A 61,692-nucleotide genomic window follows, 5' to 3' on the forward strand; every position below is an offset into this window, starting at 1 on the left:
CTCTGGAAAAATTGGTGGGTGTTTCATTGTGTGTGATCTACTTAGAAACATGAGTTATCAACAGCAGGTGCAAACATTGTGGAGACAACTAATGATTTTTTACAAATCCTACTTACCTCAATGCCAGCAAGCTCTTTACACGCCATCTTCTAAGTTTAATAAAAGAACACTACTCCTCAAAATAAATGAATCATGTAATGACCCTGTGAAGCATCAGGTGTAGCTCATCCGACTGGCTCAAAATTGGATTGCTGTTTGTTTTCCAACATCCCAAATGTATTAACGGGTGAAATACATGCATTCCATGATGCATTCTTTCATTTCTCCTATGCACATATTAAATGTGAAGCAAACATATTAAATACAGATGCAATTAAAGCCACCACAGTTGTTTTGATGCTTGATAAATAACATTGTGTGTACTCAGTGTATGTACTTGCATTTTCTCATCCTCACATCTCACTTGCATATTTATCAATGTAGCTATTCAGCCAGTGCACCTTAGTGCCGAGTATCATAAAATCCAGCATGGATATTTATGGTCCACATAGAGTAAACTGTAAATTATGTTTTAGTTCGACACTATATTAATTTTAAGGCATTGACTACTTCTGAGAAAATAAAGCATAATGTCTCAGAAACGCTTTTGATTAAAGAGTGGTGTTGTGTTATATTATGTGGTCATACTGTTCGGTGCTTTTTTTATTGTGCTGTGTAATAAACAAGTGACCTGTGGTTTGTATTCGAAATTGTAGTTGCGCTTCTTTTTACTTTCTCTTCTTTTATCACCATCCTCACTGAACTGTATTATAAAATAAAGATCATTGGAGGCAGTAAGAAAAAAAGAATTATGCAAAGTCTGTCACCTTTTTTGTTCCAGATCTCTGTTGAAGGGCTGTCACAAGGTAGAGCAGACATATTGAACAAACAGCACTTGAAAGACCTTTTTGTTTGTAAAATCTATGGTGACAGCTCATGATTTTGCTGTGAATGTGTCTATCCAGATGCATCCATTACAGTCACTTTCATGTTCTATGTATTACTTTACTTTCAAGGAGATTACAGGTTTTATCTGCACTGACGACAGCAATACAAAAGATAAACCAGAAGCAAACCTACTATTACGAGTTGCAGACAGGCTTTCATTCTAAATCTGCCAATGGCAAACTTTTGGAGGGAAAAAGTACAATTAAATCAGGGGTTTGAATGTCGTCTGGTCTAGTGCAGAAAGTTTGTTGCCATTAATAATGTCACATAACTAAAAGTCAAGCAAACAGCTTCAATTTGGAGGATGAGGCATTCAATGACACATTTAAACACATTTAACATTAGAAGATGTCAGTGCTATATAAAATGCAGTTAGTAGGCAAAATGCAACCTCACATTTCTTCACAAACATGGGAAGGCTTACGGTCTGTATTTTCAATGAGACACATGCTGTCTCATTTGAAAGTTAAAACTGAAGCTGTTTGGGCTCCTTCTCGGGTCAGTATTGACTTTCTCTGCTCACAGTGACCATTGGAGCTTATTTGAAATCCTCCAGAAAGCGTGCAGACCATTCGAATGCTGATGCTGTTGCAGTTTTCACTGTATTACATTTACATCTCCTTTAGGACAAGGGGACAGTTGGATTTTGCAGTTGAAAGATGATTTTGTGTTTCATTTAATGAATCACCAGAAAAAAATCTGACCATTCTGACAACATTTAGGGTTCAACTTTAAATCAAAGCATGCAGCAATGTCCACCTTGTAAATACCAATTACTGTAACATTTAAATATTCTGTAGAAGATAAGGAAAGATTCAACCTCCTGATAAAAATAGGGATGACACTATAATTGGACTACTGGTATCGAGAGTATTTCATAAGCCCCTCGGGTACTGTTTAAAGGAAGGCTAAACAGAAAACATGAAAAGAAAAACATAGCCATATGTCCAGGTCTTTCTTCAGAAGCATTGTGTGTGCTGTCAGTTTCGAACAGTTTACAATTATGCTGCACCATATGAAGGAGCATTTGACAACACAACAAAGACCTTGCAATTCAAGCAAAACTGAACAGCTCGTTCAGCACAACAAATTCTACGTGACTTGAGAAAAAGTGCTGGCAAAGGCTTCTCCACTTCCATTAACCACTTATTGGTGGTGTCAGTAATTAGACTCGACCCATCTCCAGGCAGTTGAGGTATGGGGAAATAAATCCCCATCTATGAAGACATCAGCATAGGGACTTCATAAAGCTATACATGTCTTTTTCAAGAATTTAACCACAGCATAAGCTCCCACAGAAGGATCTAAGTAATATAAATTCTGAATATTATCATGTTGACTTTAGACATAAATACCTAAGTGTTATAATATGAAAGCTTAGCTATCATCATTCAGCAGTTGTGTCTTTTTCTGGTGGGATGGATGACATGGAAGTGAATTAGGACTGTTTTTCAGCAGAGCAGTAAAGCAGCTTACCTGTTAGCTATTTACAGCTTGTAAAAAAAGATAGAAAAGCAAAAGGAGCCTGTTTTTTCTGTTTCATCCTTCACCAAATCATTTGTTTTAGATTCAGATAGTAACTATTATGTACACACACACACATATATACATATACTGTATATGTTGTGAGTGTTTACTTTACAGAGAAACCATAGACATGCATATCTACCTTATAGTTTTTTTTTTATTATATCTAAAAATGTGAAAATAGGCAGAATTTTGCAGAAATGTTCTTATCCCCTAGGGCTTAAGTCACTTACATCAAGGAATTAATCATTTAAAGCAAATCAGATTTAGTGGGCAAAGTGCTGAGGCGTCCCTCAAAGAACCCAAGCAGCAAAAAGGATTCTGCTAGGACAACTAATCCCACCTTAATTAAAACTCACGTGAACCTTAAATCTTGGTTAAGTTTGTCGAAAACCTAGTACACACAGAGCATGTTGGAGTTGGGGAGGAACAGCAGTGTATTAGAAGAGAAATACTGTAGAGACTGTAGGCTCAGCCTGTGGACTGTTTGACCAAAACAAACTCAAGGTGCACTTCGAGATTTCTTCAACATCTCTTGTCCCTCAGCAGTAGATGAAGTTTGTTGAGTTAGTTTGTAGACTGTATTGAAATTTTGAAACTAATACTGGGTTCTAGGTTAAACTTTACGTCTCACTCGCACATGAACATTTTACCACCTACGAGTGTTAACTGTGTTTCTTATTTTGAAAAATTGTAATTGCTGCTCTCTGGAACAAATGTCTGACTATCTAAATCATCTCACAGAGGGAGTTCAGCTTTAATACCATGTACTTTTAAATAAGATGCTTATTGTATCTTCTGGCTCCCTGGGGAGGTAAACTCAGCGAGCGCTGCTCTCCAGCTGTGTCTCTCACTTGTATGCCTCCTTTTCCCCTCATGTTCCAATCACAGCGGTTAGGGTGGCTGTTTACATATTACCATCAAATATAGATTGGCAGGGGTTATAGGATTTAGAAGTTGCACAGTGGGGGTTAAGGGGTTTAGACGTGTCACACAGAGCATAGAGTTAGTTGGTTTATATGAGGCTGTCAGTCACATGAATATTTAGAAATGTGCCCGAGAGCATCCATTTGAAAAAGGCGTGTGTGGCTGCATCTGTATTCTACCGAAGGGTTTGTTTTCTGGTGAAACAGAGCAACTATGTGCCTTTTGGAGAATTCTCTATAAATTAAGGACCTGGCTTCTCAGGTCAGCTCCGGGTTTAGCTCAGAAAAAGAAAGGGAACCTTTTTCAAAGGTTCTTACCTTAGAATATTGTAAGACAGATCAGGAAATGGCACCTTCATCATCTACCTCCCTCGAATTCATATCTTTCAAGTGAACAGAAAAATGACACCTGGATTTCTTTATCTGTGTTTTACACTGAGTACAGTGCTTGAGATCCATTTACTGCATCTTTTCATGACGTCCTAATGTTCCCTTTGCCTCTGCAAAAACACCAAGTGATAACTCCCCATCTAAAAACACCTGGACAATTCCTGGATATTATTTCACATTTACTAAAGAGGTGTAATTTCTACCTCCAATATTTAACACCACTCACCTTCTGCTTTCAGTGCTCTGAAAGTGTGAAGTGAAATAATGTTTAGTTACCAGATTATTAGATGCACTGTCAATACAAAATTGTGATTTATTGCAATAAAATCCGTTGCCTATAATCTTCTATTTTTCATTTATACTATTAAACTCTGTGTTAAGTGGTAGAAATGTTTTATATATGTTTTTTGTTTCATTCTGCAAGAGTTGTATTGTTCTTGTACTGTCAGACATGTAAAAAAAAAAAGGTTCTGGCACTGATGAGGAGCAATAATCAGCAAGGACGTACATTGAAGGCAGAATAACTGGAAACCACAAAACAACACATCATCGCTCCTTAATATGTTCTATCTAATTCTTTACAACTCATGCTGCACACGTTTCCCTGGGCCACCATGGATTTGTTTCTTTTTTAGCACACATGAGTGCGCACACAGTCAATAACTGCTTTCAGCTGCCGTTCATTCAATTCAACAGTTCTCTCTCATTCATCTCTCCATTACAAAAAACAGGTAATGCCACAGCACATAGTCTAATCTTACAATTAAGTTCTACATTCACGTAGAGCTTGTAAATCAACAATTTGTTACATCCTGTTTGTTGAAACAGTGTCTTTTCCAGAGACTCTTTAAACAGATGTTCTGCATGAATGAACAATCAGTTAGTGTTGATGGTCTTGTTATTTTGGAATTTGATGCCCTGTTGATGAAATTACAAATACATTTTTGTAATTTCATTACATTTATTTTATTTTATTCATTTAATATCAAATCACAACAAAAATCATCTCAAGGCAATCTACATTGGTTAGATCAAGCCTGTATAGAATTATTGCGAAAAACCCAACACATCCCTCTTGTGCAGACACAAGGCAACAGTGAAGAAGAAAAACTCTCTTTAACAGAGGAAACCTCCAGCAGAACCAGGCTCAAGATGTGTGTCTGTCTGCCTTGATCAACTGGGGTGAATGGAGGACAGAGAAAGAAAAGAAGAGCAACTGCAAGCAGCAGACAAACTGAGCAGGTTATAGGGCCAGCAACTGCACACTAGAAACCCACACCTCCAAAGGCTATCACACAGTGTGCTGGCTGGACAGAGGAGCACATTCAGAGTCCAGAGACTGATCAACATTAAGTGCTCCACAGAACGTGACAGGAGATCCTTTCTACCTGTGACCATCAATCTTTACAATTCCTCTCCCCTCTGTAAGGTGATTGGGAACAAACTGTCATTCAACCTTTAACTATTATTATTGACCTATTTTCATCCATCTTACATACTCTGCACATATACTGAGTTTTCTGCATTGCAGTTCCATAAAAAAACAACCAACCACCAAGTAGATAATATAGGACATATATAAATGCTTATAATGGCATGTGCTCTACAGCTACCTACTAACGTTCTCTCTCTGCCTTTTAGCGCTGAGTAGATAATGTACAGCAAGTTTTTACAATGTTGATGAAAGTGGTGGGCAAATCCCCATACTGTAAAATGGTTACATGAAGCACTATTAAAAGCAATATGGATCACAAATTAAGTCAAATGTCAAGTTAAAATATGTATTTTAGGTGTAAAACATACATTTCTTATTATAAAATCTATTTTGACATAAGTGACATAATAATAAACAATTTACTCTAGGTAAAAAGATGCATCCTTGCCAAAATAGGAGCGACAGGATTGAAATGCCTGAAATTTCTGCAAGTTTGTTTCCATGGAAACAGTATGTATATCACTTGCAAACATATGCTGGCAAGCATGCACTTAAACACATGATTATGTGCCACACAAGCTCGAGTGTACATTTGCATTTTAGTAAAGTTGCTCATGCTGTGAGTTGAAGTGATTCACGCTGTGACACAGTTACGTAATCATAACCACAAAAAATGACTATGTTGCAAAGTTTATAAGAAACTGCAGAGAAGATTTCCATAGAACCCCTAAATACTGTATGACTATAATAACTGAACATGTCTTATACCCACAGTTGAATGTTTCTGGTCTATTCATATGCTCCTATAACAGCATACCTGGTTTGGTCAGGACCTGGTTTTGCAACTGTGTGTAACCGTATGAGGTTCCATACAGTTGAACAGATTTTCAGGAAGAGGTTGACTCAATCCAAGAAATTCAAGTATACACATAGAAATTCATTCCTACCCACAAATCATCATTAGAGTTCACCTGGACAAAGCTCTAGGGACTACTTGGGATTCATATCTGTGGTTTCTCTGCACATTTTGGAAACAATAGAGCACTGAAAGAAGAATTTCATGAACGATTTTATTTTTCTACATGATTAAATTTGTGTGTACTCTTTAATTTAACTATATACATTTTAATTGTAGAGCACAACGTGTTCAGAACCAGAGACAGCCATATGGCCAATGCTAAAAAAAGACATTAAAAGACTATTGTCTTCTTTGTGGGAACATGCACCTGGAAACCCAGATGGAAACTTGAACTACAAGTGTCTGCAGTAGCCAAATCTCTTGGTCCTTGTGAAGCTTAATGCTGTGGAAAGCAATGGGTGAGAGGAGGCTAATCAGATCAGCCTGGTGAACTGGTGTGAGTTCTGTAATTACCGCAGCAGCACTGTAGCTCTAGTTTTCTTGCCTGTTTTCTCTCCTGAGTATTGCAAACTGTTAAAAGTGAATGTTTCAGGTCAAGATCGTCAGGTAAGGTAAAGCTAGACAAACGGCATGCGACTCCTACTAGTTAAACACAAAGTGTTAGCTCATATATGTGTTTAAATAACAGTAGCCTGCGGGCATGATTTTCAATTCAATTCAGTTGTATGTGTATAGCGCCAAATTACAGCAGCAGTCATCTCAAAGCATTTTACAGTGTTTAAAGTTTAAGACCTTCCAAAATATAACTGTATATAGAATTATATTATTTTATTAGAAAAGAAGTATACAGCTCCAAGGATTCCTGCAGAAAAGTACAGAGAGAGGGCGGCTGAGAGGGGGAAGCAAAACTACGGGAGCGAGAAAAGACAAAGTTAATGACATGCAATGGTAGCATTTGAATAAATCCCCAACTTCTCTGCCCACATTGTAGGGGTCAGTCAATCGGCTGCAAAGAAGAGCTCCCCCTGAAAGTTGGCATGGAGACTCATCGAGTCAGGTTTGAGCAGTGACAGTTCCAATAAAGTTTAATCAACCAAAATGACTCTCAAAGTGTCCTCAATGTTCAGGAGAAAGAGCAAACCATGGTTTACTTGTGTAATTGTGCAATGAAATGAGAACAATAAGGAGTAATTTGGTACTACAGATGTCTGCAAGTTGTAGACAATTGTTGTACATCTGTTCCTCAGTGATGTGTTCTAATACAGTTTTAACTACAACATGTAAAACATGTTACTCTAATAATAATAAAACAAGCTCACTCTCATTTCTAACATATATTTAGACAGCACCGATGGGAAATCTGACCATGGAATGGTATGACAGCCAAACAAATCTGACATGGGAGCTCCAGGAACAGGATTGTTGATCATTCAGGTTATTAAGAAGGTGCCGGCTCTCTGCTCATACTGCACGTCACAATTGATCAGGCCCAAATGCGGCCCAGTGCTGAAATAGTCACTTGCAACTGAATGGGGGCTAAAATCAGACAATGTCTCTGCAGTACCTGCCTGACATAAGACTATTTCATTTCCTGAATGTTGAAGAGGAAAGGGATTTTTATGAAAATTCATTATACTGATGGGCTTGTTTGTGCTTGAAGATGGAATACGAGGTGGACGTATAACTAATTTAAGGAGCAGTAAAGATACAAACGATAAAGATACAAAAACAAGAAAGAGACAAATAGACTTTCAAGATGGCACAATGTTTTCACATTGTCCAAGATCAAGATCGCCACGAGCTTATGCATGTTGCACACTTATCAATTCTACTGTATATCTTAAAAACACCTGGAAGGAATTTCATTACAACTGGCACAAACATCTGCTTAGACTAAGCTTATTAGAATATGAGCCTGGACAGACATGAGCTAATTATCACAATGATGTAATTGTAGTTAACACCTTTCCAACAACATAATTCAAATAAGTCTATATCTTCAGTCATTTGTTGTTTTCATGAAACAAACAAAAAGATGTAGCCTTACTTTATCTTATATTTCCATATGGCAATACTGACCTCATGTTGAGACTTACTTACACCACTAAAACAAATTAAAATGTTTTGTTTTCCATCTCCAGTAATGAGAGGTGTGCCTTCCAAGAATGCATTATTGCCAACAGAATCAACAAATTGTCTCATAAATCAGATTCTGTGGGACATGACTGCCATGTCGAGCTGCAGGGCAACAGGTGCCACAAACACAGCACAAGAGAGCCGTGTTTTCATATATATATATATTGCCAAACCACAGTAAAAGTCGAAGTAGAGAAATTGAAAGAGAATGAAGGAGGATGACAGAAAGAAACACAGAGTCCGAGACAGAAAAACATTCAAACCTTAAGCTTAACCTAAATGTGTCATGCTTTGTGCAAATGGCTGGAATAATTTTCTCTTTCTGCCCTCTCTCCGGACCATCTATCAGATCTCAGGCTTATTAGGTGTCAAATACAGTGAGCTTAATCATCACGTCTACCCTTGTTTTCTACATGTCATTTTGACAAATGAAAAAGTGAAAATGTAGGCCTTACTTTATTCCAGGTGATTAATTCCACAAATCCCAAACTGGGTTTATGCTAGGCTCTAGACTTGCAGACTGACTGGTTTCAAGTAGGCAGAAATAATTACAGTGCCTACTCCATGTACAGTATGTGCACACTTCACCTCTCAACAGTTTATTGCAGTGAAATTAAAGCAAATATATATATTCATGGCACCTAGATTGAGTTTTGGATTGGAGTATTCAGTGCCAATTCAGTGCTAATTGGTGTGGTGCTTTTTCAAGCATACAGCAAATAATGTGGATATTTCATATTCCCCACTCTAGAAAATAGATGATGCAGGAAAATGTAGCTGCGTCCCTTGTAGCCCAGAGCAGATGTTGCTTCCTCTGATTGGGGGTTCAGAGGTAACCGAGGGACTCTGGAAATAGGCTCCATCAAAAGCTGTTATTTCTCTCTTTTTCTCTCAACAAACATGAACAAGAAACAACAAATAGGTTGAATTGCATCTCTTACCTGATGAAACATTTGTGAACTCTTTTCGGTTTTTGAAATCTGCCTTATTTACACGAGTTTGCAGTCAACTTCCTCTCCTTTTATTGGTGAATTAAAACCTTTCATGAGTCAAAATTAACACCAGCTGTCAACAGACATTACATCCTCTTCTGTTGACAGAAATACTGCAAGAGTTACATCACACTCATGCAGGTACCTGTGCACATGCCCTAGTGCCTGTGCTGGTATAACATAAATGGAAAGAAAAAACATGAATTAATAAATGAATGATTTGCTACTGGTGGTTAAATGATCCACAGGGTACTTTTAACATCTCCAGTCTGTCCCTGCTCTTTCGGCTAATGGAATTACTGCAGACTTGTTTTTTAATATCTTTCATGCCCTCAATCAGATTAATATTAAGGTTGCAAGCCAAAGACCTAGATGGCTCACAATCAATTTGTCATATCCGTTTAACGCATGTGATTGATGGACAAACAAATGAAGATATTAATCGACAGTCCTCTATCAAATCTATGAACAAATTACAGCAAGCATATTTGCTGAACAAAATGGGATTTGAAAGGGGCACATTTTACCATAAATTATCCAGAGGCACTAAGCTTTAATAGAAACTCAGCATTTCGTCGAGCTATGAGGAAGCATTGGACACAGAGCAGTTGTCCTCCATTTGATTGGCTGAACAAGCTCCGGTCAGTTTTCAAAAACACACTGACGACATTTAATAGTTGTCTTTTCAAATCTTTTACACACACGTACAAAACGAGCATGTCTGTCACATGGAGTTAAACCAAAGTAGTAAATAAGTCCTTCAGTTAAATAGTCCCTACAGCAGCAGCTGCACAGAGACACCAGGTGCTGACTGCTTTATACAAACAGTTTATTGGAGCACAGGTGCAAGGCAATAATTAATTTTCCATGACACTTTCAACAGGTTGCTATCTAGGGTTTTTTGTAGAGGAGGCTGTTTTCTTCCTCTATTTGTACGTCCTCAGATGAAATATAGAGCTCTTTGTAATGTCATCCAATGGCTGCTACTCAGTGTGGCTTTAAACTGCTGTAGACCAATAAAAAACCAAGGACTGGTAATAGAAACCGAATAAACATTTACTAGTGTTTTTTGTTACTACGGTAAGTGTCCTGTAATATCTAACTGGTTGCTTTTTTGAAGAACTAAAGCTCAAGCACTTCTAGGTAAGCAGCGGCTACGTGATAAAGTACTACCCTGGATCCAGAGCTTTGAACATCTCAGATATGCAGTCGGGTGTTCTTCCAATAGATGGCTGTTTCCACCAATTAAAGAAAAGTCAATCAATCAGACTGTCGTAGGCAGTATTAAGAATGGACATGCATTGTCATACATGTATTTTTCTTACATGAATCTCTACATAAATGTAGCAAGGGAGCTTGTGTGATGAAAAACAGCAACAGAAAAGTGTCGAAACTGTATAAGTTGATGTAAGCTGTTGTGCAAAGTCAATCTTCATTGCAAATGTGGTTCAAGATAAATACACAGTATATGCTGAATCTACACAATACATTTGTCTCCTTTCCATCACCAATAATGTGCCAAAACCAGTATTTGAAGTGCCTTTAAGGCTGAGTAAGCACTTGCTTTCCCTCTCAGATGTTGTGACCACCACATTAAAGACCAGCTACCACTACTTATGTATGTTGATTAAGATATAAGCTGAGTGATTGAATTCTCGCCCGTGGTGTCCAGTAGTTGAAATATGCCAGAGTCCTGCCCTCCAGTGCTCTCTCTGTCAAAGACCGTCAGGCTGACATTCCATTAGGCTCCGATCAGGCCAAGATGAAGAATGAGCTCCTCGCAGTTCACTGACAACAGTCCAGTCAGTGCAACTGAGTTGTCCTATTTATCATTCGCTCAGGGAAAGTCTTGCCGTTTGCAGATTTCCCCCCAGAAATACTCAGTCATGTTAGAAGAAGCAAATTTCACCAATATCTTGCAGCTGGCAGTTTTTCTCTATCCAATTATTGTTTTGTCCCAGGTCTGGAATTTCTGACACTGGCAGTATCTCCCACTGAAAACAACCACACATATGTGAACACACTAGTGGTAGAATGGCAACAAAACACCAGCAGCTGGATCAAAATAATGCTCATTTTATAGCAGCTGTATAGAGTTTGTTGTATATGTAGTCCTATGTCTGACATTCCCGTTGTGGCTACATGAGTGTCCAGCATTAACTCAAAACCGAGGAAACCTTTACTGTGTGCCTTCTCTGTGATCAGTGCCAGCTGAGATGCGCAGTCACAGATACTTACAGATACTATGTAATTAAATATCTTGGACAACAGCTCAGTGCATGAAATGCCAAGTCTGGGCTTCATGGAAGCATCTATATTCTGAGACAGTGGTCAGGATAAAATGGGCTTTACTCCAGACTAATTTAGACTTGACAAAAGCTACTGTCACACAGCATTTCATTTTTTCATGTGTAAAGGCCACAAGAAAAGGTCAGAAGACCAAGAAGATGGCTTCTATTGATTATTGATACAATAATACATTATGATCAGTCTCGAAATAAAACTGTGGAGTTCATGTTTGTGACCTGCTGTCCAGAGTGATTTAGGTAGAGACTTATCTACTAAATTAAGTTGTTGTATTTGATTGACTTTGAATGTGGAAACTGGATGAGGTCGTATAATTGTGAGCTAGAGTCAGGTACTTGAAGGTCAGCAGTAATTCACATTTACAGTTACATTAAGTCATTTAGCAGGCGCTCTTACCTAAAGCGACTTACAAATGAGATACAAGGTACAAGGCAAAGGCAGGGCAAGCATAAGGAGGTCTTGCCTAAGGACCCCTACGGAGGTAGGCCACAGCCCCTGGTCTCCCACATGGAGGGCGGCGATCTTACCACTATTCCTGAAGAAAATGAAAACTTGTTTGATTCTAAAGGGAAATTTCACTCTATCGAGAAAGTATTACATTATGGGACAAACTCATTAGCATTACTTAAGGGTCCTTGCTCAACTCAATAGCTGCTGCTTTCCATAAGTTAATTGAAGTGCAAATATGAGCCTGTAAAATTTAACGACTAAATGACAATGGTAGTCTTGAATATCCAACATTAACCTGATTCTTCACAGAGGGGAAAGAGGTCTGAGAACTCAGTTAGGAGTCAGGAGCGTCTATAAAACTATCAATTTTGTTACAGTTTTAAACAAAAAAACACAAAGTTTTAAACTGTATGAAAGTCGTGGATAGAAGAGGGAAAGTTAGAGAAATGAGACAAAGACATAGAAGGTTACAGAAAACAAAATAAAAACAGTAAAGTAGGTTCCCATAGCCATTTTGTTCAAATACACACATTTAATGTGACAGTTGCTTTGTGAATAAAAGCAAAATAATTATTCAAATCACATCACATAGTGTACAGATTATTTGAAACTAACTAATGTATTCATTACTGAACTTAATACTGGAAATGTCAGTTTCACGTCTGCAGACATTAAACACGACATGTACATTCACTGAATGTGAATTGCTGGCCATGTGTGTAAGAGGAATTGTGTGGATGCGGACTAGATTTGCTGTACAAACACACACAGAGACAGTACACTCAAAGCTAAGGGGCACGATATTGATTCCTCTCGACAATCTTCTCCCCTTTGTTTTCATCTTCTCCCCTTTGTTTTCAGTGTGGGTCTGCACACACGCAAGTTCAGGGGATGTTACATTGACTAACTCTAACCCTGTCCCTAACATTAATCTAGCCCTACTCTAATTTCAATCAGCACAATGTAACACCCAGCGCACGCACACTCACGCTTGGATTTCTGTGTGTACATATTCAAAAACACCTTAATGACAAACCTTAGCAGCTAATAAAAGCTACAATCTGTCTTAGGTAAGACTTAATCACAGCATTAATCACTCAGATGTTGCAAAAGCAGATAAACAACCATGAATGTGGCAAGCTCAAAATATCTCATCTACAGCATTCTCACACAAAATCCTAATGGATTAGCAGGGCCTCATTTGAAAGGGCCATACATATTCATTAATTAATTTCATACTTTGTTTAAACCCACCTGGAAGGGTTGGCTCTGTGTGAAATAATGATAAGAGCCCTGGGGCCCCATTAAGCCTCTAACTAATCCCAATAAATCCACTTGCCTCTGCAGCACAGTTCAACTTGACTTGTCTCGCTCCTAAATAATAGTGACAGCTGTGACACCGGGACATTTGTCCTTGTTGGCTCGTGTCCTGTGCAACCTGTCAGTCATGGAGAGGATCACCTGGGCTGATTGCACAAACCTTGACATGGAGAGCACATGAGACATGTCGGTGTAATGAGTGCGTAATGCTCGTCATGAAACAGTGATAAGGAGAGAGGGAGGGGAAAAAAAGGTAATTTATAAAAGTGCTGTCTGATATCTGACTGAGTGACACAGAAGAGAGCCTGCTGAGCTCGCAGTCACTATGTCAATAAAACAATCCGTGCGTAGTCATAAGAATTTGTCCAGTATGCTGCTGGATGCACTCTGCTGCAAGAGTAAATTCAATTTTCATATAAAATCTTTTTATGCAGCACAGTATATTTTTCTTTCCTGTCACCCTGCTGATTTTTTTGACATGTTATGCCAAGCATGGCAACAAGGAGAAAAAAAAACACATTGTCTGAATGTGGAGAGATTTGCATTTTTCATTCATGCTGCCATATACAGTCGCTTGATGCAAAAGGTCACGGATCTCACCATGAGGAGCTGGAAGATTTATATTATGATCCACAGAGGCGAATCTATCTAATATGACAGTTTAATCCTCTCAGAGAACTATTGAGCAACATCAAAGAATAGACTTAGAGCATTCAAAGTTTCTTCATGCCCTAATTTTGAGAGCTGATTACTGATGCATCTTTCCTGTTAGGTTGGAAAATGTTACTCGGGAGACTTTAATGCCATTGTTTAGACATAATCTTCAACAGTATTCAGTTTTCAAAATCTGTGCAGGTCATGCAGAAAGACCTATTTAATGATACTGTATTATTACACAGCAGGTGTTTCTTAATAAATTCTATGAATTTAGAAGTAATGGACCTGTGACCTTGTTTGTCTCTCAAACACTGTACACAGGTCACAGAAATCTTTTTACCGAGGAATATATAGACCTGTAAAAATAAGTTTTTTCAGTTCAGTCTTTTCAGCATGGACTCACTACAAAGCCTTGTTATTGAAACTCTGTAGATGGACTAGAAAGAAGAGACACTTGGTTGTATCCTGAAATCTTGCTATAATACCTCTTTTCAATTGTACCACAGGGTTTAACAAGAATGGAGTGAATGACTCTCACTGAAAATCTCCACCAATGTATTTAGCTCTATTTACCAATACTCAAAAGCTGTTGTTGTCATATTTTGTGCTACAATACTGTTGTGTGAATGGATGCAAAAGCCCACTTCAGATGTCTCTGAACGTCTGAGGGACAACTTTAATATACTACAATTGTAAAAAATACAAGTTGAATGCGTAGAACTGTATAGTTTGCGTTCTCTGTTAAAGCTGCACATGAATGAAACTCACTGTATGCTCATCCTTGAACAGGTCGCACAACTGGACATATAATTTATTTAGAAAATTAGTCAGCAGTCGGCCTTGATGTGATTTGCATTTCTTTATGCGTACCTTCATCATTTCTCTTTTATGATTTGGCTTTGCAGATTTCAATTTGTGCCCAGTAATGGAACAAACAATATTGTCTTGTTTCTTACATATAGTTTGGAACAATAATCTTAGTTTTTTAGAATAATGTTTTATATTAGAGGAATGATTAAAAATAGTTTTTTCCCAGCTGAGGTGTATTTACAGCAGTGTTTATTAATGTCCAGTGCCCCTGCTTAATAAACCATAACCATAATTCATAACAATGAAACCCTGAATTGGATTCCCCCTTGCCTCCAAACAACCCCAACAATGCAATAAGCCTAGAAAACCGTATGTCCACATCTGTGACAATAATCACTGTAATTGTTTACTTGTTTTTTCTAGGCCAACCGCCCCCAAACAGGAGAATAATTAAAAAGTTGAATTTGCCTTGTTTTTTTCTTTTTTTTTACTTTTTTTATAAAGTAAATTTAAGCTTTGGGTATTTGACTGTCTGTCATTTAGTCCTCTTTATGTGCACACACACCTGATACAGAGATGCTGTGATACAAGCACAAAGAGAGATGGGGACAGAGGGAGAGCAGCATAAATCATCCATGTTAATGCCATGGGTATAGGGGGACTTTGTTGTCTAGCTTAACATCTGCCTACCAGCTTTCAAATGGCTTCTCTCTCACTCTCGTGGTTGGCTTACTGGCCATCTGTGAACACAACTTCACATCTTCAAGGAATTTAATTACTGCCTAGTGATTAAGAATGGGTTATTACAATGGCAGTGAATGAAGCACAACATGATCTACAGTACATACTAGTAATACTAAAAAGATCATATATATCACCAGAGGTAATTATTGAGCAAAGTGACCATTAAATACCGAATGATGACTTTAGCCATGTAAACATATCAGTCTGCCACTCCAGCTTGTGTTATGATATACATGTAACACACAAAAATGTTCTCAGACTGTTTTTATTATCTTTTAGTAAACTTGAACTTACTGCATATTGCTTCACCTCATGTGAGCATATACTGCAATAACGTTTACAAGACTTGCATGTTAATGTGCACTTTGAACTCTGACTCACTTACCTCCTTTACTCTGGTACTGTAATATGTGGAAGGTTTTAGTGTACGCGTATTTGTACAATACACAAAGATGCTTCTACTGTAGTACTAAAAGCAAATTTCTAAATATTTTAATATTTTCGCTCTTTGTTCTACTTGTTTCAACCTCTGCTGTCATGAGTGTGTTAGACCGAATCTATGGACAAATTTTTAACAAAACACAGCCGGGCGTTGTAAATAATAGAGGAGAAAGATAAAAGCATTGTGGCAGGGGCTACAGAGTTGATCTGCTCCATCACTTTTTTGTGTCTGTAGTATACCAGCTCAGCTGGGTACTTCATTAGGCTAACAAGCTGCTCACATTTTCTGTGATAAATAATTTGACAAACATAGAATTGTGTGAATGCATAAAAAACCCTAATTCTAGTGAGTGATTTGCATACACACATTTTGAATAATCATCACATAATTCCCTACAACACTTACATTATTACATTATTATAATCTGTCCATCAAATGGTTTGCTGCTGCATGCTGTAAATATACAGTGTCAGGGTGGCTGCTCCAGCCTCGTCCTGCAGTTTCATAAAGAGACACTTACCTTGATCCTTTAACATCTACTTTTAATTATCTGAATGCCTCTTGAGTTTGTGTTAGACTAAAACAGTTGCTCAAAACCAAACCTGCCACTCTTGCCGCTCTTGTGGTTGTGTCTCCACTGCACTTCCATGGCAACTGGTATCTGAAATTCATTATAACCTGCTGTAATGCTCCTCATTTTGGGGATGTGGTTGATGACCACACAACCAGTCTGTATGCCTAAATAGTTCTCTAATTAAGACAAAAATGAAACCACTCTCTCCCCACAATATTCATTATTTAAACCCACACTGATGGTAAAAATAAGAAGTGGGTTGGTGACCTAGATGAGAAAAGTGCACGAATCAGAACAAGAGTCCTACTTGTCACTGATATGCTTTTTAAAGTGTTACAAAAACAAATGAGAGTCTCTATAAAAGTGTCATCATGGCTCCGCCTTTGTATGTGTTAAGGTGAGCTTGCTGCTGCTTACTCTACCTGTAAGCAACCAGCCTGACAAACTGTTAATAACAAAATTCTTCTCCAAACTCCAATGGACTCTTAAGAAGTATTTTTAGCTGCATTGCTTATTGTTTAGAGAAAACAACAGACAGTGGCTGCTTCCATTGCACCATCTGTCCTGCCAGATTTTCTGTTCGATATTACTGGTACAAAGGGATGCTTGAAAAGACGCGAAAGTGGGAAGGTTAAAAAAATGTTCTCCACTCGTTAACGTGACTGGAAGTGAAACTTTGTGGTTTACGCCAAAGCAATAAAGTAATTGTGATTACACAAGAAACAAATCAAAACTCTACAACCATCTATGCTGCAAATTCAACCTTATAGGTTATAGTAAATTATAACATCATACTGTCAGGTGTTTTCTTTGGGATAACAGCATGTCTGTTACAGATTTGGGGATTCGGCCCCTGTGGAGACTGGTAATACAATGCAACAATATAATGCATGTTAATGCATTAAAACAACCATGACATCAGGTCTGAAAGCTTGCTGAATCAATCCCATGTCAGAATAGCACTGGATTAAATGCAATAAAAAGGGGACAGAAATGATCAAAGTCTGACAATTTGAAAGACGTTAACACATTTCCTTGTCAGTCCTTTTATGGGGTAATAGGATCATGCTTTTAACCCAGATTTAGTATTTGACCTATACTTTTCATGAGTTCAATTTCGCTTTACCAGCCCAGTGATAATCCATTCATCACAAGCACATTCGACAAACTTGAAATCACTATCAGACACGATTTATATATCATATAAATATATGAGATTTTTATGTATAAATTAAATAAACACAAGAAAAAAATAATACACATTTACAAGTGTAAATATTGAAGATGGTTATATGTTGAAACGATACACTTCAATAGTTAAACTTGCAAACCGGAAATAGAATTGAATTTACTTGTTTTCCAACATGGCGACTGATAGCGCGTAGAAATTAGCTTTTGAGAACAACATCACGGATTACCGTGACATTTCGACCATTTGAAAAGCTGTTTAGTTCAGAAAACCGTCACCGTATCGTGGTTAATAGTCTTCATAGCAACCTGTTTTGTTTTTTTAACGCGTCATTGGGAGATGTATCGACGCGGAGCGGCAAAGAAAGACCACAACAACAAGCCGACGAAGAAAGATGAGAGCGACAGCGATAAGTACGCCGACCTTTTGGTGTTCGGATACGCCTGCAAACTGTTCCGAGACGACGAAAAGGCTCTTTACCACGAACATGGAAAACATCTTATACCATGGATGGGGGACAAGAGCATCATGATTGATAGGTCGGTTGAACAAACTTAGACCGAAACGTTATGCTAACCATCTCTCCTGTCCGTTAGCCTCTCTCACAATTCAAGGGACCGCCTGGAGTTGGTCTTGCAGAGGCTTGGAAAGACCTGCAACTGTCCACAAATGTTTTATTTCCTGCCTGCTAACTTGTCTTTGGACGTCCCGTACTGACAGAAATTTGTATTCGAAGTTTCTGCAATAACATGCGAAGATGCAAATCCTAGTCAGTCTTGGCTAACATTAGCTATGGTGCTGGACTCTCAGTATAACCTTCCCATAGCTGCCACTTGATTAGCTGCCCCAGACTAAACACACCAGTCTAGAACCACAACAAGGAGGGTGTGTGACCTTTAATTAACACTGAAACGTGTTGTGTTTGACTGAATCAAGCATTAGGTTGAGTTAGGTATACCATGTGCAACGAGTAAGATTCATTTTCTAACCTTTAGGACTACAAAGGTTAGCTTTCAGGTGGGATTTGCATCTTGGTATGTGGGGGGGGGGGGGAATTTACTCTGGACACATCTACTTCATGCTCACTCTGCAGTTGAAAAATATGGCAGGAAAATGGAGTATGATACAGAGGATGTTTCCCTGTTTCTTTCCTTTTCAAACTGAGTTTACAATAAAATGCCAATGTGTACAGAAAGCAAGTGACCTGGGTCAGATTTCATTATACTGTGCTGATATCCACAAGGCCAGAGGAAATTCTAACCAAGATTGAACTTACTGCAGTTAAGGTGATTCAGAATACCACAGTGTTGAAAACTTTGTATCAGCTATGATTTGTAGGTGTTTTTACCTACCTTCAAAATAGTGCTGCAGGCAATGGAGTAGAGTTTGATTGCTACACCAATGCAAAGCACATAATTAGTTACTCTAACCATACAATTTATCTTTTGAATCGCCTTGATCTGCAGTTACCCAACTTGTGTTATATTTGTACAGCCTTTGTATGTGTGTCTTTATCACATAGTACAGTTTTTTCCACAGCAAGGTAGGCTAAGGGGTCCTGCCAAACCCCGAATGCCAACCACAGCACTCCATTTCTTTGTCTTCATGAAGAAACTGCAACTGAGAGGTGGCGTAGAGGGACGAACCCTGGAAAATGTCGTCCATTTGGGTTCTTGCGGATAGGTATTTATGTGCTCGGGTTTGTGTGAATGTAACTTTCTTTGCAGATGTAGAAGTATTGATGTTACGGGGGGGAGGGGGATTGAGCCCTGTAAGGTAAGAGGCGAGTTGTTTCGTTTGTTTTTCTTTTGTTTATTTTTTTCCTTTCAATGTAGGGTTGTTGGTTTGTAAGACTTGTCCAGGAAGGACATAGAAGCAGGAAGCTTGTTAGTTATCTTACGAACGCTATCACCAATTAAGCCCAAGGACTTAATTAGGGCATTATTGTCAGTATTGTGAGACATTTTCACAACTTTTAGTATTTTACAAGTATACTCCCTCTGGATTTACAGAGGTATAGCATTTTGATGTATGTTTTGGGTTTTAGGTCCCTTTTCCTTGGTAAGTAGGTCCATGTAGTGTTTAAAAAGTTCTGTCAACTTCCTTCTCTCTAATCCTTTTTATCATCCAACAGATACGATGGGCGTGGTCACTTACATGACCTTTCAGAGTATGACAGTGGGTCATGGAACACATCCTACCAGCTGTCAGAGGAAGAGGCCAGGATTGAGGCGCTCTGTGATGAGGAGAGGTACCTGGCTCTGCACACTGACCTGCTGGAAGAAGAGGCTAGACAAGGTGGGCAGTAGTGCTGCACGGGTAATCTAATTGCATTAACAATGGCGATGTCAGCGTATGTAATTACACAGACACAAAACGCTTCGACCGTGACAACCTATTCTCTGTTTGTATGCAGTTATCTCATTATCTGTTCTTATAATAAAATCATGACCAGTCAAGATCTGTTTAGGCAGTGGTGTGTGTGTCAGATATGGTCACATGACTTTCCAGCATGTAATCTACAGACCACTTGGAAAAGGATGCTAAATAGCAGATCAATGCTGAACTTTAGTTTTTGTGCCTAAAACAAAAAAACCCAACCTTTGCTATATGGTGATATTTGCATTGCTGGCAGTGAGTCAGACGTGTTCGCGGTGCATGTTGGACTCCGGCAGGGATGGCTTTTGTCACAGGTTCTGTTCATTATTTTCATGGACAGAATTTCTAGGTGCAGCCAGGGGCTAGAGGGAGTTCGGTTTGGGGACCACAGAAATTCATCCCTACTTTTCCAGACAATGTTGTCCTGTTGCCTTCAGCCAACCAGGACCTTCAGCTGTTATGCACTGAAGCAATCCACTCAGTTATGGCAGTTTATTTAAGTCAGCGTCAGCAGGGCAGTGATCTGTCTGTTTGGCAGGGAAAGAACAGCAACAATGCAGGTTAAATACACACTGCCGCACGGCAGGCGTCGTCAATTGGCCTAAAGAGTGTGAAGCTGCAACACTAGTATAATATAGTAATGGAAACGGTACTTTTACAATAAGAGTCAACCCCAGAACCAAGTTGTCGGCTCCTCACATCAGCATGTACTGGGGTGGTTAGCAGCAGAGTGTGAAATGGCTGGGATGACAATCGGCACCTTCATTCCAAGGCCATGGTTCTCAACTGGAAAATGGTGACTTGCCCTCTCCAGGTTGGAGGAAAATTTTTTCCTGAAGTTAAGATGGTAAAGTATCTTGAGGGTCTTGTTTATGAGTCAGCGAATAATGAAGCGTGAGATTGACAGACGGGGATTGGTGCATTGGCAGCAGTAACACGGTCGATATTCAGGTCTGTTCTGGTGAATAAGGAGCTGAAAGACGAAGCTCTCGATTTACCTGTCAGTCTACAATCCTACTCTCACCTATGGTCATGACTGAAAGGACTAGATCCCAGATATCCCTGATATTTTAACCTTTTCATGAAACACAGGCAATACAAGCTGCTTTGTTTTTGCCATTCACTCTCATCATGTCACTGTCGTTATTTTATTTAAGCAGTAACTACTTTCTATCAGTATGTATTCGGTGCACCATAACTTCTCCGCTCGCTGGGCTTCTGTTGTTTGCCTGTTGTGTCCATACATAGAGCGACCCAGTTGACAGGTTGTCGGCCTGCAAGCACACATTGCAAATGTTGGCAGTAATGTGGCATTTCTTAGCACATTCACACATACAACACACAGAGAAGAGACAGGAGGACATATCAGTGTGACTGGTCAAGATGTCGATGGCATTGATTTTTATATAAACATAATGGGCAGTATTGAAGTCAATAAAAATAACATGCCAATATAAGTTGTTAAAAGAATTATAGTGACAGGCCTAGTCATAACAAAACACTTCCAACATGGCTTAGCAATTTGGTTGCTATCAAATTGAAGTTCTCCCAAAACCTTGACTCTTTGTAGTGTTAGTTACTGTCATCATAACTGGTGTCTTATTATAGTAATTAATTGAATTCCTCAAGTCATCGTTCCAGCTCTTGTCAGTGATGTTTTGTTGTTTGAGAGTTATTCTCAGGCAGTGACTGTTTGAATTACTGTCCAGATAATTTTAAAATCTCAGGCCTCTGTCCTCTGTTAACACTTGATGTGACAAGCCAAATGGAAAGCAACAACTCCCATAATTGCTGTAATCTTTAATATAGGCCTCAGAAAGTCTTTCAGTTGCTTCAAAAAGGACTGGCTTTGACTCTGAACTCCATAGCTGCCACTCCTATGGAAATCCATTTTGACTTTCGTCTAGGATACTTTGTCAGTCATTTTACATGATAATGAAACAGGCTGCTGTGATGACAAAGCACCCTTCTAAAAGACATACATAATAGCTGTAATTAAATTAATAAGCCACGCTTTTATGTGAAATATGGCATCTTATGCCCATACTGACAGGACAGAAGGAGTCCGTGAATGATATGTGTCACACACATACTCACACTGACTGCAGAAGGTTCCTCCCCCAGGCTGGTTTGCCCTTGAATTTGGAGGCCTGACCCTATTCACTCAGACTATTACCCAGCTGTCCGTTGAAGTGACAGCAGGAAAGCATTAGAAATATTGATAGTTTTAGTGGGAATTTTGCCCTTGCTTTTTTATAAAGATATAGTTGGCTGTGTATTTTAATAGAAATTGGTTTCCAGCGACAAGTATATTTCCTGTTTAGCAACCAATAAATAACTTTGTGTGCATGTATCAGAATATGCCATAATGTAGAGTAGAATATTAGTGTCACCTGCTCTCAGTGATACGTATAATTATTACTACTGCAATAACTATCATCAGTTATTTCTGTAATATGTTTCTAACTATATTGATGCTAATAAAATATTACATTCTTATGCAAACAGCTGTTTAAGATCTTTAACTCCTTTATGAGATGCTAGATATCAGAACAGTCAAATAAGAAGTACACACAAATGTTTAGCCTTTATTAGATAGTTTCAGAGTGGAGAGGCAGACAGGAAACACAGGGAGTGCGACATGCAACAAAGGTCCCCAACCAGGGCTTAAATGGCATGCACACTAAGCATTAGGCTGCCAGTGCACTTCAATGAATGCTTTGTTAGTTGTACTTACTACTATATGTATTTAGTTATCCAGAACTATACTAAAAAATCAAAGTAATAGTTATAATAGTAATAATAGTAATAGTAATAATCTGGAAGTTGAGTCAAGGCAGTCTTCACCCACAGTAATAATTATAGTATTGTACAATCAGATTTAAATGTTGTCGAAAATTGTTCTCCATTGTCTGCTCTTCTTTTCCACAGAGGAGGAGTACAAACGTCTGAGTGAGGCTCTGGCTGATGAAGGCACCTACAATGCAGTGGCCTTCAAATATAGTGCTGACTACTATGACCCATCTCAGCCAACCGAGGAGGAGGATGCTAACAAGGAATCCCGTGAGAACTCGCACCATTCACAAACGTGCCTACAATAATAAGCCATACACATAGAATTATCAGTTTGTTAGACGTACATGCATATACACACTGTGTAGGAACAGAAAAACACACACCAGTGCTTTTAATTTACATTTAGTCATTTGGCAGATGCTTTCATCCAAAGTTACTTATAAGTGGGGTACTAGGCAAAAGCAGGATGAGCATAAGGATGTCTTGCCTCAGGACCTCTACTGGTGGTAGGACGCTGGTCTCCTGCATAGGGGGTGGTAATCTTACCACTAAACTATTCAGCTGCTTTTAATGTTAGAGCCATCACTGGAGAAAAACTGGAACTTCTGCAATGTGGAAGTCTCTCTCTTCCTGCAAAGTAATGTCATTACAATGAGCATGAAAATGTACTGTTTAAACTTCTGGGTTTTGTGGCAAAGGCTTTGTTTGGCTTCGTTTTTGAATTTTGGCTTTTGGCTGATTAGTTCTGTCTAATCAAATTAGTATTTTCTTAAACTATGCAAATTCACCTACAGATACCATTCATGGGGGTGCCAAAGATCAGCTTCTGTCAAAAGAGCACGAAACAAATGTGCCAAATATATTTGAAATTTTATATTTAATTCAGTAATTTGAAATGGTTTATAAGAACAAGTTTATTAAATTAACAGAATTAAACTGGCACACAGACATACTCCTGAAACTTGAAATATTTGATGTAAACATTGATAAAAGGACTGTGTGCCAGCGAGTGTCCTCCACAGTTCAGTAAACTAGATAACTGTCTATTGGGAAGTTTTGAAGTTAAGTTCCTAATATGAATATGAATAAATCTTAAATAAGGTATTGCCTACTGCCAGTAGAATTTTGCTTTTTGAGAAATAGGTTAAGGGTCACATCACACTGTCTATTAGCATTTTGAGCTGATTTTACTTTAATCTCTGTTACAGTTTTGCTTTATTAGTTCTTTACCTTTCCTACATAAAATACTTCTCATAAATATATGAAAAAATGAAAAAACTCACACACAACACTAATTGTAGCCTCAAAGAGAGTTTTAGGGGTTGACAGATAGGGAGACACAAATATGCAGTATAAATCCAATGATTATCACTATTATCACTATTCTACATAAAAGCCAAATAAGCCAGAGGGTTAATTGCAGTAAAATTTCTTATCTTCTCTTTGTCAAAACAATTAATAACCCCCCTGTAAAACCCCACACTAATTGTTAACCGGGCATCTTAGAATATGCCCATTCATTTAATGAGTATCACATATTTCTACCTATTTTGGACTATAGTTTGTCTTATTCCTGTTTGTAAGCAAACTTCCCTGAGTGACTTATATACTTTAGCTTTGAACAGTGAAAAAGTTTGGCGCTTCACAGTTAAAAATAGAAATTATACTGAATTATTGCATCTAAAAAGTGAGAGTACATCATTTTTGACAGTTGTGTAGTATGTGAGAAACTGTCATATTTACATAATATGATACTTTAGAATTAGCTGCATTATACAAACACAAATTAGGCAACTGTGAAAATGATTCTGTTATATAACTGAAGTGGTGATTACGAGCCTGTTTTGGAAATTCTTTCAAATTTGGGGCACTGTTTGGAAAGCCATGCTATGAAGTTGGAAGTGGGTTTTGACACAAGATGGAGTGAACACATGCCCATTGTGTGGCTTTGAGGTCCTGCCAATAACTCATTTCAAAACTGGACTTTGGCATTTTAGAAGAGAAGTTAAAGTGAACTCAGGGAAAATCGCTGAAGTCCTGGGAGTTTCATTCCATAGATGCTGCCTCTTCAATTAAGGGGCTTGTCTCCTTCATTACTGTACAGACTCCCAGCAGTGAAATGTTAATCTGTTTTCCTCCTGACTTGCAAATTTTTAACAAGTGCATGGGATGGTAAAAGAATAAAGGCTGAGACTACAGTATTTTGCTGTGTGGAGAGATATTTGTGGAGAGAATAGAAGGACTGTGGATTATTTCACATTTAAAAATGTTTTAGAAACTCAAAATGAATCTTAAATGAATACCCAGTTGGGTATATATAACCAGCAGGGTATATTTAGTTTTTTGTTATTACAAATAACTAACAAGAGCTGATCTTATTAATTTTGTCCTAATATCTCTTCATACATAGAAGAGGCAGAGCCTGAGGAGAACGAGGAACCTTTTGTTGCTCCCCCAGGGCTGGCAATCCCTCCTGACGTAGAACTGGTGAGTATAAAATATTAAGTGGGTCTTGCTGATGTTAATACCCTTTGCATGTGTATCTACAGTGGGTTGACACAGTAAGAGAAATACCTGTATGTGCCTCAGTGCAGACAGCTTTTAACTGTGCGTTCACAACTACTGATACAAGGAAGTTGGCTGTTACTGTTGCTATTGTTTTCTTCTGTCTGGTGTTGTTCCCCCAGGACCAGGCCCTCTACGACCCCCTCCAGCTGCCACTTTCTTATGCATGAGAAGAAATCTTTAGAAGCTTTAGTTTTTGTTGTCATGGACTGTGTGCATATTTAGTTTGCACCATGCAGGGTATAAAACACCCTAGTTAATGCACACAAAGCACAGCATAGCTGCGGCACATGATGTGCATATTATATTAGTGCCTATTACCCATTTTTAGGGAATATTTTCTTCCTCAATACATTTAAATGCAGTGTATGTCTCATAATTACTTTATTTTAAGATTATTCTTTTTGGTGTTTTTCGACTTCATTTAAGTAGCAGAACACGGCAGGCGGCATGGTATGTGTAGAGAGAGGCAGAGCAGGGGAATGACTTGTATCAAAGGTCCTTGGCTAGAATCTTACCAGGATGCTGTGATGCTAAATTACTAGTATGCAAACATATCTGCACAGATCCTAGTGCAGAAACAGTTTATTGTTAATATATTTTTATTATTGTGACAGCATTAGCTTAGATCGTGGTCACAATAGGAAAGAGGGGGGTGATATGAAACAAACGTCAGAATGATGATTCTGAATGTCACAGTTACTGGGCGAGATGACTCTTCTTTCATTGATTTACATACATTAATAAATGGTTATGAGTTGTGTGTTGTGTGTCAAAATGCCTCATGACTGTCACTAATGTATTGCAGTAGGTCTTTGACATGGCATCAGCAGACCTAGACTCAGATGTGATGAAGAATGCTTCTCTTGTGTATTTCATGTCAACATAAAATATGTACTACACACTTCCCAATTCACTAATAGTTAAGTTCTGAAATTGGAGTGAGAAGGCTCAGCTTTGGCAGCTTAGGACTCAATAATGATTTGTTGGAGTTGGACACTGGCATCTTTTTGGCCAGCATCTTGAAAAGGTAGTATTTATTATGGCTTCATCTTGATGAGAGATGTGGGTTCTTTTGGGGATTGCTGCACTTCGCTGCACTTTTCTGTACTCTCTAGGTAATGACAATGATTAATCATTGAAAGCACACAAGGGGAACAATAATGAATGAATAATGGACCATTTCTTGTTCCACTGATTTCCACCCCATGTGTATTTTCACAATTAATGTCATCACAATGAACATGAAGAGCGCTTGGCATGAAAATGCTTCAGAGACAAAGTTGCTTGTGTCTTTGTGTCTTTGGTATGAAGAAGCTATTAATACATCGGCATTGCATCTTAATGTAATGTGCAGCAGTGAGGTTCACCCATCTTATCTATGGTACTGATGCTAATTTTTCACTAGTACAGCTTGGCCTACAAAGTGTTCTACAAGAAATATTTCTATTTTTTGCACATTTAAATCATTCTCAATACTACACAGAACATAGTAATTAATTAAATCAGTGCCTCTTTTAAATATGTTTAATTATAAAATTTGTTGATGTTTTTCTTTTTTTTTTTTTGTGTTTATTTATAGCCAGCAACCATCAAGACCCATAACATCATTGAGAGGACTGCCAACTTTGTTTGTCAGCAAGGAGCTCAGTTTGAGATCGTGCTAAAAGCCAAGCAGTCTGGTAACTCCCAGTTTGACTTTCTTCGTTTTGACCATTACCTGAATCCTTATTACAAACACATCCTTCGGGCTATGAAGGAAGGGCGATACAACCTTGTCTCCGCCAAGAAGCAAGAGCAGTCTCAAGGTGAGTTATAGAAATCGGTCGCTGAATCCAACCTCTAACTTATGTGTAGACTCAGACATTGACTCATGTACATTATATCCCAGAAGTGTCATGCACTGCGGAACTAATGCATTGGTATCTGATTTATAATAAAACAGAACAGAAGCTTACTTTACTAGTTATAATTAGAATGTTTTGTTCATACGTACGTTTATACATTATGATGCCTTACTTTAGAGTCCCAGTCTGATGATTCGGATGAAGATGGGGATGGCAGCTACCTTCATCCCAGCCTGTTTGCTCCTAAAAAGAGCTCTCGTTTAGAGGAGCTGGTCAAGGTAAAAAAATGTATATATATATGCTTTGCATATAAGAGAGTTGCTACTTTACAAATATTACACACACTTCTTAGTTTTGAATTTTTCCATGCAATTGATAGGTTTTGTACAGCTTATGTAGCATTTTAAACAAATTTTGAGCCCCAGGTTATTTGAAAACTCTAAAATGACCTGATATTTACATTTATTATATGTTAGTACTGTCATATTGGTTACTGCTTGCTGTAATAACATATACATACTGTTTCCGTCTCTTCATGCTAGTTATTTATTTTATTATTACTATTTTTTTTGCCAGTGCTTTTATGTCAGAACAGCCATTAGTTTTTAACCGAGCCGCAAGAATAGAAGCACGTCTTTTTAAAGGACACACAATGAGCTCCTTTTAGTAGCAAGCTATCTAGCAGTTACATCCCATTAAGACAGATTTCCTTTTTGCATCAGCCACTCTAATTTTCTAAGGATTTATATTTGATATTTTATTAGGTTAATCGTTTATTTAATTTCTGTACATCTCTGATATAGCACTGCCAAAAATGACTGGTAAACATCAGCGTTGGGGTGAGGTGGTTAGAGACTAATGCTTAAATATTGCACTGCCCTCAAATACTTTCCAATAATCTCATGATTCCCTTCTTAAGAAAGAATTGAATGTATGGTGTATGCATTTTAATATTTGTGTGAATCTGTTCTCTCCCATGTATAATGCATGCAGCCAGTCTCAATGACCTTAAATGACGACTTAAACAGAAATAACAGAATGATGTGAAATAATGTTTTCTCCCAACTGGCCTTCTTCCTTTGCAGCCTCTTAAAGTAATGGACCCAGACCATCCTCTGGCAGCACTCGTACGAAAAGCCCGTCAGGAAAGAAATGGGACTGCTGTAGTGGCAGCCAAACCAGATGAAACGACAGACCCAGCTACACCCAGCACACCAGCGCAGTACAGTTCTGACCGTGAGTATAGCTTCACCACAAAATGCAACTCATCATTTGTACTCATTTCAATACCTTTCATGAAATGTTGGCTCCAAGCTACTTAATTTTTTTCATTTACATTTACTTCTATATTTTCGGAAGCTGAGATGGTGTAAAGCCTTCTTAAGCTCCGTCCTGTACATGGATTAAAACTGCATTTTGTCTGACTACTGTTAACCACTCAGAACTGGTGTTTGACTTCTTTCTTTTGGGCCTTTTTCTGCTACTGGTGGTTATTTAATACAAATAATATCTCTTCACTACTTAATGCTGACCATAGTTTGCAATTGATGTGAGGGAATTTTTAGTGCTGCAAGTAATATTGAGCTTAGTGGTGTTGTGGAGCAGACATAAATTCCTAAAAAACAGATGACTTGACTTGAACAAGCTCAAGGGTTCACACAAAAGCTCTGGGTCAGAACAGCCATCACTATATGCTTTTGCTTTGATGTTTACAAAATTTAGACTCCAACTAAAAAAAGCTTTCAACAATGTAAGCATACCCAGAACGGATCTGAAATAGCATTTTCACATACTTTGACAAACTTGTACAGTAAATAAAATGGTCATACTGGTAAATAAAGGTAAAGCAAAATGCCCTAAAACAGTAAAGTATAATATGCAGTTCAAAAGTCTTAGTCACTTTTGTTGTGTGAGACTGTGCATAGATGTTCTACATATTTTCTGTTCTTTACTTAGCACACCATTGCCCTCTGGCACAATGTCTTTTTGAAATTATGGATAGCTGATTGAAGTATGATTTTTTTTATTTTTTTTTAAATGCTACACATTGGGGCTTTAAATATCTACTCACTCAATCGCATAGCAGTTCTTTGGTATGCATAAATGCTCGAATATATATAGCTACATAACTATTTGTGCGCTGCTTGAACCTCTTAGATGCAGAATTTGATAAACTGCATTTTTATTAGCTATTAAGTCAATAAAACAAATTTGGGTCACAGGATCCCAAAAGCAAACTTTATGAATATACAATGTATCCACCCATAATGAGTCACATCCACCCTCACTCTATGGTGTTTATCACACTGCCACCATAATTGAACCATATATGTGCTCATCCTTTCCGGAAACAGCTGTTAAACCAAGCCTCTGGTCAATAGCCCCTGATGACTCATGAGAGTTTACTTGTCCATTATTGCAATTTATTCATCTGTGAATCAGTTGTAAAAGATGTGCTTTGACCTGATCTTTGCTGCTGTAATAGGAATGTTTGATAGTAGACTGTTAGTGGATGACCTAGCTGCTTAATGCTGTTGATATGTGTTGTTGCTCAAAAGGGGACTGTTAGCTTGTCCTCCCATATGGCTACACTTGGAGTGCACTGATGTGAAAGCCTTTTCTTGTCTTTCGAGCATGTTTATTCAGCTCCCTAAAATGTTAATACAGGGCTTAGGTAATAAGTTGCTCCATTACCTCCATTCTACTGGATTGCCTCCCTTTATTGAGCGTATGTAATCGCTCCCTCTGACCCTGATGAATATGAGTATGCAAAACAAACAATAAGAGCAGCTCCAAAACCACCAGATAACTGCATCATCTAGGAAACAGATGAATAGATTGACCTCGTATATATATGTATTTTTTGTCTTTCCATTTGCACATCATACTGTCTTTATCGGAAATGTAGCACATGTCAATTTTTTAAAGATAGTTCATGGTTTCACTTTCCATTTTCCTGATTAGATAAAATTGGCTGTGTTATTAAAGTCAACCAGCTCGGTATCTCTTTTTGCAATACAAACCCAATTATGAGGGACATTACCTTTATTGTGCAATGACCACATTGAGTTATACCCACTTTCTTCTGCTCATTTAAATGAATAACTGCTTTGGACATTTTAAATTTAACATAAAAACTTAGCTGCTGTTTATTTAATTTATTTAATGCATACAGGGAAACGCTGTGTTTGTGTATGTATTTTTATGGGCTGTTTTCCTGTCTTGCAAAACTAAATTTAGTGCTTTGACTGTGCACAAAAGGTAGCATTAGTGTTTTTCATAGGTTCATTAACAAGGCAGGTGTGGCAGTTCCCTTTTACAGTGGCAGATAACGTTTCCATCATGTTCAAGTAGAAAGTTTGTCATGGCTATAACTATAGCCTTTTATCTCTTTAAAGGAACAAATAGATTTTTTTAAAGCAAAAAATGATGCTATAATGTGAACAGTGCTGTGTGTGTTTTAATGGTAAAACCAAAATGTATTCTCTATATATCTCACATTAAGTGTTTGTCTTTTGCCAGGCAAAAAGGAAGCATTTCTGAAAGGTATATTTCATGTAGGGATTTCTTCTTCTTTTATTTACAGCTATTTATTATCGCTACTACATGCTTCCTGATGGAACGTTCTGCTTGGCCCCACCTCCCTCAGGAATAGATGCCAGCTCTTACTATAACAATATGCCTTCAGCTGTTATGGCTGCTCCTCCTTCTTCCTCTGGGGCTTTGTCTAATTTGGGGACTACACCTACCCCTCCTGAAGCAGTCACCATGACACCACCAGATACAGCCACCTCTCAGATCACTGGCTCGGCTGCTTCAGCGAGTGTACCAGAAACCAGGTAGGTACACACTTGCATCGTGCCATTTTCTCATTGATAGCACCTCATGGCACTTAAACTGTCATTGAATTTTAGTGTTTTTGTTATTTAGCTTTGAAAAAATTAAAAATTAACTTTTTAAAATGTGTTCAAAATTATATTCATAAACCTTCTGAAGTGTTACTGTTGCTTGCTTAGCTATAGCAATTAATATTGGAAATTATGTATGTAAATAAAGATGTTAGATAACTTAACATCTTTAATTTTAATTTAAAATAGTTCCAAAGTCGAAGCTCAAGTTTCCACACCAGCAGCACCAGCCATCATTCCTCCGCCACCTGACATCCAGCCAGTCATAGACAAGCTGGCTGAATATGTTGCTAGGAACGGTCTAAAGTTTGAAGCCAGTGTCCGTGCCAAGAATGATCCACGGTACGTGTTCTTACCAGATGAAAATATCTTTCTCTGGTCAGCCCTTTGTTTTTGAAACTCATATCAGTAACTGCAACCTCTTCATCATCCTCTGACTCATATTTTATGAGTGGTTACCTGTCATCTTATATAGTATATGTTCTTCTTCTTTCTGCCGTAGGTTTGACTTTTTGCAGTCTTGGCACCAGTACAACACCTATTATGAGTTTAAGAAGAATTACTTCATGCAGAAGGAAGGAAAAGTATTTTCAGAGGTATTCAGACTTGCTGACGTGTTTTATATATATCTGTGTGTGTCTGTGTGTCTGTTTGTCTGTGTGTCTGTGCATATATAGAAGGGCTCTCTTAACAACATAACATATTGACAAGCTTATTTCCATATAGACACCTGATCCAAATCAGTTTAAACTGGAATGTGTCTAATACAGGTGACAGTGTAACACATTAGTTATGGATCCTTAATATAAATCAGGAGAAATCTGTGGCACCACTTAGCACCGGGTCAGGGACAAACTTCACATGTTGTATTTAACAACATTTAAAAAAAATTTTCCACTCAAATTTTCATCCTCTATTTATTATTCATTGATTACATTCTCCTTGCTGAGTAGGTAGTTTAGTATGAGCAGATGCTTGCAATGGCGCAAGGTTAATACTTCAACCCCACGTATGACCTTAACACCTAGGATCAACACTGTTCTCTCATTTATCTTCTTCCGTCACCATTTCTCACATCTGCATGTAATTCCATTTAACATCATTTGCAGGAAAAGTTTAGTCATAGAAGAAGGTTGTCTAAGCATTCACTGCACTTACAGCGAACCTTGAAATTAGCAGATTTTTCTTGCTGATATGCTAAGACCTGTTAAATTACTTCTATTATTATTAGAAGTATCCTGTTATAGGAGTGACATAAGTGAACAAGGGCAGCAATACTTGAGTATTGTTGAAAGGTAAATCTCACCCTCCTGCTGGGCAACAGAGTTGTTTACTATGTCCCTTTTCAAGTCTTTTAGGACTCCAGTGAGATAATTTCAGTTTTTCATTAGTAGTTTCCTTTGTTTTAGGGATTTTATTCAGTGAAGCTGCAATATCTTGACATTAACCATATTTCTACTAACTATCGGTACTAAGTTCTAAGTTCTACATTAAATTGACTGAAATGACTGAAGAACTTTTACTTCACCAGCCTTGCCTGTTTTGTGAAGCTTCTGTGCCTATTCTCTTTCACTATCACCGCTAAATCCGATGTGGAATCCAGTTGAATATCAGGACCTTGATGAGGCGTCCCACCCAATTAGCAGCAGTTCCAACAGACATTAGCAGCATTCTCAGTGCCTCTTCTGGCTGGTGAAGCTCCCCAGTGGCACAGGCTTTATAAACTTTATGGTGTATTGGTTAACTAGTAACTGTTGCTAACAAATTCCCTGCGGTTAGGAGCGATTGTTTCATGGGAATACATTCCCTTGGCTTTAGGATTTCCCTGAACACCACAGAATGTTTATCAGTGAGTGAGGTAACTATATTACATACCCTGAGGAAAACATATTAGTTGTGCTTATAATAAAGTCCTCATAGACCGAGTTTATGGTGATTGGAGGACATTGCTTAGGATGGCAAGTTTGAACTACTGTATACACTCCCCTCCAAAGAGCACCTTTTGTCTGAACTCATCCATTTTTAATTTTAGCAAATGTATTTGGAAAATGTAGACTTGTAATAGATTAAAGTGAATAAGACCTAGTATTTATTTGCAAATTATTTGCTTGCAATAATTGCATCAAGCTAGTGACCACTGTAGCCTCTTTCAGTTGTTGTTTGTTTACATGCTCTTTAAGGTTTAAGAGTGGGTGGAGGTTGACTTGGCCAGTCTAAAACCTTCCACTTTTTACAGCTGATGAACTCCTTTGTGTGTTTTGGGTCATTATCTTGCTGCATGATGAAGGATCAGTTTGGTTTTCTGAGTTCATTTTGCCATTGTGTGTTACATTATCAATGAAGATGATGAAGAAGCCATGCAACCCAAGTCATGACATTACCTCCACTGTGTTTCACAGATGAGCTGGTATGTTTTTGTTTTGTATGTCTTTCCATCAATTTGGCTGGGTTAATCTTTGTCTCATCAGTCTATAAAATTTTAATATTTTTTCTAGGCTCACTTCTGTACTGTCAATTCCAGCTGGGCCCTTCTGTTTTTCTTGGTTGTTGCTGATGTCACTAACTGTTGATTTAGGGTCTGTCTTTACAGCCCTCACAATGTTTCCATCACCACCTGCTGTTGTTTACTATAGTCTACCCAGTAAACCAGTGGTTTCTTTCTTCTTCAGGACATTCCAAATGGTTGTACTGGTTAAGGTCAATGTTTGTGCAATGGCTCTGATTGATTTTCCATCTTATCTCTGCTTCACAATTGCTTGTTTCTCGCGACTAAACAGCTCTCTGGTTTTTATGTATGTTACACTTCTTAACTATAAATGCAGTCTGAACAGACAAAACCCAAATCTCAAACTGAGCTAGACATCCAGTGTATTGTTTGAATAATCAACCAATCAAACCTGTCATCTTTTGTCTCATATTCATCTTTGGATATTTTTTATCAGTAAGGTAACCACCAGATTGATGCACAATAAGTTTTATTTAGCAAACAATAGGACTGGGACCTAGTGTAACTATTCTTAGTCCCCCAGCGCCCATTATTTGTCAATTGCTTGTTTCTGACTGATTATCACCTGTTCATGAAGAGGGTTGGCATCATTTGATCATTAGCATAGTCAGAACTTTTGATATTGCCCTATAAGGCTACCTAGTTTGCCTTTTTGCTTTGCTTACTTTCATTCAAATGCAACAAAAGAATAAAAACACTTTCACACTGCAGAGAACCAAGCCTGCTGTCAAAAATCAGCAAATTAAAACAACAAATTTACTATTCAGTAGTACCGGAGGAGCAATTAGAATAATTTCATAGTAGCTGTCAGTGGTGTGTTATCAGAGCAGTGCTATACTGTGACAGAAATAAAGAGGAAATTGATGAAGCTGCATGAAGTTAGTCTTTCTATCACACAGCCGTTCATGACTTAATAGTCTACATTTTTTTGTCGCCTGCTGTTTTTCTCTCTCCTCTTTCTACCCTCTTTCTACTCACCCCAACCGGTCAAGGCACCGTAAGCCTGGCTCTGCTGGAGGTTTCTTCCTGTAAAGGAAATTTTTCCTCACCACTGGCGCCTAGTGCTGCTCAAGTGGGGTTTTTGTGTTTTCTGTATAATACTATATACAGTTATATTTTGTAAGGTCTTAAACCTTAAACTGTAAAGTGCCTTGGGGTGACTTCTTTTGTGATGTGGCGCCGTACAAATAAAATTGAATTGAATTGAAATTGAATTGTGTCTGTGGACAACAATGACATGGTAAAGTAGAAAATACTGCAGTAAGTGAAGTTACATTTACAAATTTACAATTTGTAAACCATGAGGATAACTATATGGTGAACAGATTATTAATTTAATGTTAACTTTGTTCTGAGTCTGTGCTGTATTTTATTTATTTAATCATAGCATGTATAAACTCCACACCGCTATAATTTCTGGAGCACAACAAGTGTGTTTTCCCCCTTTGAAGTAAGCAGTCTATCTGTTCATATCATGTACGAGAGGTCTGGACCATTTATGATTTTTCTTAATGCCTAAGATTAAACTGGAAGCATGAGAAAATTGGTGAATGCCACAAATGATCTTTAACTGCTCATATATGCCATGTGCCACAATTCTGAGGCTACTTTTTTTTGCTTACCTGTGGTACACAGTTAGATTTTGGATTTAATCTGCCACTTCTTAAAGTGGAATTACACTCCTTCACCCCCAGAATAGTCTTGTTTTGACACAACCTTAAAAATATTTTGTACTGGACAACATGCATCATACACACATTATTTTACATAGTACAGAAAATTATTGTGAATTCAACTCCTTCCGAGCGCTGCAGTTTTTATGTCAAGGTCTCTTTGCGACGTGATCTCATAACACCACTAAAGATGAATGCACTACGCATATGTAGCATATTCATTAGGGATTTTAGTTGTTTCAAGGGTTTGGGTTGGCAGTCAGCTTTCTAAGACTAAAGAACAAGGTCAGTGCTTGAATAATGATACTGTTTTGTGATTGGGTTATAAAATAGTTGATAATGCAGATATGAATAGAAAACCTCTCTATCATGGTTTATATGAGTAACTTAAAGGACGTTTTGCCCTAATTATCTGACTTAATTTAATGTCTTCCTTTTTCCAGGTTTCCAAACTGAGCTTTTGTATTTACTTATTTTTTATATTCATCATCCCTTTTACATAAGGGATTTATATGGGCTTTAAATAGGAAAAAATAACTAAGTGTGAAAATTAATAGATATTTCCTATAACTTGTTACCTTTAATAAGCATTTAAGAGAGAGACCTACAGTAACTACAGCTATACCTGATGTTAGCTTCATTTCACCAAGGTATTTATCATCCTAGTTTCACTGTTTATGAAAAGTACAAGCTGTTGCATACACTCGACAATTTCCATTCTCATGGTATTTGCACTGTTATCTACTTCCAGTTGTTACTGACTAGTCGTTATTAATCATTTTTCAGGTGTGTGCTGCTTTCAGACGATCAAAGACTTGAAAACTGATCTGTGGAAGAAACAGTCTTTAAGTATGAACTATCCAGTCTTTGAAAGTCTTAGCTAGTCTTTCAGTTTGTCCCCACCTCAGCTATTTGTATGAGTATTAATTCTCTTCAAAGTAAAGTAAATAATCACAATCTGTTAGTTTTAAAAGTCACACAATTGGTTAAATGAAGATTGTCTGTGTGCACTGAATGTCTCTCACATAATTCTAGTATAAATACATCTGTATCTAGAAGGTCCAATCATTGATCAGTTAGTATCCTTACCAAAAACTACATCATGATTATTTAAGACTCCCAGGAACTGCTATTGAAGAAGTCAGGGGACTTTCTGGAGTACATCAGATTAAATCTACAGTGTTGAAAAAGTGAAGGGGTCCAGATACCTTCTAAAGCAACTTTACGTATGCATATATTTATATATGTTCAAGGTTAGTTGAGTCTGCGTTGTTTCTGAATGAGAACGGGAAATGCGAGAAGTGATTGAAAACGTTTGAAAGGAGCAATTTGTCTTCTGAAGAATCAAATCCATTAGCTTGTCAGAGTGCAGAGAAGTGTGGGCCATTATGACACAGCTCAGGCTGCTCCAACAAGCAGCTGCTCCGCTTTTCTGTCAAGAAACCTGCCTTGTGTTTGTGATTTGCATTGTGAGTTATAGGATGCAGATATCACTGCTCTCATTCAGTGCTATTATTTATAGTTTGATAGTTAATGAAAAAAGCTAGAAAAGGGGATAAAATCAGTCAACACAGACAGCAGCAGGGTATGCAGCAGCTGTTGTTTTGTATAAGTATCAATAAATCTCTAAAGTGTTCAGAGTGCTGCACTTGTGGAGTGGATAAATTAAATTTTTATCTAAAAAGAAGGAGCATTTTGCTAATAGTTCAAATCATCAGAAGCCGTGTCTCCTTCTGTTTGAAGAGCTCTTTTAATCGGATGTTTAAAAAGTCACTGATCTATGTTGCTGGATTTAATGTGATGCCCACATTTTCACTCTCTCAATTTAGTTTAGCAAAGAATACAAAACAACTCATGGGGACATCTCGACTTTTTTTAAAAGAAATGTTTAACACAATTTACTTTCTTAGGATGAAGTTACTGAAGGCATTATCCATATGATGTTTCACTATGACAATTGCACGGCACAGTATTTTCCTTTCACCCTGTCTGACAATGGCTTGATTTGGGCCTAGGTCTAATGCAGGCTATGTGAACTTATCAAAAGTTTTTCCCTACTGAGTTTTTCCCAAAACGTGAATAATGAATACTTCTGGCAGTTCCTGCTTTTTCTTCTCCTGTGAGCTTTGATTTTATTTATTTATTTATTCATTTAAGGGTTTAAGTAGTCTCCAGATCTCTGTAAAATGCTTTGACTGTTGAAAGCACTGTTTAATTATAGTAGAATTAGAGGAGGTTGCATTTGATCCATTCTTCAAACATGGTAAAATGTACCTCATGAGGTTAAGTTTTTTCCTTCTGTGGCAGTGGCTTCATCACCAGCTTCACCGTCATTCCACCAGCAGTTTATGTTGTAGGGTAGTGGCTAGGAGCATCCGGTCCACAGGTATTACTACCAAGACCTTTCTGGTTATCAGTAATGTACGCACAAGCATGCTATAAGGGCTTTGTAAAAATACTATGTTGATGTGGGGAGCAACAGAACATACAGTGAAATATCAGAAAGCCAAATAAGGTATCTCAAGCTGTTTAAGCAATTATACTGCCAGACAAGTAAGGTCTAGAGTTACAACATTGTGGTTGTATGCCTCCGCTAACATGAGGTGGCTGCGACCTTGACCATTCAATGTTCACATAGATTTCATTTTTCTATGCACGCAAAGCTGCTGTGTTTACTACAGCAAGATACACGTTCATCACCATTTAGAAAAAAGAAGGTCACATTGTGATAAGTATAACTCAGCAAATCATTAGAAAAATGGGGAAAGAACAAAAATTAGCCACTGATTATACACCTAGGTAATTCATTCAAAATGAATACAGTATTAAATTACTATTATTGTCTTTGTACTGCTTAATTATAATTTTATTTTAACTTAACTTTTGAAACAAAAATCATGACTTGTGCATGGTCAATCATGTGTGAAATGTAATTTTTCATCTCATAACAGTGTTCTGCTTTTAATGGTTTCCTGACCTTTTCTATTCTGCTCAGCTTCTCCACACGCTGCTTATATAGAAAAGCAAAGTATTAAAAAGTATCCATTAGGCCTGAGCCAGAACTTTATGGTAGCACAGCAGGGAGATGCCTTTATGTATAACCCTTTTATACATTAAAAATGCTGTCACACCAAACACAAAAATAGATATTTTTAAATGTATTTATTTGTATTACCTAGACACCCAATGTGCACATTTCTTAAAAAGAAAGACCTTTCTCACACCAGCTTTTTGGCCATATTGCTCCTCCTTCGCATCATAAAAGTACATAATATCAGGATCAGTTTTTCAGGGAATCAGATTTTCAATGCCATCAATCTCTGAAATGTTATTGTTTACTAGTTCAAAATGTGTCTGTAATCTTCTTTTGTTCGTTGTGTGCTCTCTCCCTTCCTCCAGAGTGGGATCGGAAATGATGGGGATGAGCTTCAGTCGGACAATTCAGTTACGGAGTCCAAGCTGACTAAAGGTAGGGCAATAACACAAGCAAAAACACTTTCTCTTTCTTGTTTAGTTTTTTCAATAAATTAGATGCAAAACCTTTAGGCAAATATGTTGTATATGTAAATATGCCTAAACATATTTACTTTAGCGTGTATGTATCGTGTTTATTCACAGCTGCCTGTAAATCTAATGGTATTTATGCTAGCAATTTCCTTTGGTGATATCAGGCTGGAAATTTCTGGGCAGAGATGAAAGACTCTGCTTACCACAATGCTGCTGGGATCCAAGAACATGCACATGCAAATTAAGGCATGCATTCACACAGACTGTTGGGGGGTAACAGGTCGCAGAGCAGACTAGGGAAAACTAATAAGTTCTTGGGGTACTGCACAAGTAAACCATCCAGCATTTTAAGATGAATATCAAAGGTCCTATACTAAGGTTATTTTTTATGGAATGAGGCAGACTGTCTATCCTTTAATTTCATTTGACTACAAAATCAAAACAAAAGTTTTTCCTCTCCACTGTCGCCTAGTGCTGAATTGAAATTGAATTGTGTCTGTGGACAACAATGTGATAGTAAAGTAGAAAATACTGCAGTAAGTGATGTTACACTGTGTTATAACAAGATATACAGCACAGCAATGACAGGAGGGAGAGCATTTTGCCTCCTCCCTAAATTAACAATTGGAATCACTATAATTAAATGATCTCTCGGTAAATTTACAAACCAAGAGGGTAACTATAAGATGAACAGATTAACTTTGTTCAGAGTCTGTGCTGTATTTTATTTATTTAATCATAGCATGTATAAACTCCACACCGCTAAAATTCCTTAAGGGCGACAAGTGTGTTTTCCCCTTTTGAAGTAAGCAGTCTATCTGTTCATGTCATGTACGAGAGGTCTGGACCATTTATGAATTTTGTTAATGCCTAAGATTAAACTGGAAGCATGAGGAAATTGGTGAATGCCACAAATGCTCATATATGCCATGTGCCACAATTCTGATGCCTACTTTTCGTGCGTTTTTATACAGCTGAAGCCTCACAGCAGCCATTTTGTCCAGTACAAGGATTTTGGACTTAATCTGCCACATCTTAAATTATAGTTACACTCCTTCACCCCCAGAATAGTCTTGTTTTGACACATGCAGTTTTTATGTCAAGGTCTCCACTGAAGATAAATGGACTAAGCATAGTTGTTTCAGGGTTTTAGGATTAGGATAGAAATCCATGGGGCGCAGCGTTGTTGGCTCGTCTGCATTGTTTCATTGTGGCCAACTGCCTGTCTGTCTGTCCGACTGTTTCTCTTTCCTCGTCTGTATTCTGCGTCTTGCCCAGCTTGTCCTAAGTCTGTTTTTCATTTCATAAACTTCCTTTCACTCTTATGTTTCCTTTAGTTCCCCTTTTTCATTTCTCATCCTTGCTTTTCCTGCATCGTCCTGTTATTTTTTTTGTCCATCCCTCCCGTAAACCTTCCTCCAGCTTTTTCTTTAAATTTGTCAATGAAAAGTAGGGCATGATGCAGTTTTCATTGTGTGGTGAACATGACTGCACTCTGAATAGTTCTTTCCATCTGAATCACAATTTGACCTTCTGTCTCTCTGTGCCATTACAGCCTCGTTTGCCCCCATCTCTTTTGCCATCAAGGCAAAGGAAAATGACATGCTGCCACTGGAAAAGAACAGAGTTCGACTGGACGATGACTCGGACGAGGACAAGGTCTATTTCAACTTCTTTTCAGTTTTGCAATGATATAAGGCTGACTAACACAAGAAATTATATTGAAATTAACACTATCTTAAAATGCATGTTTGCTTAAAGTTACTGGAAGAGGAGGGGCTGGAAGCTGTTATGGGAGGAGTTGACGTGGTTAACAAGGAGCCTCCTCCAGTCAGTGCACCAGAAGAGAAGAAACCCTCCCTTACTCTGGAAGAGTTGGAGGCAAAACAAGGTAACTGTGCTCAACAGGTTGAAAAAATATAGGTAGCTGCAAATGTAATTTTTGTGAGTTTGTAATAATCAGTATGCTTTATTGAAAACATGGTTCAGCCTTTATCCGATTTTGCCATTTTGTCCTCATCTTTAATGTGAGTTAGCTAAAGTGTATTCTTGTGTCTCAGCATCAGCAAATAAATACAGGTGCTTACAAGCCACCCCTGTCACACCCACTGGCATGCTGTTACTTTCCAAGAGTGTCGGGATTGGAGGGAAAACAAAAGGGCAAGAGAGGAGATGAAATCCTCTGAGTCTGAATTATAAATTCTCTGAACAGTGTGTACCCTCCAGCAGGACACAAACAGTGTAGTACAGTAAATGACAGTCATATATCTCCAAAGCCTAACGGAGATGTATTCTCTCTATTTTTGTCTCTCTCTTTCGTTCAGTTGTGGATATAGGATGTTACACATCAGCTCTGCTCAGTCTTGCATAAACTGAAGTAATGCATCAGTGACTTTGCACAAAGACCCATACCTGCACACAAAGCGTTATTTATCCTGCAGGAGGTTTACACCCTTCTAGCCGTTGAGCAGGATTTTTAGCTTTCATACTGTTTTTAACATACTAATTAACATGATACAGCTGATGAGATGACTGCTAGGTTAATGATCTTAACCACTTTTTAGGGGAAGGTCCTGCATAACTCACTGAGCAAAAAGTTCTCATTTTGCTTTGTGCCTGTTTCCCGTTTCATTTTTAGGCACAGTCACTTCTCTCAAACATTCATATTTTTCTGTATCGATGGTTATTCATTTCAAAAGTAATATACTTTTTTACTGGAAGCTGTTGTACTTGAAGTTGATTCAATCTGCAATTGCACCCTCTTAGCTTAAAAAAAAAAATTGGACAGCTTCACCCTCCTCTGCATGTCTCTTTGAGAGATCACAAAGCAGCTTAAATTTAAAATGATATTCCAGAAAGGCATTTCCGACAAACAAAATCTAACAGCCAGCACACACCATCGCCATTAGGGTTATCAATAAACCAGTGGATCTGACTCATTAATCGCAAGGTACAAGTCTTCTATGTCAAAGGTATAAAAAGTCATTTATAGGCCATTTTATAGTATGTCAATGATTATTAATTAAGGTAGAGTTTGGGGTCGCTTTTATTAATTCAAATTAACAGAAATTACATTACTCATCATGAGCTTTCACTGTTTAAAATAAAATAATAAAATAGTCATGCTTGTCCTTGAAAGCTAAAATACTTCAAACAAATCTGGTAGAACAGTATTACAATACAAATGTATCCTCAGCTTTATGTTGGATCACTCAAATTCCAGGCTAGTGTATATCGCATTTTGTGAATTTAGTGGATTGTCTTGTCTGGTAAGATGCTTACTAGATATGCTCTTTATTGCTGCCCTGTAAGAAAGAGAAAATATCTTATCCTTAATAGCTGTTTGACTGTATAGAAATCTACTAAATTGTGTTTAAAAGTGTGCCACATTAGCAGACGTTACCAATTGCTATGATTTTGAAAAGGGCCTCTCCTAAAATGGTGGAAAGGGTTAGCAATGCTTCCTATAGTTACTAAACATACTCTCAGTCAATAGCACAAGGCTGTTTGTCAGAGACACATGATGCCAATTGTCCAGTCAGAAGGACAGTGCAACAAGGTAATAATTTCCAGCTGCAAAATAGAGCCTAAAAGATGGACAGATGGACAGTGAGAGATAAATGTGCTACTTCTCTGCATCAAGGGGCCTGACAGGTCCTGTTTAGGTTTAGTGGAATAGTCTCTGAGTGTAATTCCCTCTCTGAGCTGACAGACGGCCAGTGAAAGAGGCTGGAAAAGCCTAATAAATAGCTGACTGAATTGGCTTTGCTGTGTGGCAAAGTGGCTGTCACTCAGCAGACCTAACTTGATCAGCCGGAGAATCAGCAACAGACAGCAGAACGCTAATCTGTATTGATGGGCTGGAAAACAGTCGCACACACTAAATGCAGTTGCAGTGATAACTACATGAATTGTTCAGACATTTCCCAGATGATGTGCATGTTTTAATAGCAGTTATAGAAGACTTGCAGAAGAAAATGCAGATAGTGTATATTCAGTAAATTTGGGTATGGAGCTAAATATAGTCTAAATGTAGATATACTTTCTTTAAACTAAATATAAGGCAGCCTTTCATTCATTGAAGGGCTTACAGAGAGATACAATTTAAATTTTTTAATATTTTAACTCCAACTAATCATTTTTATTAGCCTGTCATGCTCAAAGTTATTTAGTCATTACAGTACAGTGAAATAAAACAGATTAAAGACAGTAGCTAATGCCCACAGTTTGAATTTTTGTTATTAATTAAATGAATCATTTATGTAATCTTCAAAAATGAACTACTACAACTACTAACTACTACCATAACCTACTGAACACAGTACAGTAAGATTGTCCTTCGTGATAAATTGCATTAAATGAATCTGTAAACACAGCAGTAAGACTCAGCCAGGGCTGTGTATTGTGACACAGTCTGGGTTACAGCTGGGTTCTGTTCCACTTGGCTGTTATTCTCACTATACTCAAATATGATTTGCCTTGACAGCCAGCCTATTTTTAACCTTGAAGAGATAACAGTAGCCCCAGCGGTTGCATAACTTACACAGCCTGTTTTCCACAAGCATTTGTTTTATACTTCACTGTCTTGTCGTCTGCGTCTCACTCATCCCGTTGCTCCCTGTGCCCCATCTCATTCTTGTGCTCGCCTTACCTATCCTTCCCCTACCTGTCTCCAGCACTTCATCGCCTTTCCTCATTTCTCAAAAACTGCTTATTTTCCACCCCCACTGTCACACCGATGTCTGTCTCCTCTTCCCCACCCACATGTTCTCTTTCTTACTCTACTTTTTCTATGTAAACCTTGAATTGCATGAAATTATATATCACCAGAGACTCAATCAGACTATAGGATTTAAAGTAGGAATTTTGTCAATCTACAGCAGTTGGAAACAAAACGCTCATCTTAGTTTAATTTGACAGTAAGAGTCGACAATTACACATATCATCCTTTTCCTCTTTGTCTTTCATTCTGTTCCTCTCTGGCATTTTTTTGTCTCTTACAATCCCTTCCTTCTCTCCTATGTCTCCATCTGTGTCTTTTCTCCCTCTCTCCTCTCGCTTTGAATTCTTTGTTTTACTATGACTATTTACTTGTAGCCAGGAAAAATTTGGCTGAGTGAAAACCCGAGCACAATCACACTTTTCAGTCATTTTCTCCTCCCTCACTACAATTTAGTAGAGGCATGTCTGCGGTAAACACAAAAAAGGGACAATGAGTACTTTTTTTTTTTTTTTCTCATCGTCATCCAACCGTCTCTCTTCTTTTTGTACCCTCTTATCTCCTCGCCCTTAGCCAAGCAGAAACTGGAGGATCGTCTAGCTGCTGCAGCCAGGGAGAAGCTGGCCCAGGCATCTAAGGAATCCAAGGAGAAACAGCTACAGGCAGAGAGGAAGAGGAAGGCAGCGCTCTTCCTACAGACCCTCCGCAGCCCCTTTGCTGGAGAGCCTGAGGCCAAAAGAGTTGAGCTAGACTCATCTGCACAGCTTGAGGTAGGTGAATGGTTGATAAAGGTGATTTAGTGCAGTTGTCATTTTAAGTAAAAACACTGACAGCGTTATCGTCACTCACAATGTGACTAATTCAAGAGTTCAAAATTACAATTGAGTCCGTTTTCTCAAAGTTTGAGACGTTGTTGTGTCACTCAGGTCAAGAACTAAGATGGTGTAATTGCAGTAATGCCATAATGAGAATGGATGCATTTAACAGCAGTACCATTAGATTCCTAAAAATATCTAATGACTTAATATTTACATTACAAAATATATTGGCAAGACGAAGCCAGTTATACTAGAAAATGATACTGTGTCCACATGAGCTGCGTTCCAGGTTGTTAGACTATTCTGCTAAACTCAGTGAAAATATACTGTAATGTATTTTTGTGTAACACATGCTGTTTGTGTAACACATTTTCGGGAAGAGTGTTAGTTTAAGGTTGAGTGGAAGATTGTTTTCTTTAGTATAAATACATCACAATATCATTATTGTAGGGCAGAGTATTTGAACTGATAGGACCATAGACTTTAACAGACTTGTAATGCAAGATACATTTACCATATTTTTTTCTAAAACCTTGGAATATAGTAGAAGAGATAAATGCGATATTGGTCTTATTTTGTAATTTGTAACTGTACAATAGAAGAAAGACAAAATCTGGTATACTAATTGACTAGAGGCTGTAGATAAGTAAGGACAAGTTTTGTCTGCACTGCTTAATCGTAAGATCAAATTGTGTAAATGCAGACTCCTGGCAAGACATTTTCCACCCTGAAGCCTGAGATCAGAGCCAGATTTTGCTGGCTGTTACTTTTTTTAACCTCATATTTTTCACTTGCTGAATTGGGGCCAAAATTTTGGTCAGATAGCTTTAGTAAATGGAAAATCACTTTTTCTACAATTAGTTCTGTAATCCTATAGTGAAACAGTATCCATCGTTATGTCTGAGTAGGACTGTGATAATGTTGACACAGTGACAGGCAGAAATGGCTGGAGTTTTTCTGTCTGTGTGTACAGCAGTGTTTATGGCAGTTTTCAGTTTATGTAACCATACAATCATAACTTAAGAGAAGAATGTGTGGCTGCTGTCAGAATATTTCCAAGCATATCGGTCACATGAAGTGAATATTAGTAAATGGCATGAAATAAAAGGTCTCATATATACAGCAGATAAAGTATATCAGATATGTTTATTGTGCTGTTGTTGTTGTTGAGCCAAATCGGTGCTTGACTCTGTGGCAAGCTCAGACTGCTTTTCATGTACAGACAGCCTTATACCAGGGGTGTGACAGCAGTCAGCGATTGCATGAAGAAGAGGTGAGATATGTGTCCTATATAAGATCTCAACACAGCTGTTAACACTGACAATAAAAATAGCATATTGTTCTTGACCCATAATGTGCTGTTACAAACAGGACAGAGTGACCCAGAGATAGATGGGTTGACTCATTCTCAGGAAGTAAGAAGCTAATTTTGTTGTTGTGGGCATGATAGTTTTTCTTCTGAGCGTCATGACTTTGATTTCAGAAGCTTAAAAAATATTATGCACCAAGACCATTTTAAGCAAATGTAATTATACCATAAAATGCTCGGAGTATATATTTTTTAGGCGAAAAACAAACTACCAAATCATCCAGTGTGTGTCCTAATAAAGAATACTAAAAGTCCAAACACAGAAAACAGTTTTTCAACTGCTCCTCTCCTTCTGCAGAGATAACACAAAGTGTCTCTGTTTGAAATTTCTCATTTCTAAGGTTTCATAGGGGGGATGCAATATTGCAAGTTTTAAAAGGCTTTTTCTTCTGTTGTATAAAACATCGACAAAAATGGCAAGAATGCTTTATTGTGTAAATAAGACTAGGTGGTCATTTGATGTGTAGATTGCCTGTCCATTTGATGGATGTTGCATATCAGCTCCTCATTTGATCCCAACTGATGCGTGGTGAACTGGCCTATTGCCTGTTAGGCCAGGTGGCAATGGGCAGGTTCTTGTCACTATTGCACCAGCTCTGTCACTCTTCTCCAGATGTTCTGTGACTTCTGCAGTGGCCATGAGAGAATACGTATCCTGAAGGAATAGGTCATTGGGCCACTGAATAAATCATGTGCTAGTTTAACGTTTTTAAAGTTAGGAATTGCAAACTCGGTTGGTGTCCAGTCTATAATGAAGTGTGTGTCTTTGAGAGGAAAAAAAAGTGTTTTTAAGGTATGTTAATAAAGGAACCTGCTGCCAGGGTAGCTGGGAGTGCGGAGCCTGGACGACAACATGGTGCTGTCGACCGTATTATACAACATACAATTACAGATTGAGCATGTGTATATTTTAGTCTTTTGAGTTTTACATCGGCTTTGAAGCTTTCCAGCTATCCAAATTGGATCCCTATTTGCTGTTAACATAGCATCCTGTTATGAGAAGACACAGACGGGTACGGAACCAATCTTGACATCCGGCAAAGAGGACAATGCAAGTCTGAGTAATGATTTGGTTATTAGAAGCAACCCTAATTTGACTCTAAGGTGATTAACACTTGTAATGATAGTGAATAATCTGACAGCTGTGTTTCAGAAGACCAGAAAAAACAAGCTGGTGCAGTACTAGCTCTACAGAAGTTAGAGGATGAATATCAGTGCTGATGCTATGTAGAAGAGCAGCATGACCTTACATGGATCTGTTGATGTAAGCTCTCCATGGTTCCCATAAGTGCTAATCGTGTCTTTTGTGCAATGGTAGTATATTAACAAGCGTAAGTTGTTGCGAGTAAACAGATCCCTCTCTGTGAACTGTGCTACTGCTGCGTGGCGTCTTTTGTTTTCAGCAGGCCACTAGTGGTGCAAATCCAAAGTAATAAGCCATTTTAAGAAAATGAACATGGCTGTATTTATCTATTCGTTAAAGTGATGCTTTTATGAGATTTTGTCAACATAAATATTTCCTGCATGTTTATTTAGACATTACAGGGCTATAAGTGGTTTAGGGGGAGCTGGTGGCACTGCTGAGAAGAGCAGTGAAGGCAGACAGATTTCCTTTGCCTAACCTATTTTATGTCCAATGGTACAACATATCATGAAATGACTTTATTCTTATTTCCAACATTTATACTTGTATATATCTTGTGTTTTTCATGAATATTTCCTTCATGCTGTTTGCTTGGACAAAAGCAGAAGTATAGATACTTGAGATTAAAATACAGTACTGGTGGTTGTTTTTGTTTATAATCCAACACTAAAAGAATTATTATTATATTATTCAACCATGTAAAAGTGGCTCATTCAGTGTCTCATAGATTATATTTTCTTTAACAACTAAAGTGATGCTGTGATTTCAGGCTAAAATATACATTTAATATCTGCTTGATCTGTATTTAACAATGTGTTAACCACCACATTTCATTAACATTTGGTCACGCAGCCATGTCCAAAGCATATTTTTTATATTTTCACCAGTGTGCACACAGAGAGATGTAATAAATATTCTTCCCAGGCTCCAATCCCCTGCCTGTTTCTAGATACTTGTTGTCTTCTGTTCTGAGCGTCTCTTCTTGTTTCTGTCCTGCCTCTGCTTTAGTACCCTGTTTGCCCCTTCTTTCATCATCATCCTTTCCGTCTGCATTTCTTTCTGTCCCTGCCTCTCTCCTTAATAGCAGTTGGGAAGAGTTTTTTTTTTTTATGTTGTTGTTAAAGTTGAACTACTTTTAAATACGTAAATCTCTTTCTGGCTTCATAGTGTGTAACTTATCTCTTGGACAGCATTTATGTTAATGTTTCAGTATATTTGTTGCCTTGTCTTCCTCCACAAGCCCTTTTGGCACCATATATGCATACATATGTAACGAGAGTGGCCCTGTGAGCAATCTCAGGCCCAAGTGTGGATGAGAAAATCTGACCTTGGAAGATTTAGCGTCATGTTTATTTCACTGATGGACTGAAGTCATCTTTTCAATGTGAATCCTGCAGCAGACCAATCTAATACAAGCAGACAGACCCACATTTGGATAATTAGAGGCACTTTGCAGCTGACAGTTGGAACTTAGTGTGTAGCCAGAGGGCCGAACTGTGTTGTGTATCCTGCACCATCTTTTAATCAGCTGAGTAAGGGAAGAATATGAGTAATAATTTCCCAAGAGACCAAGGGACTTTGACTTTGCTCGAGCCGTACAGCTACAAACCCATGACCCTTTTTAAAGCACACATGATTATTTATAAAACCTCCTGGCATTTTTTTTCCTCTCCCTTCTGATATTTCAGCTGCATCTTCAATAACAGAAAGGGGCAGTACTCAAATACTCTGTATCAAGATAAAGTAAAATGATGATGTAATTCTATGATTCATTCTATTAAATTTTTCTGTAAATATTTTACAAATCACTGACTAAGGCCCCTCTTGCAAGATTACTCTTTTTGTGCAGCAGACCAACAGTAGGAAGAGTCCTAGTGGTCCCAGTATTCTTTAATTTTTTTATTATCAACACACAACACAATAAAATGTGCGATCAAGCATCAGGGAACCCATGTTAAAGGGGGGAGGGGGTGTTTAATTCATTATGTCTTTAACTCAAGTAAAAAGAGAAAAATGATCTATAATAAATGTTTTCAAAAATAATACATTCAGTGATTTAGTCTTTAACCTTCTTTTGTCCAGATGCAAGATGCCCTTTCTGTTCTGTCTGGCCTTCCGCCTTCTGAAGTGTCCACTGCACAGTGTGCGTATCTGTCGGATCAAAGGCCCCCCATGGAGAATCATGGAACCTATCGCAGCAAGGACGCTCCATCGTCATCATCCTCCTATGCTACATCAAGAGGAGCAGATAGAGACAGAGAGAGAGACAGAGACAGAGAGAGCGACAGAGAGAGGCACAGGGACAGAGACAGACAGAGAGACAGAGAGAGGGACAGAGACAGAGACAGAGATAGAGATAGAGACAGGCAGAGGGAAAGGGATCGAGACAGAGACAGGAACAAAGGCAGGGACAAAGATAAGAAGAAGAAAAAGCACAAGAGGAGGTCAAGATCGATGTCGCGGTCCAAGAGCAGACACTCTCTTCCCAGTGCCTACAGGAGAGCCCGCAGGTCCCGGTAAGACACTGTGGAACAGCCATGATGTGCATGTGTACTGTCAGTGGTCACCATCTCTGAATATCCCATTATTTGATTCAGTTTTGATTTCAGTTCAAATGTTCAAAATGTCCGAATCCAGTGCAAGAAATTAAGAACATAAATATATATTTTATATATTTTTTTACTCAATAGATAACTTCACCTGAATAGTCATTTTCAGTTACTTTGCACTATTATGGTGAATTATCACATTGTGAAACAACTGCTTATTTGAAATATCAAGCTTTACTCAAAGGATCAGCAATATCTCTGAACATTTCCACATGTACTTTTGTTAACAAGCACTTCAGATCCACTAACTAAACGTTATATTTATATGCATTAAATAAGAAAAAAGACTTGGTGAGAGCACATTGACTGTCTTATATTTCATGGTGCTCCTGAACCTTTATACTGTAAATGATAAGTACTGGGCTTTTTACACACCTACTGTCGATGATGTGGTATGAGATGTGTAATGTGACAGGTTGAGATCAGGATTATTTTTCACCTATGGTTTTATATTCTGCATCATTCAAGCCTTGAATGCATAGTATTCAAATTCAGATATTATTAGAAGATAATAACTCTGTACCCTTTCTTTGCTCCTTCTTACCTCTAGAAAAAGGAAGAAAGAGGGACGGATTAAAAAATATGAGGGGGAAAAAAAAAACAAAGGTTAAAGGTTGAAAGGAAGTGATCAAAGGTAGAGATTGGCTGCTTTGTTTGTGCCATTTAACTGTCAGGCTAAAGTGCGAGCTTTGTTTTGCCAGACCGTAAGCCGACATTAACTCAGCTGGCCTTCCTTTTCTGGCTTTGTTTTTAGAAAAAGGGGTATAATTTCCTTTTGTAACCCTGGCTATTTGATGTTTGTAAATCACATTCATGCTCTGCATTGTAGCAATGGAAGTAAATTGATTTTAGCCCAGCCTTTTATGGAATTAAATATAAATTAAGTAATCTCTTATATTATCCATAAATATTTAATACTGTTTTCTGTTCAGACCAGTTTAGAAAAACTTTATTTTTAATTGAAAGTGGATCAGAGTTATGAGTTATGATATGTGCTTTTTTCCTCTGGCTCAGTTGGACAGTGTTTTGGTCTTTAACCACAAATTGTGTCATATTAAGTTTATCAAAGAGTCTTGATGGAATTGCTGCAAAACTTTGTTCTAGCCCTCACTAGTTACTCTCACTTTTGAGTTACTTGGAAAAAAACACCCTGACTTCTTGCTTTATTGCTTTCACGTGAACATTACCTTATTGTCTTGCCATTCTCTTTGGATCCTCTTCTATTCTTATCCTTCATTTCAAAAGCATCAGCTCATATTCTAAGGTCTGTCTTCTGTAATTTAAAGGCTTCCTCCATTCTTATTTTGTTAATTTATTTTTTTATTATTAATTCTTTCTGGTTTCTTTCTTATTTTGTCCTCCTGTCTGTTCAGATCCCGCTCACACTCCCCAGGGCGAAGGGACAGGAGGGGCCCCTCCGCAGAGCGGAAACGAGAGGAGAGAGAACGGGAAGCATATCATCCCAGCAGCAGCTCTGGCCTGCCCAAGGGGCATTCGAGATCCAGGTAAACGCAGCAGCAGATGTCATCAGTCTTTGGTGACAGGTGGAGCTACTCCTCCACATTCAACGGAAGACTGAGAATGTTTATTACACCTGTCTTGGCTGAATGTAAACATCTCAATGTAGCAAACACTGCTACATTGAGATGTTCAATGCTGACAAGATGTACACTAAGGTATGATTGTACCTTAGACTACCTTTAGCCGTATAAAAGACAAAACCCAAAATGAGCTGCAATGGACAGCTTTCACTTACATGATTTTATATTCAGAAAACACTCCTCCCATACATATACACACATATACAGTATTGTGTAAAGTGTAGTGTTTCTGCCTAAACCTGAAATTGCTTATGCCTGCCAGGTCCCCTGCTGAAAAAAGGAAGAGCTCCTTGTCATCCTCAGGACAGAAACGTGTGGGTTCCTCTCTCTCCCCATATTCTTCACCTGGCAGACTTTTGTCCCAACCAGCAAGCCCCGCTTCCAGTCTGGGCCACTCTAGGTAGTCCTCTACATCCCCGTCAGTCAAGACAAATACATATTTGTATTGCATTACCAGGTGTTACTGTCTTATTGCTTAAAAGTTAGTGGGAAAACCTAGGCATAAAGCTAAAAAATTATAGGATTCATACAACTTTGTATTTAGACCAATACATTGATATCTCCAAACTTCTTTTTCTCATGAAACAAAATAACAGTTTAGTATTTCAGGAGGTGCCGGTCAAAACTGTGCTGAACTGAAGATCTATTAATTTCCTCTCTTTGAAGGTTATTCACAAACACAGACTCTCTTGCTCAAGTGTTTTTGCTGTTTCTTTTTTCCATCTAACTCTAAAGAATTGGCCATTTGGAAATGGTGCCCCAAATAATGATTTCCCCATTATAGCCACCAGTAACTTGACACAGCTAGTGTGTCAACCTTGGAAGAGTTTTGTGTTGATGTATTTTTATTTGGGATGCCCAAGGAGTGGTTTAACCTGTGCGCTGCAAACATCACAGTAGCAGCTAACTAGTTAAAATCAATTAATGATTTCCACAACTGCAGGACATAAATTTAATCAAGTGCCCAACACCTTAGCGGCCTGTGTGCAGCCCCAAAATTGCTCATGCACCACACAAGTAAACTGGATTCTGATTTTGTGCAGCCTAAATTTTGTATGTACTGTATTTATTCCCCTACTTTAAGTAGGTTTAAGCAGGTGAATGGTTGTCAGACTGTTGCACTGTGTTGTTTGGTTTCAGCTGTAGCACAATATTTAGTTTATATCCATCATATTAAAGATGTATTAAAGGGTAATCCTTAAAATTAGTTGGCAATAACATGTATGTCTGTCAGAGGCACAGAAACAGCATTTTTAACCTTACATTAGCTCAACTATGAATTTTGAGTTGTACATATAAGAAAAGATTTTACAGGTATAATAACTAAGGGAGATCAGGTTTTACTGTACAAGTTTGTTAAGTGCACCAGTATTCATGATCCAGAAGACTGCATGACGATGATCAACACAATGAATTTATCTAGTATTGTCATTTTTACATTTTTACATACCACAGTGTCATCCAAGAGATCTGTAGAAAACAACTGTAATATCCTTTGAATATGAAACTCCAGTCACCAAGAAAACTCAGTTCTAAATCTGGTTTGGATGGAAGGGACTTGAAGCATTAAATTTAAAGAGCAAGCGATATGATGGCTTAGAGCCAGCATCTTTTAGCTTCAAGGTCTTAAGGCACAAAGACAGTCATGGCAACAGAGATAATCTCTTTGAATGTCTTGGGGGATGTTGGTTTGCTGATGAAAATTTTTCCAACAAATAAACAATTACAGCTGCATACATTATTTGTTGACTGCTCGAGGGCAAAATGTAGGCCTACATGGACACAAAGTGATCTTGCAGCTAAACCACTCACCATCTTTTCCTCCATGTCTGTTCCCAAGCAATACAACGTGCGCCTCCACTGTACTCAACTGGCTAAAGTGGGGCAAGCCGTTTGCTATTGCTATTATTGCGTATGTTATCAAACCAGTTTTTTTTTTTTTTTGTTAAATTGAATAGTGTACTTCCAAGAGAGAGTTTATATAGACAGTGTGACGGTCAGAGAACAAAGGAGGTAAAGAAAAGCAGTTATCGGACTGGATTGCCATATCGGTGGTGGAAAGAACATAGAAATGTCCTTCGCATTGCATGAGGTCATATTACTGCAAGAAGGTGTCGATGTTAATTCATGCGGCTCTGAAGTCCTTATACATATTGAAGCAATTAACTTCTCCAGAGCGGCAGTGTCAAATGTTACTCTAAATGCATATCAGTGAAATCGATGTGTGGGAGCCTGGATATCGGTAACATGTCATGCATTAAATGGCCATATTATGCTTAATTTAGGATGTGTATTTTATTCTCTGGCTCCATTAATACAAAATTATATAATTGTATGAAGTTAAAAAAGTGCTAATACATGTTAAAAGGCCTCTTTATGCAACAGCGCCTCTGGCATAAAAGGGCTAAAAGGGGCTGTTTCACATACAGTGCTGTAAAAGTTTTTCCTGATTTTTAGATTCTTTTGCATATTAGTCACACTTAAATAATTCATATCATCAAACAAATATTAATATAACACAAAGCTGACCTGAGTAATTACAGAATGCAGTTTTAGTTTAGAGTCTCCTACAAATCTGTACATACTTCACTGCATCGTACTGCATGTACTGCTTTTCTCTCCTTTTAGTTTCTGCATGTGTGTGGCTGATTTAAGTTGTATTGGTAAATTTTGAGTTAGGGAACCAGGTGCAACCTTTAAATTACAGTCATGTTTTCCTCCAAACTTTTTTTCGAATGATGGCATACCATGTAAATATAAATATACACACACAGAAGACAGACATAAAGGCTTCTTTATGTGCAGACAGAGTGATTGCTGAAGTATTTCATAAGCCACAATTCCCTGCCTTTTAAGAACATTGTTTTTGACCAGCAACATCCAACTTCAGCAAGTAGCACAGCACAATAATACCTAACAAAGAATAGTTTATTTTGCTTTTTGTTGCTTATATAAAGTAATTGGTCTCTTTTTACAGAGGTAAAATTACTTGAGCAGTCGCATAGGCAGAATTCTTTATAGAAGAGATTGGCTTTTTATTTTTATTTTTTTCCTTCCAAAATTTAAAGTTGTGTGATGTTTAGCCATCACACCAACAATGTGTGAATAGAGACAGCTGGTATTTCTCAGTTTATAGTTTACTTTCTAGAAATAATGGCACAAGAACAACACATCATGATTATCCCCAGTTATGTATGTAAACTAATTGAATATTTTAAAGTGACGTCCACAAGGCCCCAGTGGCCTGAAGCCTGGCAACTGTAACATCAGCACCATCAACATCACCTATTTTAAAAATTCTCCTGATGAATTATAAAATGCTCAGCAGTAGAGAGATTATGCTTTGCACAGAGTCATGCAGTTGATTTTTTTAAGCCTGTGATTTTGGCACTTGATGTTTGTCGGCAGAGTTTTAAACTTTGCTGCGTTTCTGTGTTGCAGACATCATTTGGACATTTTTTTTACAGGTCACATTTCTCTCTTAGCTGTCGGTCTTTCCTCCACTCCTTTCTGCTGCCTTCTACCGCACTAGATGCCCGTCCAACTTTGAGCATTTCACAAGATATCATGAATTTTACATATCCTCTCCTGTTAACATGATTGGTTTTCTGCCTCTCTCCCCCACTCTTCTTTTGTTTCACCCTCTCTCCTACTCTCTTCTCTCTACAGGGGTGGTTCTCAGGAGAAAGACAATGCGGTGTCCTCTTCCATAGTGTCCTCTGTTCAGTCCAAAATAACTCAGGTATTGTTTTTTGCTTTTATCCCAGATATATCCTCTGCTGAACTCCACAGCCTATGCATCACGAGTACTGAGTGTTGTCCTGTGTATTCACCATGCTGAGGCGAAGAACCATCTAGTGAAATGTTACTAAATTATATATTTTCTGCTTTATCTGTTGTTTGTTCATAAAGCGTGTGCATAGTTTTTATTGTTTGTTTGAACCTTAAAGTACACATATTCACATCTAGCGATTTTCTGAGCCCTTGGTCTTTTGTCAATTTTATTCATGTTATGTCAGTATCCTATTAGCCGTACAGTACTGTTTTAAAACACAAATAGAAGTTTGCACACTGACAACGGCAACAGCTCATCCTGGTTGAAATTGCACTTCCACCCCCTGCGCTCTTTCTGGGAACATAGCCAAGAATTTTAGATGAGAGAGGCTAAATATTTGTTTGAAGTCAGTTGGGCGGCAGGTGAAAGTGGAGGCCTTGGCAAACTTGCCCCCGACTACCCAAAACTCTGTCCTGGGATGTGGGATTTCACCTCAATGCTGAGAGAGGAGGCAGAGCTAATGTGCTGCTTTGCAGCCATTTGTCTTCCACCACTTGTAAATTCAGACAAACAGGGCAGATCATGTAGGTTAAGTTGAGTAAGATGTTCATCTAGAATTTTAAAAGTATTAATAAGCCAGCATCTCATCTTCACAGAAGCCAAATTTTTATATTTCATGCTGGATTGGTCAAAGGTTTAATTTTTGTTAGATATGTATTGCCCTTGCCCGCATACTTCCAATGTGGCATGAGACAGCAACAGATAGATTGTCTCTAACTAGAAAAGCTAATAGCCCACTAATTTATTTTGAGAATGGCAGATAACCAGCATAACCAATTGCAGAATTATCTGACCGCTGAACATTTAAAATCTAAAACCACCATAATGCCAGTCTCCAGTCTTCTGGGAAGGTTTTTCAATGAGACATTGGAACTTAGCTTCTGCTCTTGTTCAGCCACAGCACCATTTGTGACATTAAGCACTGGTGTTGAGAAACAGTGGCCTGTGGCCAGTGTTTTGTCTTAATTGGAACTAAGGGTCCTTGCCCACAATGTGAGAAATAAGCCCAGACCATATAGCATATTGTAATGGCATGCCTGGGTTTTATGTCACACATTCAGTGTAACTCAGTGTGGGACTGCTTCATTTAACTATGGAACATTGTGTTCCTCATTTCGGTTTTAGCGCTCAATAAATGGAATACTGAATAAGTGGTACTCGCACATTACTCTAAATGTAGCCTCACACACACCTTGCCAATAAATTATGACCCCAGTGCACAAGTCTTCCTGCTCCAACCTGTTTAAAATTGCAGTGTCCAATTTATGGGCTGCTATCGTGGTGCTTTCAGAAATGCACTGCAAGCAAATGCATGCACACGTACCGGCTCCGGAAGGCAAATCTGCTGTATGATTGGAGGAAAAAACTAAATGGATGGAAGAAAGGAAAAAATATCACAAGGACCAGAAGACTTTTAAAAAGTGCTTGTTTTCATCTCATCATTGGAGTTTGGTTTCACTGCTCTCTTGCCTCTTGTTAAATAAGCAATTCTGACAGCTGTGGAAACATGAACACCCCTTAGAACAAGCTTCAAAATCAATCACCTTCATTTGTCAGAGATGAAAGACGGTCTCGTGGCTGACTTGTGTCGTAAATTGTATATTTGTTTGCCTTTTCAGCCTAAATCAGGATCAAACCTTTTGATTATTGATTCTGAAATGCCACTAATTTCATTTAGATTTTTTCGTGCATGCATTAAGTGACGTAATATTTGGATTCTCTTGCAACCAGTGTGCAAATGAACACATTAAACCTAGAAAGTAGGGCCCAGGAAATGTGATCTGGAGCTTCAGTAATATCTAGTGAGTAAGTGATTTAGTTCTGAAAGTACAAAACATGCGGTGTAAGAACAGCATATACCTACAAGAAAACAAGGGTTACAGCGATTGTAGAGAGGCTGCAATGGCAGCGAGAATCCAAGAGCCACAAGGACTCAAGGTAATGGAGGTCAACGGAGTGTGAATAGAGAGGCAACACTAGCTATTCAATGAGCACTGGTACAGCTATCACAAGCAAAGTGGCAAAGTCTCTGCTCTGTCCAACGTCTGGTATCAAGCCGCTGGACAGTATACGTGTGGGAGAGTGTCTAAAGATTGAGTTTCCAGTGTTTACTGACCAGATGCACAGCAGATACAAAACCAGGCAACTGTGCTTCTGTCTCATCAACAAAAACACGTTATTCCTACTTCTTTCTCATTATCTCCCACAAACACGAGCCTTCATTCAGCATGCCAACGTAAGCCAGCTCGTGAAAACATTATGTTCGCTGCTGTTGCAACACGCACAGATTCACAGCCACTAACTACTTATACCCCATCTGTGATGTTTTACAAACACATCTTGAATAATTCAAGTCATCCTCATCTGCCTAATGGCCTCTTCTTCCCTGAGGGTGCCTGGTTGCTATTCGCCTCATCCCGTCTCTCATTTTCTTGTTGTTTGCCTTTGTTCCTCTGTCTTGTGTCCCTTCACTTTCTCTGCTGTATGTTTGTTGCAGTTTATTCTCTTTGATAGATGCATTGTGCACTTTCAGAGCAACTTTTATACTGTACTTCCACCGAGTCTAAAAAAAGGAACAGTTGAGGAGAACTTATCCCAAACAAGTGTGTGGAGAGGTGTGCTTGAGATGGAGATGTGTGGAAAGCCCAAGGTGCTGAATAGCTCCCTCAGGATGTCGCTGAACACTACATTATAGTTGAATTGTTTAACATAGCAGTGTATGTATGTTTGCAATTAGAATAAAGCCTATGACACTTTACCCATGTGCCTGTCTATATGTGTGGGATCATATAAGTAATATTTAGGTTAACATGCATCGTTTATTGGTATCCACTGTTGTAAGCTGGCTTATTCCACGTCCTCTATGATCAGTCCCATGTGTGACAGTTGAAATGTAACTTGTAATAATCTATTTATTCAATGTATGAGGTAGATTTTATTTCCGACAAGAAAAAGCTACAGTTGAGCTACTTCCCCCTCAGTTGAGAATTTGAGCCGCTCTTTGTTTGCTACACTTTGTGAACACTCCTCCGTGCATGTGTGTGTGTTTGGATACACCGGGGTTTAGAGGGAAACGTCCTTTTGAATGATTTGATATGACAGCTCCTTCCCTCTGTGATTACAGCTGTTAATTTGTCTCATCTGTCAGGAGAGCTCAGGGGCGGGTATTTGTCCATCCGTATATGAATCACTCTTGGGATGCAAATTAACACTTTGCATTCAGCAATGTAAGCATTTGGCCCCTGGTCAGTGAAGTTTACATCTCTATCTGAAAAGGGAATGAAAGGAAAGTGTGAACAACAAATGGGATTTTTGGCAGCTCCCTTCTCCACACTCAAACTTTCTGTAGCGTTACTTTCTTGTCATTATGATTTGACCTATATATTACATTTAGGCGGTGGTTGTGTGGTCAAGAGAAAACATGAGTTTTACCATCACTTGCTAAATGGTCCGCCCTTTTCTATCTTCGGCTCACTGTCAATCAGCTTCTACACGGCCGTGTGCTGAAAGTAGAGCGGCGTTACTAAACAGACACTGGCGAGCGCAGCTCCAGATAAAACAAAACAATAGCTAAACATCTTGACACTGATTAGAACTCCTCACTGGAGACTTGATTTCCAGTGGGAGCCGCATCGCTGATAGCTCTTTGACACTACAGGGAGCAGTTTGGCCCCAACAATAACAGAAGTGTTAATGCCTAATTGAGGAGCTGATACACTGGGAATAAAAATAATAATAAAAGAAAGACTAGCAGAGTATTATTAGATCAGTTCAATCCCAGTTATTTCAAAGCGAGTTAATTTGCTCACTGTTTTTCTGTGAATCATTTTAATGGACTCTGGTGGTTCCCAGCACAGTAGATGAGTCCAGATTGGCTGAACTTTTTTTTTTAGAACATTTCTGTAATGACCTCAACTTAAAGCGCAAAGAACTCTCCTCAGTTTGTGCAGCTTTTAGAGACATTTGGCTTCAGCAACACACTATTTGATGTAAAAATCCCTGTGGCCCTGATCACATTGAGGTTTGTCCAGTGGTGGTGTTACACACTCAACACTATATCAACTATATTAACACACCTGTTTCTCCTCTGTTTTTAGGATCTGATGGCCAAAGTGCGTGCAATGCTTGCCACCTCCAAGACCTTCCAACCTCCCACTTCCTAAAGACACCATGGTTTTCTATTTGCCACAACAACCTCGGCCAATCAGCAAGCAGCATTCTCCAATTTCCTGGGGGATTTCTCTGGTCTGAATCTGTCTCAGCTCCGTGTGTTTATCCTTGATTTGTTATGTCATCTCGGTTTGAGCGTCACCAGATTCGGTTGGATCGCACCGTGTCTCGCTCAGCGTAGGAAGGTCGAGGCCCTCGTTAAGCTAAAATATATGGTTTTACACCAGATCTGAGGAAACGGCTCGTCGGCCGGAGATCACGTCAGGCATTCACGTGTGTTGGTGCAGGGAGAATCAAATGTGGAAATAGTCCATATGTTATTTTGTATTCTGTTTCAAAACGCCTTTCTCCCACATGTTGATGGGGTTTTGTTTTTTTTGGTTGCAGCATTACCAAACGCTGCGGGAGGTCTGTATTTTCTCCTTCTATGAAGGGTTGTGTTGTTTTGATAATTGCATTTCTTTCCTCCCTCATCTACTATTCTTTGCCGTTGTTTTCTCTCTTATTTCCTCCACCCCCTAGAAGTCTTTTCTCTCTATAAACACCTCACCCATCTCCTTAAGAAAGCTGTTTTAGTTTTGACTGTGTCCCTCAGCTCTAGTGTGTGGCCTTTCTGTTCCTGTTCCTGGTTTGTACTGTAATGAATTTGATGCAGAACTACTTTCTAATCCAAACTGTCAATAAAGTTTCAATTATGATTAACTTGTGGCTTTTAGCACTTTCATTTTTATACCTTTGAGCAAACAAAAGTCTTAAAGTGGATTCAGCATTGAAGTCAGTGTTCTCGGTTTCATGTGAACGGGCTCATGTATGTCATAATGTTCAACACTAGACGGAAGCGATTGTGTTGACTGCCTTCAAACTTTGACCTTCATTAACTACAAACTTTAGCGTCACTCGAGCATTGTTGATAAATCCAAAAGACAACAGTTTGTGTAATGTCCTCTGGGTGTCTGCTGCTGCCTGTGACCGAGTGCAGAGTTAAACCAGGGAGCAGAACTCTTTAGTAGATTCCTGCATCATGACCTCAGTCAGTGTACAAGGGATTCGACGTACAGAAAGATAACCCGTTAACGGCCATCGTAATAAATAAAAAGTCCAAATCGATTCTGAAACAAATGGGAAACCAGTGAAAAGACCCTAAAGCTGGTGAGAGGTCTCCACCCTTCACTCTTCCAGCATTATAGGTTGTACATAGGTTGAACAGCCGTTTCAAGTGGACTGGAAACTTGATTTTATTGATTTATTTCAACCTTGACCGTGATCGTCCCCTAACCTCAGAGCCACCGAGTTGGTATTACTGATGGTTATGTTCTTTTAGCCTTCATGAGATCATTTTAATCCAAACGATGACCTTTCCCCAGTCATAACCAGACATTGAGTGTTGGTTAAATCACACTTTTACTTTTGAGAAGGTGATTTGGAGGGAACTGGCAAATGTCCCATAAAGCACAAAATCACTAAAGTCAAGTCAATATGTCTGGCCGGCTGCCACCACCTTGTACAGGTGAGCTGAATTAACCTGACAACCTGATAACACGCACCAGGCTCCCGTCCAGAGAAGCTCCTCACGCTCCAGTCTTCAGTGGAAGTGGTCAGGAGCTTCGCGTTGCCCCTTCACTGTGCCAATAGGCTCCTGCTCTCAACACTGACTGCTCCGCTGACCTGAAAGCTCTGCTCTACAGAGGTTAATTCAAACCCCCCCACGATACAAAAAGCAGCCTTTACTATTGGGGAAACTCTTGCGGGAACATTAGGACGCATACCAACAATGTTAAGAAGTGCTTCAAGCCTCAGGCCGTGAGAATGCTGAATTTTCCCTCTCTACTGACAAACAGAAAAACAGAAGCAGCTGACGCCAACACACATTCTGCTGATCTTTTTTCTTTTTTTTAAATCCATTAATACTATTTTTGCCAAACTATACTGACTTACTGGTGTTTGTAACCTACTTGGCTTCAAACCGTTGACACGTTAGAAACTTGAACGCAGCAAACGGACTGTTTTCAGCAGCTCTGTGCTCTTTTCAAAGAGCTGATTTGTATCGAAACACTGCACCAACCCAACACCTCAGCCACTTTAAATGTTTACCTTGTGTTTTTTTCCCTTTTCATCAGATTCTGCCAGTGCGTCTTCCATCTGATTGAATTGCTGAGCTGTCCCAGTCGTTCCAGACACTTTGTTAACTCAATAAACACAAGTAAAACTATTTTGTCTTCTCTGGCCACAAATTGAGTTATAATCACCTGTCAATTATCAACCCTGCTATGGTATGATGTCATATTTCACAATCTAGAAACACATCTCTAGATTTACTGTCGTGCCGTCATGGCAGAATGTGTTTTGTGTTGTGGAAATCATTCACATCAACTTTCATTAAATCAGTTTTACGTTGACTAGCATGGCATTTGATGGGAAACATCACTTTTTCATTTCTCTAACAGGCGCGTACGCACACACAGATTGTGTAGCATGTTGAAAATACTGCAGGGCGGAAGGA

At 38.4% G+C, this 61,692-nt stretch overlaps 1 protein-coding gene across 1 annotated transcript; it reads left to right on the top strand.

The window, feature by feature from the left end:
• The first annotated feature begins 17,915 nt into the window (after nucleotides 1–17,915).
• On the top strand, nucleotides 17,916–59,890 carry sfswap (splicing factor SWAP). The gene is made up of 19 exons (XM_026339514.1): nucleotides 17,916–18,284; nucleotides 19,880–20,043; nucleotides 23,056–23,187; nucleotides 25,331–25,407; nucleotides 27,068–27,293; nucleotides 27,510–27,610; nucleotides 28,418–28,568; nucleotides 30,919–31,171; nucleotides 31,430–31,582; nucleotides 31,743–31,836; nucleotides 38,819–38,888; nucleotides 40,482–40,585; nucleotides 40,688–40,817; nucleotides 44,220–44,416; nucleotides 49,060–49,493; nucleotides 50,960–51,091; nucleotides 51,450–51,587; nucleotides 54,857–54,929; nucleotides 59,120–59,890. Exons 1-19 carry the CDS (start codon nucleotides 18,085–18,087, stop codon nucleotides 59,183–59,185), a joined length of 2,895 nt encoding a protein of 964 aa, XP_026195299.1. The 5' UTR covers nucleotides 17,916–18,084; the 3' UTR covers nucleotides 59,186–59,890.
• The last annotated feature ends 1,802 nt before the right edge of the window (nucleotides 59,891–61,692 follow it).

Source organism: Anabas testudineus, chromosome 22, assembly GCF_900324465.2.
Source record: "Anabas testudineus chromosome 22, fAnaTes1.2, whole genome shotgun sequence".
Lineage (NCBI taxonomy): Eukaryota > Metazoa > Chordata > Actinopteri > Anabantiformes > Anabantidae > Anabas > Anabas testudineus.

What these genes read in the sequence shown, in the direction of transcription:
- sfswap (XM_026339514.1), top strand. Translation starts at nt 18,085, where the DNA reads ATGTATCGACGCGGAGCGGCAAAGAAAGACCACAACAACAAGCCGACG. An exon ending in AAGAGCATCATGATTGATAG is followed by an intron (nt 18,285 to 19,879) that starts GTCGGTTGAACA and finishes ATCATCCAACAG; the next exon opens with ATACGATGGGCGTGGTCACT. An exon ending in AAGGAAAAGTATTTTCAGAG is followed by an intron (nt 31,837 to 38,818) that starts GTATTCAGACTT and finishes CCCTTCCTCCAG; the next exon opens with AGTGGGATCGGAAATGATGG.